The sequence below is a fragment of the Saimiri boliviensis genome, chromosome 8 (genome assembly GCF_048565385.1).
Source record: "Saimiri boliviensis isolate mSaiBol1 chromosome 8, mSaiBol1.pri, whole genome shotgun sequence".
Lineage (NCBI taxonomy): Eukaryota > Metazoa > Chordata > Mammalia > Primates > Cebidae > Saimiri > Saimiri boliviensis.
The window spans coordinates 73,155,439-73,224,730 of record NC_133456.1 but is presented as its reverse complement, the minus strand read 5'-3'; the positions used below and the strand labels follow the sequence as shown (position 1 = coordinate 73,224,730).

The 69,292-nt window shown below is 56.6% G+C and overlaps 1 protein-coding gene and 1 long non-coding RNA gene across 3 annotated transcripts; both read right to left on the bottom strand.

Moving 5' to 3' along the window:
* Window positions 1–17,493: 17,493 nt before the first annotated feature.
* LOC141585405 (uncharacterized) lies at window positions 17,494–22,042 on the bottom strand. The gene is made up of 3 exons (XR_012518851.1): window positions 21,792–22,042; window positions 21,403–21,596; window positions 17,494–21,218 (listed from the first exon to the last, which is right to left on the bottom strand). It is a non-coding gene; the product is annotated as an uncharacterized LOC141585405 (long non-coding RNA).
* A 5,002-nt stretch (window positions 22,043–27,044) lies between these two features.
* On the bottom strand, window positions 27,045–47,437 carry EPHB3 (EPH receptor B3). Of its 2 annotated transcripts, XM_074404641.1 has the most exons (17): window positions 46,943–47,437; window positions 38,081–38,145; window positions 36,379–37,051; window positions 33,414–33,569; window positions 32,260–32,610; window positions 31,970–32,094; window positions 31,621–31,780; window positions 31,433–31,541; window positions 30,979–31,031; window positions 29,828–29,950; window positions 29,494–29,741; window positions 28,830–29,045; window positions 28,569–28,718; window positions 28,285–28,478; window positions 28,042–28,197; window positions 27,834–27,936; window positions 27,045–27,659 (listed from the first exon to the last, which is right to left on the bottom strand). In XM_074404641.1, the coding sequence occupies exons 1-17, from the start codon at window positions 47,046–47,048 to the stop codon at window positions 27,489–27,491; spliced, it is 3,159 nt and encodes a 1,052-aa protein (XP_074260742.1). In that variant the 5' UTR covers window positions 47,049–47,437; the 3' UTR covers window positions 27,045–27,488. The 2 variants fall into 2 exon arrangements, with proteins under 2 accessions (XP_074260742.1, XP_039334658.1); XM_039478724.2 differs by lacking the exon at window positions 27,045–27,659 and having other exon boundaries at window positions 27,729–27,936.
* Window positions 47,438–69,292: the final 21,855 nt, after the last annotated feature.

Sequence of the window (69,292 nt, the reverse complement as noted above, 5' to 3'; positions counted from 1 at the left end):
GAACCTCACTTTTCTCATCTATAAATTTAGGGTACCACCTTCTAGTTCAAGGTGTTGTAAGCATTAGAGACAAAGAATTAAGTGTTCCTGGTCCACTCTTAATTAATGGTGGTTATCATTCTATTGGCTAAGGAAGGCTATGAAAAGCTACATGCCTGGTGGTTGGCAGTGTGGACTCTGAAGTCTCACGGCCTGGGTCTGAATCCCAGCTTGGCCACTTTCTAGCTCTGTGACCTTGGGAAAGCAACTTCAGCCTATGCCTCCGAGTCCTCATCTATGAAATGGGGTCATAATTACAGTTATCTCACAGAACTGTGAAAAGGACAACATCACTCAACACCTGGAAACCTGCAAAGCAGTGTCTAACACATTGAGCACTCAAAAGTATCAGCCATGTTATCATCAACAGGCTGCCGTGAATGTGGCTATAGGATGCAGGGTGGGCCGCCACTGCCCATCCCCCCTTTGCTAAGCTTAGTTCCGCATCCCATTCCCTCCCATCTGCCACCTCCTCAGAGTACTGACCTTCCTGTTTTCATTTAGCACCCAGGACCAGCCTCCCCCACTGTGGTGACCCTCATCTTCCCTGGCTCTTTCAGAAAGCTGAACCCATTCCTCTGCCCTCCCTGAAAACCGCCATCTTGGCTGGGTGCGGTGGCTCGCACCTATAATCCCAGCACTTTGGGAGGCCAAGGCGGGCGGATCACAAGGTCAAGAGATCAAGACCATCCTGGCCAACATGGTGAAACCCTGTCTCTACTAAAAATATAAAAATTAGCTGGGCATGGCAGCGGGCTTCTGTAGTCCCAGCTACTCAGAGGCTGAGTCAGGAGAATCGCTTGAACCCAGGAGGCAGAGATTGCAGTGAGCTGAGATCGCACCACTGCACTCCAACCTGGCAACAGAGGACAGAACAAGACTCGGTCTCAAAAAAAAAAAAAAAAAAAGGAAAACTGGCATCTTCTGTCCCATGCAGCCTGTTAGCTTGTCCCTGCAGCCCGTGTGTGGAAGGGGCATCACTCAGTATCTGGCTGCCTGCCATGAGACCATGGGTAACCAGCCTTACCCAGAGCTACTGGGGTCATGTGATCCTCCTGGAGCATAAGAATGTGCACAGAGAAAGGAATTCTGGTGCCTCCCTTATTTAGGAAGTAAGTTCTTCCTCAGAGCTGCCCTAAATCTCTGCTACTCAGTCTCAGTGATTTCTCAGCTAATGGATCTCTGGTAGAGCTGTAAAGACTCAGGGTAATACAAATGAAAACAAAAGTGGAAAACTCTTTTTCACTCAGTAGATTGCCCCCCACGAGAGAGAGAGAGAGAGAAAGAGAGAGAGAGAGAGGGAGAGAGAGAATACCCAGTGGCAAGGATGTGAGTGGATGGGCACACTCATAGTTTAATGGAGGCAGTATAAACTGAAACAGCATCTCTGGAGAGAAGTCTAGTACTATCTACAAGAGTTTAAAACAAGCATACCCTTGACCCATTGATGTCATTGTTAAGAATCTATCCTCTAAAGGACTCATTACAAAGATATTCTCGAAAGGACGTTCAGTGAGCATTACCTGTAATTGCAAGACTTTGCAGACAACGTAAATGCTCAGTGGTAGAGGAACAAATAAGAAATGGAAGCCAGGCGCAGATGGCTAGATGCGCCTGTAATCCCAGCACTTCGGGAGGCCGAGGCCAGCAGATCACCTGAGGTCCGGAATTTGAGACCAGCCTGACTAATGTGGAGAAACTCCGTCCCTACTTAAAAAAAAAAAAAAAAAAAAAAAAATTAGCCAGGCATGGTGGTGCATGCCTGTAATCCCAGCTACTCCCGAGACTGAGGCAGGAGAATCGCTTGAACCCAAGAGGCGGAGGTTTTGGTGAGCCGAGATCGCATCATGGCACTCCAGCCTGGGCAACAAGAGCGAAACTCTGTCTCAAAAAAAAAAAAAAAAAAAAAAAAAAGAGAGAGAGAGAGAAAAGAAAAAGAAAGAAGAAATATTATGAGAAAAATAGCATGTTGCAGAATAAATGACACGGTTTGATCTCATTTGGCGGGGGCACAGCCTGCCCTTTTCCCCTCTCCTCCCAGCTGGGTTGGAGGCCTCCGGCTAGGTTCAAGCTGGCTCAGGACTCAGTTAAAAAAGCCCAGCCCCTTCCAGCCAAAAGGGTTGGTGCTGCCAGGATGGCCACACCCATGAAGGGAAGGCATCTTCCAATGGACCACAATGGAAGCAGCCTCATTTGGGCAACAGACAGATCTGGGTTCAAACCATTCCTTCATCTCATTATCACCAGCTGAATGATCTTGGGCCAGGTTCTTTACTGCTCTGTGCCTCAGTTTCTCTGTCTGTAAAATGGAACTGACACAGACCACACTGGGTGGTGGGAACTCAAACTTACCATGAATCAATATCAATTGAGATGGACAATGAGTCAACCTCAGTAAACACTTTCCCTTTCCCATGCCCTCAGAGGTTTCTAGTACTTTGCTTTCAAATTCCTGTAACCCACCCTCAGTGGCAGCCCTGCTCAGCAGCCCTTTCTGTCCAACCTACCCTACTCCTGCTTCGGTTTCCATTGTGGATTCTTCCAGATCCACTCTTTTTTTTTTTGAGACAGAGTCTCTCTCTGTCGCCCAGCCTGGAGTGCAGCGGTGCGATCTCGGTTCAGTGCAACCTGCACCTCCCGGGTTCAAGCGATTCTCCTGCCTCAGCCTCCCAAGAAGCTGGCACTCCAGGCGAGCACTGCCATACCTGGCTAATTTTTGTATTTTTAGTAGGAATGGGGTTTCTCTGTGTTGGCCAGGCTGGTCTCGAACTCCTGACCTCAGGTGATCCGCCCACCTCCGCTTCCCAAAGTGCTATTACAGGCTATTACTGCGCCCAGCCCAGATGTGCTCTTCCTTCTTTTAGTCTGTGAAAAACACTGACGCCTCCTCCAGTTCTGAGCTGAGTTGAGTAAGGCCAACGGAGAGTGTTCCCTCCCTTCAAAATATCCTGGCGTTCCCCCTGCCTTCCTCCTCTTCCACCACTTCCTCCTCCCGCTTCCAGCCTGTCTCCTACTTCTTCCGACCTGCCCCTGCCTGGTTCCCACCCACTAGGCCATCTTCAGGACTTCATCAGTCATCTCCCTTTTCTCCCCTCCACCCCAACCCTATGATTAAGCTCAAGTCGGTCCCACTGTCGAGTCCCCAGTCCTCTCCAGCACTCCCCACCCATCTCCCATTTCTCTTCACAGCGGAGCACCCCCGGACGCTCCCTCCAACGATCCGAGGGCGCTGCTCGCCTCTCTCTGCTGCCCAGCCCGCCCCCAGGACTCCGTCCCGAGACCCGCACCTCCCGCAAGCCGGTCCGTTCGCTCTCTATCCGTCGAGAGCCACCTGAGTGAGGGCTGGCCTGCCTTCCGTTTTTGCTAACAGAGTGGCTGAGCTTGGGAAGAAACTTGATCCTTGTTCTCACTTTTTCAGAGGAGGAAACTGAAGCTCCTCAGCGAACCTAAGCAACTTCTCCAAGGCCACACAGCGGGTGAGCACGAGCCCAGGGCTTGACTTTTATCGTGGAATCTAGTGCTTCCGGAAGGTTCCCGCTCTCCGGAACTTCTTCCCTTCCACTCTACACTCTTTCTCCGCCAGCAGAAAAGCGCAGCCAGGTGCATATTAGCATAAAAACGTCCAGTCCCTAATTAGTAGCTATTTCCTCTTGGGTGGGTCAGAGCCCTCTGCCTGGGTCCCCGCCTGTAGCCCCAGCGCCCCCACCCTCTCCACCCTCGGGCCCGGGAGTCTCCGAGCACCTTCCCCGAGAGGGGGCGGGAGGACCGCCCCCCACCCCCTCAGCAGCTAGACCCGAGCCCACCCTCGCCCGGCCCAGCCGAGGACCCGGTCTCCGCTGCCCCCGCGCGTGCGGCGCGAGCTTCCCGATCGTGGGAGGCTTTGATTGACCTTGGCAAGGGACGGCAGCGTTCTCGAAGGCCTCGGCCCCTCGCGGTCGCCCCGGCGCAGGGGCTCCAGTTTCTTCCGCAGCCATCATCTCTGTGTCTCGCCCAGCCAGGGCTCGGGAAGGGGTGCTGGGAGCGGCCGGGTCCGACCCCCGGCAGCAGCGCTGGGCGGCGGGAGACGAGATCTGATGGCAATGTCCTCCTGCACACCAAGCCTCGGGGCTCTTCTTTCCGGGCCGGCGGCAAGCCCGGAGCACCGCGAGCCGGGGATGGGAGGCGACGCTGGGCAGGGGCGCAACAACAGCAGCGAGGCCTCCGCACCCTCCTCGGCTCCCCACGCCCCCCTTCCGCCTGCACCGAGGGTCTGGCCGGCTCGGAGTGGGAGGCTGGAGCCCACCTACCTCTGCCTCCCAGAAAGAGTGGCCGCTGTGTCCTCCGCGGCCCAGGCCCGCCTACCCAACCTTTCCGAGATGGGTGGCTTACCCAACCAAGCGACCCATCTCGCTTCTACTCCTTACCCGCTGGGAGAAACCCCCAAAATCCCAAAGCGCTAGAGGCGAGACCCTGGGCTCCCAGTCCGCTTTGTGGTCCTTGGACAGTTGCTTCCCCGTTTCCCTAAGTGGACCACTGGAAACAGGACCACTGGACCCTTTTCGTTTGGCTGTAGTGAGGATTCACGAAGCATCCGCGCAGTAAGTCCAGGGTCACACGCAGCACCAACCCAAAGTTTCAGGAGCTCTAGGACCCCCAAGCCCCTCAACTCATTGTTTGCAAATGTTGCCTTTGTTTGCGTTTTTCTACGAAAAGCCTTCACCCTTAGATAAGAGGGGTCAGCGATGGGTACGAGAGCTTCAAGTGAATTTGGAGGAGGTCGAATTTTGGAACACAGCTCTATCCTGGAAAAATCAGAGTCCGAGATTTTCTCCAGGAAAACAAAAAGCAACTGCCTTCATGAAAGACCACAGTGTTTCAATATTGTTTAATAACTATTATTATGCCCACTTTGTAGATGATGGAACTGAGGCTCAGCTGACTCCTGGAGGTGGCAGAACTGTTTCAACCGTGGCGTTAGTAGCTGAATCCGTCTCCCTGCATTCCGAACTCTGTGCTCTTTGCTGCTGGCTGCTGCCCTCCGACTTGACTATTCTGTGCTATTTATAGTTTCTGAGCTTATCACTTTTTTTTCTTAGTATTAGTGATTTTTTTTTTTTTTAAGGGACTCCAGCCTGTTTTGACTGCACTCAGGGCGGATAAAGAGGAAAGTGTTTGTCTGCGTTTGTGCGGGGTTTCTAAATACCATGGGGATGGGTGAAGTGGGGGCAAGGAGTCTCCAGGGAGGGTGAGATTCCGCCAGCTGGAGTGGAAAGGTGTCTAGGAGGGCCCCCGGGGATCCCCTCTGGCTCTAGTCATGGAGAGCCTGAAACACAGCCCTCCCACACTCCCACGTGCAGGATACGGAGTCAGCCCTCCTGTGCCCAGCCACAGGCCTGCCCAGCTCAGCGGGAAAGGATGCTTGGTCCGGAGGTGGCCGGCAATAGGTCTGCTCCCATGGGGGTGGGGGGTGGGGAATCTTCCTGGCAGCCAGGGGAGGACAGACAAGCATTCAGAGACAAAGGTGGGGAGGAAGCACTAGAATGAGAGGGAGAGACAGGAACACAGACAGGGAACAAGGGAGCTATTCAGACAGTCAGAAAGAGAGGGGAGGCCGCTAGAGAGAGAAAAGACAGAAAGAGGGGCGAGAAGAGAGGCAGGCAGGCAAGGGGATGGTGGGCAAGAGATGCAGGAGAGCTGTGGGGGAGAGAGGCGGGAGCGAGAAAGCTGAGCAGAAACGAGAGAAGAAACGGGAGAAAGGGGAGAGGAAGAGGTAAAACACAGGAGAGGAGAGAGGAGAAAGAATAGAAAAGGGAGGAAAGGGAGAGGAGAGAAGCCCCAGAGCTGGACGGCCGAGGCGCGCCAGGAGCTGGAGAGAGGGAGAGATGAGGGGCGACCGGGAGGGCCGCGGGGCCGTGGGTGGGACTGTGTGCTAAGCCTTTTCTTTCTCCTTTTTGGGGTGGGCGGCGGATCTCCGTCGAGATAACCCAGTCAAACCCCCTGCCCCCAGTCCCAGCGAGGGGCCGCAGCTGTATAAATACCGAGGGTGGGGGAGCCGGGCTGCTGCCCAGGGGTCAGCGACACCGGAGAAGGCTTTGCTGTCATTAGCTAATTGAGCCCCAGATGTTAAGAAAAGGTTACGTCCTCCTCCGGAGAGTTTTTCTTTTTAAACACTTTACACAGATTCCCCGACCAAAATGGCCGGGAGGGGCCCACTGCCCCCAGCCTCCCTTCCCGCCCCGCCCGCGGGTCCCAGCCCCCGGGCTCCCCAAAGCCGCCGGCCGCGGCTGCAGCCCGTGTAATCCAAGTGGCCTTCCCGGAGGCGCGGCCGCCAGGAGCGGCGGGGACCACCGGCGGCGGAGCCGGCCCCCAGCCCGGACCGCAGACTGGGAGGTCAGCCCGGAGGGAGGGCGTCGGGGAGTGGGGGACCCCGGGGAGCGGGGCTCTCAGGTTCTTAATCCCCCTGAAGGTTGCAGATCAAAGGCTCCTGTACCGGGCTGAGGCCGCGCGGGTGGGGCGGGGGCTGGCTCGGGCCGCAGTTTCCCCTTGCTCTGCGGGCTGGGGCTCCGGGGCCAAGGACCCCAGACCGCCAGCCCACGGGAGGTGGCTCCGGCTGCGGCGAGGACCGTGGGCCTCTCTGGCTCGGGTCCGCCTGCGGGCAGGTGGCCAAGGCGGCCCCACGGGCCTGCGTGGAACTTGCCCCGGCCCGGGGCAAGGGAAGGGTGTACGTGCCTGCCTCCCCCCACCCAGAACAGAACGCTGCAGTGCCAGACGCTTGACAGATATTCTTTCATTTAATCCTCACTGCGATCTAATGGGTTTTTAAAAATTTGTTATTATTATTAGCTCATAAACGAGGAAGCAGGTAGGTTAAAGCAGCTTTGCCCAAGGACACACACCGCTAGAAAGGCAGCACTAGAGTTCCCCGGGGCTCAAGGCCCCGCCCTTCCCACCTGGCTACCTCTGCAGCCCCTCCACTCTTCCCTCTTCTTTCCCACCCTCTTCCTCCCTCCCAGGCCCCTCCAGCCCCACAGGAGCGGAGCCACCCACCTGTGGCCCTGGCGAGTGGGGGGGGGGGGCGAGGGGGTGGGTAGGGGAGCAGCGCAGTGCCAAGGGCGCGGCCTGCGTGGCAACAGCTACAGGCTAAATGTGAGGGATGGGGCTGGCGAGCATGTGCCTGGGTTGAATCTCCGCTGAAAGAATGTCCTCCTCCCCAGAGGTGGGGCTCCCTGCTCAGAATAGAACGGAGCAAGTCAGAGCTGGAAGGGGCCTTCAAGACTGTGGGAGCCAACCCTGTTTTTGAGATGAAGCTGAGACCAGGAGAGGTGATGAGTCCTGCCCAAAGTCACACGGCCAGTTGATGAGAGCAGCAGTGAGAGGCCAGGGAATGAGCGCTCCCGGCACTGGGAGACTGCCTCACTGCAAGGTGGGCATCACCCTGTCGGTTCTGGAGATGAAGAAACCGAGGCCAGGAGAGGCTGAGTGGACCCAGGGTCTCCCAGCTAGAGCTGGTTTTCAACCCAGATCTTTGTAACTCCAAAGCAACTTCCCTTTCCACCACCTCAAGAACACTGAGCTAAGGAGTGGAGCTTGCTTGAGAGAGGGGCATGCGCGGAGCAGCTCGAGACAGGAGTGGAAGGGGATGCCAGCGGAGAACGTCCCGTCCTGCAACTGCAGTCAGCAGGCCGCTTCACAGCCTCCCTGACATAGCCAAATGCTGAGCTCCTTCAGGAATTCCCTCGAGAGGATCAGTGGGAGGGGAGAAGGGGCTGGCTGGTGGCTCTTCTGGGTTGCAGAAGTCTGGAGATGCGAGAGAGATGAGAGAGACGTACTCCGCAGGCTTCCTCTGATTCCTGACCTGCAGGAGGCCACAGTTTAGCTCCAGACAGGTGAAGAGGCCTCACAGCTTCCTTACAGCTTAGCTTCTTCATCCCAGAACCACACCTGGCTTCCCAGGGGCCACCGAGAATGCAGTGTCTCTGTCCTCTGTCCCTACTGGGTATGCCCTCCCAGCCCAGCTCCATCCACAGACTCTGGAAGCTTCATCCTCGTGCTTCTCCTGCTTCCCCGCCTTCTCCCGTAGTCCTGTCTACCTCTTCTCAGCTTCCTGCTGATACCATTTCACTCATTCGTCCATAAATGCGTTCCACAGAGTTTATCAGGGATCTGTGCTGTGTGTCAGCCGTGTGCGGTGCACTGGGCATACAGCCGAAAGCTGACTGTCCTTTTGGAGCTTGCAGCCTGGTGGAGGGCAGAATTAACCAAGAAAATATGTGTGTAAGTGAATAATAACAAACTGGTACTGGACACAGTGGCTCACACCTGTAATCCCAGCACTTTGGGAGGCCAAGGCGGAAAGATCACCTGAGGTCGGGAGTTTGAGACCAGCCTGGCCAACATGGAGAAACTCCGTCTCTACTAAAAATGCAGAATTAGCTGGGCGTGGTGGCGAATGCCTGTAATCCCAGCTACTCGGGAGGCCGAGGCAGGAGAATTGCTTGAACCCTGGAGGTGGAGGTTGTGATGAGCCAAGATTGTGTCACTGCACTCCAGCCTGGGCAACAAGAGTGAAACTCCATCCAAAAAAAACCTGGTAAGTACTGTGAAGGAAAGTACCTGGTGGCTTGAGAAGTTATATCAGTAAGGACACTGTGTGTATGGGATGATTATTGAGACTACAGAGGCTAAGCATTACTATTACTTTTTTTTTTTTTTTCGCTCTTGTTTCCCAGGCTGGAGTGCAATGGCCCGATCTCGGCTCACCGCAACCTCCGCCTCCTGGGTTCAGACAGTTCTCCTGCCTCAGCCGCCTGAGTAGCTGGGATTACAGGCACGCGCCACCATGCCCAGCTAATTTTTTGTATTTTTAGTAGAGACGGGGTTTCACCATGTTGACCAGGATGGTCTCGATCTCTCGACCTCGCGATCCACCCGCTTCGGCCTCCCAAAGTGCTGGGATTACAAGCTTGCGCCACTGCGCCCGGCCAGCATTACTATTACTAATAATTACCCAAACAGTGGGGCCAAGGCTCCCACGCGCAATTGTGCCCAAACACCGTTTGTGATTCCACGGTGGGTCTCCAGCCTTCCCCCAACTGCCCAGTCTGTCCTGCAGGGCCCAGCTGTTATGGGCGAAAGTGGGTGATCTCATGGTGGCCTCCATGCCAACAGTCCCCTCCAATAGCCAGGGCAGGGTTTGGGCTGGCCTGGTCCAGAAGTGATAAGGTGGCTGAGGTAGACGATCTTCACCCAGGTAGCAGAACAGGGCTCAAGCTTGTGACTAGGAGGACTAGGTGTGGGGCGGGGTGGGGTACAGCTGAAATGGGCGACGGTGTTGTATGCCCACCTCGTGCATGATTGGCATTGTCACTCAAGGAGAAATTACTCCCTGCTCTGCTTCCACCCAGCTCCTCCCATCCACCCTCACACGGACACACAGGCCTAAATACTGAGGTCTTGCCCAGTATGGTGAGCAGACCTTAGCGTGGACATCCGACAGGCTTGGGCTTAAGTCCCAATTCAGCCAGTTCCCAACCGTGTATCCCTGAGCCTCTCTGTTCCTCTGTGTTCTGTGAGATGACATTAGCCTGCCATCGCCATATGTGGCGTAAGCATTTGATGAATCCTGGGTGAAAAGCACCAAATACCTGGCCCATGGCTGGCCATTAATAAATGACAGCTGTCACTCTGATTATAGAACAGGATAATTCATATAGCATGGTAATAAAAGAAACCTCACTCGTGCCCTCTGGGCTCCCACCTGATTCCCCTGGCCTCTCTGGGAGGCCACTTCCACAGCTGACCTCCTGTGAGAGGGAGTTTTACAGATCTGTGAAAATTGTCTGGGCGGCCCCAGAACCCCTTGTGATAAAGGCAGGAGAGTCTGGGCGACCTCCGTGTGTGCTGCTGGGGGTGTGGACAGCGCTTCCTGATTTGGAACCCAGGGCTTTCTGAGCACAAGGCTGACATCCATCCCACCAGACTGAGTAGGGCCCGGTCCAACTCTGCAGTTTTCATAGGCTGGAGGGTTGGGCTAGAGAGGACTGGGCTAGCTGGGTCTTCTCAGCCAGCCAGGCAAAGTCACAGCCGCCACCACTGCTGCCAGCTGAGCCTCTGCAGGGCACAGAGCACACCTGGAACCCATTAGGCTCGGCCAGGAGCTTGTTACCTCTCAGCATAGAGTGAGTGCAGTTTGTTTTGACTGCTTTAAATTATGCAGATTTTAGGGCCTGAGAATTGGAAGGCCCCAGTGCTGTGATGGACAGACAGACCGACAGAGGGCCAAGGCAGCAGGAAGAGTCCAGCCTCGCTAGTTACTTGTCACCTTCTGCTTAGCTGACTCTGGGGTCATGATCACCACACACTCTTCATGGAGTGCGTGCTGTGCGCAAGATGCACGCTCATGGGCTTTTCCTTTTTTTTTTTTTTTTTTTTTTTTTTTTTTGAGTCAATGTTTCGCTCTGTTGCCCAGGCTGGAGTACAATGGCGCATCGGCTCACCGCAACCTCTGTCTCCTGGGTTCAAGCGATTCTCCTGCCTCAGCCTCCTGAGTAGCTGGGATTACAAGAATGCGTCACCACATCTGGCTAACTTTGTATTTTTAGTAGAGATGGAGTTTCTCCATGTTGGTCAGGCTGGTCTCAAACTCCCAACCTCAGGTGATCCGCCCACCTCGGCCTCCCAAAGTGCTGGGATTACAGGCATGAGCCACTGCGCCCGGCCTTCCCAGCAACCATGCAAGGCAGAAATTAGAGTCACTGACTTCCAGATGAGGAGGGGCAACGACTTGCCCAAAGTCATTTGGCCTGTAAGTGGCAGGTCCAGATTCCATACGAGACCTGCCTGATGCTGAGGCCAGTGGGGGTCTTTCCAGGAACCACCAAGGCGGTGTGGGGGAAAGAGCTCTGGGTCACTGTCAGGAACACAAGCCACACGGAGTTGCTGTGGCTCAGACCCTGACCCCAGCCCAGAGGACAGGAGTCTGTACATCTGTGCTGGGCTCCTTCCCAATCAAGTCGTCAGCGCCTGACCTCAGCCGCCCCAGGCAGTCGTGCCCCCCAGGTCAGGATCGGGTTGACCTTGGCAGGAGGGAGAGCCTGTGGGCCCTGGGCTGCTGCCAAGACCTCTTGAAATGAAAGAGAACCTTGTCCTGTCCCACACAGGGCTCATTCTCTGAGCACTCTCAAGCCAGCCCAGCCCAGCGGACCAAGGCTGATCCCCCTGAGCCAGCTATTCATAGACTCACGGAAGAGCATCCGTCGCCAGGGGCAGGGCCCTTAGAAGTCCCCAAGCCCAGCCCCCAAAGTTTATACTTGTGGAAACTGAGGCCCAAGGAGGGACTCCCTTACGCCACACGACGAGTTAATGGCAGCGCAGAGACTCAAACTCCATCCCTGGCTTCCTAGGCCTGAGCCTTTTCCCCAGGATCCCGGGCCTCACCCCAAACAGGCAGCCCTGCCCCACCCCCTCCCTCATGGTGGCATCCACAGCTGTGCTCCCTGACCCCCTCTTCACTCCCACAGAGGGACCAGCAATAAATGCTTGTAGTCTCCACTTTAAACTCTTCAGTCATCCAGCTACCCCACCAAGGGGGGGCTGCCTCGGAAGGTCACGAGTACCCCATCCCCGGGAGTGGCTAAGCAGAGTCTGGGTGCCATCTGTCATGGGGGTTGGAGAGGGGCTTTCTGCCCCTGGGAGAAGAGTGGAGATGCCGCTGTCAGATAAATGGTCTCTCTGGACCTTGCCAGCTGGCCTGACGGGGCTCCTCACAGCCCTGGGGCAATAGGTGAGACCCAGAGGCCCGAAGTGCCACCACCGCATAATGTACGGACTGCATCCTTGAGGGACTGCTATGCAGTGTGCGAGAGAAATTTGGAAAGGTTCTGTTTGAGAACCTGTGTGCTGCCGACTCTCCTGCGGGGGCTTCTCACGCCTCATAGTTCAAAGCCCACACCTTCAAACTATGGCAGTCTGGCCAGTACAAGAGCTGCCCAGCAAGGTCTTTGCTCTCAAAGGCCTCTGATTCCATTGTCTCTTGCATCCTGGCCATGGATCCTTGGGGCTGCGTCAGTGCGTGGAAATCCAGGAGGCAGACAAGATTCCCTGGGAAATGAGACCCTAGCTAGAGGTTTCAAGGGGGATAGACCAGCCCTGCCTAATTCTCCCCAGGCTGTGCCCCGGACTTGGTCCTGTGCACTGACTTTGTTCAAACTCAAGAGTAGGAACCTGGCTGGGCACAGCAGCTCAGGCCTGTAATCCCAGCACTTAGGGAGTCCAAGGCAGGTGGATCACCTGAGGTCAGGAGTTCAAATCCAGCCTGGTCAATATGGTAAAACCCCTCTCTACTGAAAATACAAAAATTAGCCAGGCGTGGTGGCAGGTGCCTGTAGTCTCAGCTACGAAGGAGGCTGAAGCAGGAGAACTGCTTGAACCTGGGAGGCAGAGGTTGCAGTGAGCTGAGATCGTGCCACTGCATCCAGCCTGGGCCACAGCTCGAGACTCCGTCTCCAAAAACAAAAGAGAAGAGACCTGGAGTGGCCCAGCTCCACGCCTCCTCACTCCCTAATCACCCACATACCACCCTAGGGATTTCCCATGAAGAAAGAGCCTGAGGCCTAGAGAAGAAAGTGAGCCTTCAGGGGGATGGGAGGGGCAGGAGAGATGGGGAAGCTCAGCGCAGGGGAGGGGTTGGTCAAAGTCACACAATGTAGTTGTGAGAAAACATTACTACCCAGGAAATGAACTGCTGCCCTTTCAGCATCCCCTCAGAGGAACAGAACACACCGCCAGAGTCAGCCCCTTCTGCTGGTTGAAATTTCTCAGTGTACTCGAATGGGGATCTGGCTGAAACCAGGTGCGGTCCTGGGCTTAGCAGGGACAGGAGGGGAGTACAAAGGGGTGCCAGGTGGTTTGGTCAACAACCACAGGAACCTGGGTGGGAAAGGAGTGAGGGGCAGGAATGGGACATCGGGAGGGGAGGCTAGAGGGTGAGGGCACAGGAAAGGGCCCTCGATGGCCCTTTGTGGGAGCAAGGCCAGCAGCTGGTGAGACGCGGGGGTTGGAACAGCAGCGGCAGCGAATGTTCAAATGCTAGTTGTCCGCAGCACTGTGCTGGCCGCATCCTTCTTCCATGGCACAGATCTTGGCCATGGGCAGCCAGAGCACATCCTGGGGCTCAGGTGTCCCCTGGAGCAGTGGCCAAGTGGGGAACACTTGGTGCAGGAAGACACCAGCCATGGCAGGAAGGATGAGTGGGCACAGGAGCAGCACCTGCAGACTCTCGGAAATACTGAGGGAGCGGCTTGCAAGGGTTTCCTCTTCCACTGGCTTGGGAGCTGCATCCGCTGAATTAGCATCGGGAAAGGACAGAAGGGATCTCTGGATGCTGCAAACATCCTAGAGGCAGACACAAAATAAACAATGGCCTTCCACTGAGCATCTGCACTTCCCTCGCTGGCATAGTAGCCCTGCCAGGGAGCCAATATTATGCCCATTTCACAGATGCTGAAACTGAGGATCTGAGAAGTTCTACAAGCTGCGCACGACCACAGTGACTAAATGGTGGAGCCTAGACGCTTCAGTGCTGTCCCACCAGCTCCAGAACAATATTCTTTCCTCTGCCAAGCATTGAGAGGGGCTGTGGTGTCCGTCAGAGGAGGCCAAAGTGAGATGGGACCTCCGTAAACATTCGCTTCCAGTCGGCGGGATGGAGATCCAGACTGGAGAGGTGAATTAACTTGTCTGAAGTCGCATGGTTCCCCAGGAGTTGAACCAGGCCTCCATCTATGGCAATAAAAGTGTTCTGAATTGTAGACAAGTGGGGCCCCCTTCCCCATCGATACGCGACAGCCTCAGAGGCTGGGCTCCCGTGGTTTTGGGGTTGTTTTCTCAGACGCCTTCCCTGCCACACACACACCTGTTGTTTTGGGGGACTGGAGGCAGAACCCTCTGGGCAGGACGCTGCCCCTCGGTTCAGCCTTTCCTCTCCTGAAGCCCATCCGATGGTCTGCACCCCTCCCCACACTGGCCCCCAAGGGACCCTGGGTCTCTGGTTTTTGTCAGGCCTGAGACGCTGGTGGGATTGATTTATGAGAGGAGCCCCTAGCCCCCCTCACCCCTAGCCCTTGGTCCTCCTCCCCCTTCTCCTCCTCTTCCTCTTCCCACTCCTCCTCCTCCGCCTGACTGCCTGCTCAGTTTTCCACAGAGTCAGGATTTCCCTGGGGCTGGGGGCTCCAAGCCAAGAACAACAGAAGACCGGTTCCCCCACCTCTCTGGCCCCTCCCACCCCCTCCGGCTCCCTCCCCCGCCCCAGCAGGCCCCCCCTCCGTCGAGAGGAGGGGTTGATAGTGGAGGTCCAAGGCCAGCCTGATCCTCACTCAAGGAAGGGCCAGAAGGGAGTCCCCTCCCAGCAGGCCAGGGCTGGCCCCCCTCCGTAGCCTGAGAAGCGCCCTTCTTTCCAGGCTCCCCTGGGAAGCCCACGCTGGGGTGTGGAGAATCCTGAGAGCTCGCTGAGGTGGGGCTGCTGAGAGCAGTGAACCAGACGGAGACCCCCGGTGGGGCAGGTCGGAGAAGATCCTGGGAATCCACATGGTGGGGAGCAGAGAGGATTCTGGAAGCCTCCATTGGGGCTGGGAGGGGGAAGGTAGAGGCCTCTGAGACCCCACACTGGGGGTGGGTGGGAAGTAAGTCCCCTCTGGAGACTCTGTGGGCACAGAGAAGAATGAGAAGGGGGCTCCCAACCAGTCTCTGGGTCCCTCTCCATGGGGTGGGACTGTAGTCAAAGGAAAGGCTATGGGGACAAAGGGTGAGACGCCTGTCATGGAAACAGGGGCAGAAGCCAGCACTGTGAGGGCAGTGTTTAAGGAACAGTATGCCAGACAGACCCCAGGACTCAGGTCGAGAGGGGGAAGGGTCGGGCAGGAAGGGGGAGGTCACGGCGTGTGTCTCATTTCTGCTTCTGTCTGGCCCTGAGGCTTGAACTTGGCCCTTCAGTCTAGAAGAGAAAGTGTGGGGGCTGAGTGGCCAAGGAACCCTGTTTCCTCCCTGAGAAAAGGCCCAGACACTCAGACCACTACAGGCAGGCAGACAGAGCTTCTCCCTGGAAAGCGCTCCGTGGGGCTCCGCCTGCCTGCAGCGGCCAGCTGGCCGGGAAGCTGGTCCTGGCCGAGGAGCCTACTGTCCTGCCCTGGCCACTCCCCTCTTAGTCAAGCCGTCCCCAGCTGCCTCTACCGCCCTCCCTCAGCGCAGACCTCCATCCATCTCAGCAGCGTGAACCTGGGTGACCCTCCAAGGCCGCCTTTCTCAGCAGCCCCTTTGATGGGTCTCTGAAGGCCTGGCCCCTGCAGTGAACCCCTCATGCCCACCCTCCCCAGTGCGTGATCCAGGCCTGTCCTCAGCTCTGACCAGGGAAGAGAGGGATTCCCCTGGCAACCCTGCAAGAGGCCCCCGACACCCGGCTAGTTAGGACAAGGAGTGAGAACCCATTTGTTAAGGCATACCCGGAAGCCTCAGAGATACACCCCTGCCTCCCCAGCCCCCAGCTCCGGGGCAGTTCATCCCTGGAGCTGCTGGCATGGGACTTAGAAGGGAAACAGAACAGTGAGAATGAATACTTGCTAAGCTGGGGAGCCACAGGGCCCCCTCTGCTCCAGAAAAGAATCAGGGCAGGGACAGGGCTGCGGCAGGGTCGAAGCTGGGCGCCAGCCCCGGAAGGTGTCAGTGATGGGCTCGACCCGTCACTCCAGGACAGGCCGGGGGTGGCTGGGCGCCTGGCAGCTCCCTCCTAGGTCACCCAGGCAGCCCACAGAGTGGCAGGAAGAACAGGGATCACTGCCCCCTTTTTCCCATCACAGCCCAAGCCACACATCAGAGTCTTGTCCAACCCTCCCCGGCTCAGCCAGGGCCCAGCCTCCTCCACTCCCAGTACTCCGGCCCCAGGCCAAATCTGGCCAATTTGTTCTGAGACAGGGCTCTGGTTTCATAGCCCCATTTGAATGATTTCCAACCAGAATTCCTGCCTCTTCCTTTGCAAAGCCCTGCCCTCCCCTCCCCCCAGCCCCCTTCTGCCTGAGCTACTGCCTCAGCCTAGGCTGGTGTGGAAGGAGAAGGGATGACCCCCACACACACAAACACACACTCACTTGAAATAACACCACTATCCTCCCACCCCTTTCTGGGCACTTCAGCTTCTGCGAAACTGACAGCCCCAGAAGAGAGGCCCCTGCCGGCTGGCCGCTGGTGCTGTCTGCCTTGGGCCTGAGAACGTGGAGCTCCAGCTCTGCTGCCCACCCCCCATTCTGGCACCTCAGTCACCCTCCTGTGCCAGGAGCAGTTATCTACAGCTGAGCCCAGCGTCCAGCCTCGACCACAGGAGAGTTTAGCTGCCACAGCAGAGCCGATCATCGTGCCACGAGCTGTCCCCACCTGCCCCTTCACATCCTCTATTCCTGCAGGAGCAGAAAAGGCTGTTTCACATCCCGTAGCAATGGTGTCAAGAAGATGGACACAGCCCCTGTGCACAGGCAGAGCTGTGTAAAAAATTCCAGGCAGCCCCCAGGGTGTGGTTCTATGCTTCCTGACAGTCCTTACCAATGGGCAGACCATGCAGCGCCCCCTTTCCCCCACCTCTTCCCAGAGCCCGGGTTCTGACCCACAATTAGAGCCCCATGGGGTAGGAGGTGTCTTCCTCCAGGCCCTTCGCCCAGAAGGTAGACAGAACACATTTTCTCCTTTTGTTTATGAAGGGGAATATGAGGCCCAGAGACCTTCAGCAAACTGTCTAAGGCCGCACATCAGGACCTGACCCACAGGCCCACGTGCCCGCCACTCTACACGGCAGGCTCTGGGCCGGCCCGGAGGGCTCTCCTCCTGGGCCTCCTCCCTGCTGGGGGGCTGCTGCGAAGCCATCTGCAAACCCCTCCCCTGGGAGCTGATCCTGGAGACCGGTCCAACAATCTGCTCTGCATTCAGGTGTGTCATTTCCTGAGCCCTCAGGTGGGGGCTGGGGCTAGGTATGGCCCTGCTGGCAGCGCTTCAGCATCTTCATTTTGCACAGAGAGCTGGGGTTCCTGGCACAGAGTTGCAGGCAGAGCCAGGAGTCCTGCCTCGGAGTCAAACAAACAGCGCCCCGGTCCTCGTGCCCGAGAGCCCCTCGCCAGCTCTTTCAGACCCCCGTGGGGTCCCTACCCTCATGGCCCTCTCTCTAAGGTGCCACTCTAGTCAGGAGTCAGACCCTCAGGGTCCTATCTGGGTTTTAACCCTTACCAGACGTGACTTCGGGTAAGTTACTTTCCTGAGCCTCGGTTTTCTTGTCTGCACAATGGAGGTGGCCGGGCATGGTGGCTCACGCCTGTAATCCCAGCCCTTTGGGAGGCCGATGGGGCTTGATCGCTTGAGCTCAGGAGTTCGAGACCAGCCTGGGCAACATGGTGAAACCCTGCCTCTACTAAAAATATCAAAAAAAAAAAAAAAAGGGGGAAAATGGAGTAATAAAGTCATCCTTACAGGATTGCTATGAGGATGAAATTACATAAAAAGCCAGGTGCAGTGGCTCACGCCTGTAATCCCAGCACTTTGGGAGGCCGAGGCAGGTGAATCATGAGGTCAAGAGATGGAGACCATCCTGGCCAACATGGTGAAAGCCTGTCTCTACTAAAAATACAACAATTATCTGGGTGTGGTGGTGTGCACCTGTAGTCCCAGCTCCTAGGGAGGCTGCGGCAGGAGAATCGCTTGAACCTGGGAGGTGGAGATTGCAGTGAGCTGAGATTTTGCCACTGCACTCCAGCCTGGCGACAGAGCAAGACTGTCTCAAAAAAAAAGAAAAAGAAATTACATAAAAAGTCCAGCACAGTCTTTCTCTACTATCCTATGTTCAAGGTCAGCACAGGCCAGTTTAGGAGGAGAAAATGCCTCCATCAGAGTCAAAAGTCCAGGTGTTGAATATCGCTGATAATCTGCAAGACCTAAGGCAAGCTTCCCAGCCTCTGTTCTTCCATCTGAAAACCTGTCAACGTGATGGAGAGAAAATGGAAGAAAAGAGGTGAAAGAAAGCAGCGGAAAGGACAAAGGTACGAATCCCAGGTCCTGGCTCGTTTTAATACACATGCTCCACAAGCGAGGCCCAGCTGTAGGAGAAGTCCTGTTCCTGGGGATGGGCTGGGGGAAGAGAGCTCTCCCCACTTCCTCCCAGGGCCATTCTGGGGTCTCCATGACTCATCCTCCACAACAAGCAGCTCTTTTTTTTTGTTTCATACAGAGCTGGGTGCCCTGTCTGCTGGCACCTGGCCCAGAAAGGGAGGGTCGGGTGGAGGGAGGGGCTCCAGTGCTAGCTCCTGCCCCCATCAGATGCTACTTCCTCCTGCTCTGGCCTTGGAAATCTCCAAGGACCTGAACCTGCAGGAGCCAGAAACAGGAGGGGGCTTCTCAAGGGGAACCCTAAGAGGCTCTGCTAATACCCAGAGGCCATGAGGACCCTAGACCGCGATGCCATCATCCCCCCACACCAAACGCACCCTTCTTCCTGAACAGACACAACGTGAGGCTTCCTTAGTTCATCTTCCCCCCACCAAAAGTGAAATCTACACATTTGATTACTTCTTGAAGGCAATTGTGCTTTCTTGGCATGATCTTGTTTCATTCTCTCAGTGACCATGCGAGGTGGATGTTGCTGGTTCATTTTACAAATAAGGAAAGTCAGAAAGGGTAAGTGAAATTGCCTGAGGTCATGCAGCTCCTGGGTAGGAGAACTGAATTGAAGATCGGCAGCTGGGCCTATCAGACTAAGAGTTGGGGATTGCCACCACTTAACCAGATGCCTTTGGAGGTAGGTCTGTCTTTTAACTCAGCAAGGCCTCATTGCTTCCTGCATGCCTGAATGCTACTTCCTAAAACCACTTTTCTACCTGGGAATAGATAATGGCTGTCCTGCCAGCCCCACAAAACACTCCTCCCTCCCCTGACACTTTCTATGATGCTATAAGTTTCCCATTCCAATCACAACCCTCCAAACTTGGGGCTGGGTCCTGGGGTTTCAGGATCAGGACTGTTAAAGAGATTATAACAGGGGACAGAAGGAGACGCCGTCCACACATCCATCCATCCATCCATCCATTTACTCATCCACTCATTCATCGAACCATTCATTCCTCTAGCCATCCTGCTAGCTAGTCATCCAGTTATCCATTCATTCATCTTTTCATCCGCACACCCATCGTCTACCCATTCATCCATCCTGCCATTCATTCATCTTTCCATCCACCCATTTATCTCCTCACCCATCCATTCATCCCTTCATCTAATTATCTGTCTTCTCACACTTGTGTATTGATTTATTTTTCATTTCTCCATCTATCCTTCTTTCTACTCATCCATTCTTCCATCTGTTCATGTATTTCTCTACCCATGCATCCATCTGTCCATCCATGCATTCTCTCATCCACACACCTGCTTGTCTGGTCTTTTATGTATCCTACCATTCATTGACACCCCCATCCATTCACATGTCTGTTTCTCTGTCCACTCACCTATCCATCATCCATCCAGCCAACTATTCATCATTCATACATAGTTTGTCTATCTACTCCTCTATCCATCGTTCCATTTATCTTCTGATCCACCCATCCCTTCACCCATCCGTTTACCTACTTGTCCATATGTACATCAACATATACATATTTCACTCATCCATCCATCCAAGTACTATATCCTCACGTCCACTCATTCATTCATCTATTAATTCATTTATGTCAAATGGAATAACCTAATAAGGTTCTTAACACAGCGCCTGACACAGCAAGCGTTCGGCAATGGTAATTGTAGTTGTTCTTATGCTAAGATTGCATTTGAGAAGCTGACGGTGTGGGAGTAGACAAACAGGAACACTTACAATTCGGTGTGGCAAGTGCTCTCAGAGAGGCGTGAATGGTGCCTGCAGGAGCAGCCAGGAGGCATTCCCTCATACCCACCTCAGCCTCTGCTCTTCCCTCCACAGCTCTCCCAGGCAATCCTTCCCACCATCCCTACTTCGTCCCGGGCTTCCATGCTGTGCCTAGTGACTCCAACTCAGATACTCAGTGGCTTACGGGGCGTCTCTCCTTGCAAGCCTCAACCGGAACTCCTTATTCTCCTTCACACATACCACTCCTTCTCCTGTATTTTCTGGATCCTCAAGTGGGGCCAAAGTATGCCCTGCTGCCAGTCCCCCAAATCACCCACACTCAGACATCTAATACCTCTCCCCTCCCACGCCCATCAGTCACCAAGCGTGCTGCTACTTACCTTTGCAAGATCATTCACACCTGTCACCTTGGCGGCACCTCCTCCTCACCCCATCTCCAACCAGGACCTTCTCACCCGTCACCTAGCCTGTGGCATCCTTCTCTGCCTTCCTGCCGCTCTCTCTACATCCTCCAGCCCCTCCCACACCTGCCTCCCCCAACTTCCCTAAACATTGTCCTCATGACGGCACTGTCCTCAAAATCCATGCGCGACACCTGGAATATGCTGACATCACCCTGTCACGTTTCTTTCTCCTCCACTGGACTGTGGGCTCCTTGAGGGAGCTCACTTATCTTCATTGCCTGGCAAAGAAGTCTCGGTGAGTGTTTGTTGAGAGGCTGCGTTATTTTAGTACATTGGAAGGTGAGAAACTGCTGAGAATGAAAGAAGGTGCAACTGGGGCTTGAGTAGTACAGAAAAGCCTGTGCCAGCTGCTGTGGGGGAACGTTCCTGGAAATCAGCAAAACAAGAAGAGAAGTATTCAGAGAGACGGTGCTGGGGATGTTTGGGAGTGGGAGTCATCCAGGTTGGGCTGGGAGAGAGGTGCATCTCAGGAGGTCCACAGGTGGGGAAAAGAAGGGGTTTGGGGACCAGGTTTTGAAACTAGGCAGAGAGGAGGAATGGGTGGGCACCTGCAATATCTGACTTGCAGTCTTGGAGGAGATGGCTCAGTGACGACCAGGCTCAAAGCGTAGCCCAACGTGCTGTGAGGAGGTCAGCTAGGAACGGAGGAGGTCACGGCAGGTGAGAGGTCAGCATCTGGGTAGGGAAGCCCAGAGGTTGGAGCCAAGAAGAATCTGGGTCAGCCAGGTCCCAAGTCTCAGAAGCCGAGTGTGGGCTGACTGGGCTCGGAAAGGCCGTGGGAGCTGAGGCTGGGAAGAAGGCGGTAACAGGGCGGAGAAGGGAAGAGCACCGTAGCAGAGAGGCTGGAAAGGAAGGGCAGGGGGCGTCTGGAGAACAACGCTTGGGAGAGGTGCTGGCGGGGCTGTGGCAAGGAGTGGCAGGGGGTGCGGGAGGCAGTGGTGTCTGGCCAAAGCCACTTCCAGTACCCCTCCCGTTCCTGTGGACACACCCTTTCTGGTCCCTTCAGGCAAGTGTCACCTTTCTTACCTGTCCCAAGTTCAGTGCCCCAGAAGGGAGAGGGGTTCAGGAGAGTTGACTCTTGCCTTCCTCCTTCTCTCTGCCAAGCCGGGACAAAGTAGGGAAGGAGGTCTCTTCAGCCCCCAGTAGTCAGGGTCAGGGCAGCCACCTCTGGGCTGATGTCACCGCAGGCCGCCAGCCAGATCCTGAGTCTGTTTTCATTCCTGCTTTATGAGATGGGGATAATGAATGAGAAAGAGAGGGGCAGGGAGGGGAGAGAGCCCCTTGCCCTCCTGCCCCACCCCCAAGCTAGAACCTGGACTGTGGTCCCAACAAGTGCCTTCAGTGCCTGGGTGCCCAGCTTCCCTCCTCCGCCTCCCCTCTCCTCTCTGAAAAAAAGAAATTGGAGGCGGCCTTACCACGTGTGCAACTGTGGGGCAGGAGGCACCAGTCGGAAGTGGCCAGGAAGGGCCTGAATGTGTCATTCAAGTGCAGCACTTCTGGGTTCCCTGGGGTCCCCTTCCGAGGTATCCTGATGAAGGGGGAAGACACAGAACTGGGGACAGGCTTCGTGGGATCTGGATTTTGTCTTTGCCAGGGACTGTCTCTGTGGTCTTCAGCAAGTCATTTAACTTCTCTGAGCCCTTCCTTAAAAACAGACATAGCATGCCCCACGTATTCAGAAACGCTTGCAGACGGATGCGCCTTGCAGCAAGGAAGAGGTAGAGCAGAGGGCTGAGGAAGTATAACATAGAGAGTGCCCAAGGAACCCAGTGGAACCGAGAACCGCTGGGGCCGGAAGCCCAAGACTGCCCCTCTGAGCTGTGAGAAGCAGGTGGCCCCCGGCTGGGGATGGCTTATGGAAAAGAAAAGGCTTGGGCAATATCATATGTTCATGACCCTGTTCCTTCCTCCTCCTCTGAGTTGGAATGAGAGCCCCTAGCCTGCCCTGCTCTCATGGGCCCCAGAGCCTTTGCATATACCACTCCCTTCTCTCTTCTTGCTAACTGCAGCACAGCTGCCAAGATTGAATTCAAGAATTAGGCCAGGCACAGTGGCTGATGCCTGTAATCCCAGCACTTTGGGAGGCCGAGACAGGCAGATCACTTGAGGTCAGGAGTTCGAGACCAGCCTGACCAACATGGAGAAACCCTGCCTCTACTAAAAATATAAAAATTAGCCGGGCGTGGTGGCGCATGCCTGCAATCCCAGCTACTCAGGAGGCTGAGGCAGGAGAATCGCTTGAATCCAGGAGGTTGCAGCGAGCCAAAAGTGCATCACTGTGCTCCAGCCTAGGCGACAGAGCTAGACTCCGTCTCAAAGAGAAAAAAAAAAAAAATCACCTTCTTGGACATCCCTTTTTGCCAGTATTCTCGCCTAGGTCCGTTCCTTGCAGCACGTGGAAGTGCTTACCCAGGTATAGCACTTACCCTGTGGCACTTAGCACACTGTATTAACTGGTTTCTGTATCAGGGACCCTCTTGGCTGTGCACAGCTCCAGGGGGTGGGGGCTGTCAGCTGGTGGATCTCCTTACACGGGACTGGTCTATAGAACGCCCGAGTGAAAGTATGTTGAATAAATGAATGGTCAGGGGAATGAATGAAGATAGGCTCAGGATCAGACACCAAAAGGTTAAAAGGACTTGGAGGGTAATGGGGGTCCCAACTCCCTCCGCTGGGCATCAAATCACTGGTTAGAGAGCCCCCAGGCCTGCCCAAGACTAGCTGAAGTCCCTAGAGCTGGGATTTAGTTCCACAACATTCAACTTGGCTTCTGTAACATTTACATCGACCTGTAATTAGAGACAATTATCTGCATGTATATTGGAATCACATCCCTGACCCCTACTAGACTTGAAGCTCTTTGAGGCATCGGTCTTCTCTGCTCTCGCTCGGCACAGTATCCCTAGTGCCTGGCACACATACTTGAAGAATGACTATTGCAGGGAAGAGGTTCCATCCCTGCAAGCAGGCCCAGAATCAGTGTGCAGAGAAAAAGGCAGAAGCCGTGAACCATGCTTGTCCTCTCAGCCATGTGTCGCATTCCCATGGCCTTCAAACCACCCAGCTCCAGCAGCCCTGGCCGAGGAACCGATCCAGGGCCCCTGGCTAGGCCTGCCCCAAAAGGCCTAGGAGCCCCGTGGGTGGGACCTGTTTCTCTGCCCCTTTAGCTTCCTTACCCTCTTCCCTCCAGAGAGACCTGAATGGAGTTGGTAGATTTCTCCAAGTGTCTGGGTTTATTCCATCCCTGCGATCTGCTAAGCACTGTTCAGCGTTTTCCTATCTGCTTCTATATTTTATTTAAACTTCATACAAATAAAAAATAGCTAACATTTTTGAGCACTTACTATAATCCTGGCACATACTTTACATGTATTAACAGATTTAACAAGCTCAGGATATAGAAATGATAACTATACCTTTTTTTTTTTTTTTTTTTTTTTTTGAGACGGAGTCTCACTTTGTTGCCCAGGCTGGCAGTGACGAGATCTTGACTCACTGCAACCACCGCCTCCCAGGCTCAAGGGATTCTCCTGCCTCAGCCTCCTGAGTAGCTGGGCCTACAGGTGCGTGCCACCACGCCGGGCTAATTTTTGTATTATTAGTAAAGACTGGGTTTCATCGTGTTAGCCAGGATGGTCTCTATCTTCTGACCTCGTGGTCCGCCCGTCTTGGCCTCCCAAAGTGCTGGGATTACAGGCATGAGCCACCGCGCCTGGCCGACATACCTTTTTATCACTGAGGGCATTGAGGCAGTGAGGTATGAAAAACAAGCGATCTGGGCTTTGAACCCCGTCTGCCTGTACCCTAAATAGGCAGCCCTTCCCATGGCACTACCCACATTTTCTGGGTTCCAATCCAGAGGCTGGCCACCCAGGCTTAGGTATAAGGGCTGCTGTCTAGGCGCCTCTCCCTAGGGCCACCTGGATGAGGGGATATGGTCAGGGGCTGAGCACAGACTGAAGCAGCTTAGCTTCCTAGCTGTTCCTACTCTCTGTGCTTAGGCACAGAGAGGGCAAGAAAGGGCTCCTTTGGGACCACAACTGCCCCCATGGGGCAAGTGAAATGAGGGAATGAAGGGGGAGCAGTCTCCTCCAAATCCTCAACAACCCCCACCCCCACCGGCTTCCTTGTAGCCCTAACTGGGAGGTCTAATTTTCTGCCCCCAGGAAGTGTCTAAGTAACCAGGCCTACTAAAATCTCATTCCCTCTCACTCCTTGTCGGTCCCCAGAAGAGCCAGACAGCTCCTGAGGTGCCCTCTCTCTTCCCTCTCTTCCTCTGCTTCAATCAGAGCCCACCCTCCTCACAAACCTGCTGGGGAGTCTGAGGACTCCTCCCAGCCCTTTCCAGGGAGACACAGGTTAGCGAGGTTCAGCGGTTTGGGCAGGAAGTGCGCCGGGGACGGGGGGCGCCTTCCAGGAGGGGGATGGCTTTTCTTACTTCCCCCTCCGCAGCCCTTCCCCTACCTGTTCTCAGTCAGGGAGGCTCTCAGGGCTTGTGGGCCTGGAAGGAGGGCCCGGGAGGGTCCAGTGAGTGAGGACGAATGAGCGTGAGTGAGGGAGGAAGGGCTATGGTGTGGTGTAGCGTGGGCCGGTGTAGTGTGGCCATCAGCTGTGTCCGCGGGCAGGTGGCAGGAGAGGGCGCGCATGCAGGCGAGGGTACCTGGATACAGGAGGAGCCAGGTCTGCGTGGTGGCTGCACCGGGAACAGTGAGAGAGTGCCTTACTCCCCCTGGACCTCTGGGCTCACGACGTCCCTCGAGATCCTCAGCCCGGGGCGCACAGTCCGAGAGTCCCCTTGATTGTCTGGCTCCCAGGGCCCCTCCCCACTTGGCGCTGAACGACCATGATCTTTCCCTCCCTGCGGACCCAGCAGAGGGCGATGTCACACCTCTGCGGGTGGATCCCCTACCCCCCACCCCTCACCTCCGCGCCCTCCACCCAGACTCCCTCTATAAAGCTCGGGGCAAGGGGACGGGATGGCGACCGAGGCTGGGCAGGAGTCAGCGGCCGCGGATCCCTCCCCATCCCCTGGCCTCGGGAGTAGGAAGTGGCCACTTGAGCCGCAGCTCGGCGCGCCCCCTCCGCGTTATTTGCGCCTGCAGCCGGGAACTGCGGAGCGGCGGTGCCGGAGGCCCCTCGGCACCGCGTCCCCTCCCCCGGCCGCCCGCCACACCTCGCCCGGTTGACAGCTCTGGCGCCTGGTCCAAGGGCCACCTCCTGCCCCCGCCCCCGCCCCCGTCCCCCCCCCCGCCAAGTCCCTCCCCGCCTACCCCAAGAGGAAGAGGCCTCTGCAGAGAGGCTGTGTCGGCTCCCGGCCCTCCCCTCCCCGCGCCCGCCCCGGGGGACGCCGAGAGCCGAGCCGTGCGTGCGGGGCGCCCCTCCCCGGGCCGGCTGCGGTGGCGTGGCTGGGCTCCGTGGGGCGAATACTAAGGAACCGGCGCCGCCGAGCAGCCCGCACGCGGGAGCGCGCGGGAGGAACCGGGGCGCCCTGGGGAGTCGCACCACCGCCCGCCGTGCCAGGGCCGTTCCCGGGCTCCTCCGACCGCCGCCGGGAGTGCGCCACGAAGCCGACCCCGCAGCCTCCGCGCGGCCTCCCCGGGCCTCCACCCCAGCGCCTGAAATCGCGGTCGCACGCGTCCAGGCCCGCACCCCTGCCGACCCCTCGGTGCGGCCCCTCGCTTAGATTTCCCCAAGGAAGCTCTGCGCTGCCTGGACGGGTCCAGGGAGAGGTGCGGCGCCTCGACAGGACAGCCTCTCATCCACATGGCGCGGTGTCTGTCCATGCCTCTGTGCCTGCCCAGGGACCCTCTACTTCAGGGTGTGCGGGTCTCTCGGAAAGCACAAAGGTTTGCTGGCCAAGGATCCCTCCCGGCCCTGGAAACACGCCTGCATTCCTCTCCTCCCCGGCCTGTTTCAGCGTCTGAGGGGCCTCCGGGCGCCCCCCACCACGCTTTCTCCTTTGACGTTTCCAGAAGCTGTTTTCCTAACCCTCTCCCCGGTTCTTGTTATTTATCCTCTGAACCTTTCAAGTGTGCAGGCAGTCTGAGGGTGGGAATCCCAGCCGCGGGCCTCACTTACTGGCTCAGCGACTTTGGGCAAGTTATTTAAACTCTCCTTTTCCTCTTTGTAAAAAGAAGATAAAAATACCTCCTTGCCTGGCTGGGTTTGTTGTGAGATTAAATAAGATCCATGTATAAATGGGGCATTTCGCCCAGCACCTGGGCAAGGGAAGCCTCCGTGAGGCGCAGCCTTACTTCGGGCCTCTGCCTCTCAACACCAGTAGCTTCTCCTTCCCTTTGTCCTTGGTCACATGACCCTGGGAACTGATCAACCCCCTCTACCCTTAGCTCCCTTAAAGACAATGGCTGGGAACCGACTCAGTAAAACACCGTCCAGCAAGAGCCTGCCCCGGTCCCAGGAAGGCCTCTGCCTTGGAAGGAAGAAGCTCCAGGGTAGTTTGTTCTCCGCTGTCACTGTCCCACTTCCAAGAAGTCTGTTAGATGCTTAAAGGAGTGAGGTCCAGGGACAAAGGGAAAGCTGAGCCTGGATGGGCCCAGATCTGGTTTCCCAATGCCTGCAGGGAATTGTGAGGGGTTGGCAGCCTGGGACTGTGAACCTGGAAGCAGGGAGTCATGCCTTGGGAGGAGAAATAAGAAGGGGCAGGAGAATTATCTTATTGCCTTTATTCTGCTGTCGGCCCAGCTGGACCCACTGCAGGGCACAGGGCCAAGCTTTTACACGCTCACCCATGCTCTCTGTGCAGGCCAGTGCGTGCACACACACACACACACACACACACGCACGTGCACACACACACGCACTCACACATCCCATCTCTGGCTTCGAGAGTCAGTCTCTGGGGGGCAAAGGGCAACTCCTTGGCCTGCCCCTGCCTGCCCTTTCATGACAGCACCAAGGGCAGGGGTGGGGCAGGGCCCTCGGCCCCCAGAACAAATCCCTGTGCAAACTGGAGGTGCCGGCTGGCTTCAGGTTGGGGATGTCACATTTCCCCATTCCTGGAGTCCCCTCCTCCAGTTCCTGAGGGAGGGACTGCTCTCCACCTACCTGGGGGGCCAGACCCCTGCCAGGGCTGGGCCCTGTGGAACCCCGGCTTACCCCCACCTGACCCTGCCAGGACTTCCAGCATTGAAGAACAGACAAGTGTGAGGTTGTGGGGATCTCCCGCTGGAGAGCAGGAAGGTCTGGCCCTGAGGGGCTTGGGGAGGGGTCATCACCCCCTCTCCTAATCCATCTTCAATATGAAGAGGTTTGGGGCACTCTTCCTGGGGAGGGAGCACAGGCCTGGAGAAGTCCCAGCTTGGGCCCTTCCCAGCCTTCCATCTTCTGGGCCACAGCCTAAGGCCAGGCATCCAAAAGTCCAAGAGTCCAAAAGTCCAGCCGGCTGCTCGGCATCCCTGCGTGGTCCTCGGGGTCCCCCGTGGGAGCCGGTGTCAGACCTGCACGGGCAGCGTCTGGTTCATCTGCAGCCGCATGTCCTGGATACTGCTCAGGATCTTCTTCTGGTGGCCGGCCAGGGTGACCCCGATGCGCAGCAGGTCTCTGCAGATGAAGCAAAAGCAAGATCAGTCCCTCTCCTCCTGCCCTCAACTGGGGGCCCAGCCCAGGGCCCCCTGCCCTGCCCCTCCGAATCTGAGGCATACTTACTCTGCGGTCATCTGAGCCACCAAGTCAAAGGACGCAAACCCTGCACTGACGAAGCTCTCCTTGTACCGCCCCATCTTGATGGCCTCCAGCCAATCACCAACTGTCGTGAAGGTGGTGTAATCTGGGACCGTGCGGTCCAGGAGGGGCTGTGACATGCTATGGGAAGAAGAGAACGTCCTGTTGAGTCTTGAGGGCAGGAGGTAGGGCTACTGGCTGGGTGGGAGCAGAGGCAGAGGTACTGACCCAGACTGAGCGTTGGCAATGACCTTGAGGCTGGCAGCATTGCGGATGAGCTTGTCCAAGGTATTGACGATCTGGGAGAATTTGGGCCTGAGGTTCCGGTCCCGCACCCAGCAGTCCAGCATGAGCTGGTGCAGTGCTGTGGGGCAGTCCATGGGCGGTGGCAGCCGATAGTCCTGCTCCACAGCATTGATGACCTGGGCCGAGGGCCGGGAAAGCCAGAGTGAGCCGCCACCATCCCCAGCCAGCACCCACCCACCCAACCACGGTCGCTTGGCCCCACTCACATCCTGGTTGCTCATGTCCCAGTAGGGTCGCTCTCCATAGCTCATGACCTCCCACATGACAATTCCGTAGCTCCAGACATCACTAGCAGAAGTGAACTTCCGATAGGCGATGGCCTCTGGGGCCGTCCAGCGGATGGGGATCTTTCCACCCTGGTGAGAGGGGCACAGGCCCTTCACCCTGTGACTCCGAGCTGCCCCCAAGGCCGGAGCCCCTGCCTGACAGGCCCCGTCCCCAGTCTCCCTCCCAGCGACTTCCTGTACCAGGGAGCTGGTGTAGGTGGGATCAGAGGGGTCATCCTCCAGGAAGCGGGAGAGGCCGAAGTCTGAGACTTTGCAGACCAGGTTGCTGTTGACAAGGATGTTGCGGGCAGCCAGGTCGCGGTGCACATAGTTCATCTCCGACAGGTATTTCATGCCAGCAGCAATGCCCCGCAACATGCCCACCAGCTGGATGACCGTGAACTGCCCATCGTTGAGCTGCAGGCAACAAGCAGGCTCAGGTGTGCCCACCGCCCCATCCTGGCCCATGGCCTACCCACCTGCCTCCCTCTCCAAGTACTTCGACTATGCAACCATGTCCAGAGTGCCCTGAGGGTAAGTGAGCTGCCCTACTGTGTGTCAAGTATCTCGTAGACAACGTCCCAATGAATCCCCATGAGAACCCACTAGCTCTTAGCACCTCCATTCTATAACCAGGCAGCTGGGACTCAGAGAGGTTAAGTCACTTGCCTGAGGTCACACAGGCAGTAAGGGACAGAGTCAAGATGTGAACTCCCATACTTCTGAAGTCCTGCTATTTCCCTGCACCTTGCCACATCAGTAAATGCCATGAACTTGAATAGGGGCTATCTGACTTGCGTGTGGTGGAGGGTTAGCCCAACCCAACTCTCTGGGGGAGGGAGAGGGCCTGGGCGCTGACTCTTACCCGGAGGAAGGAGTCCAGGGCACAGTTCTCCATGAACTCAGTGAGGATCATGACTGGCCGGCTTTTGGTGACCACGCCCTCAAGCCGGATTATATTGGGGTGATCAAACTGGCCCATGATGGAGGCCTCACTTAGGAAGTCCCGCCGCTGCCGCTCGGTGTAGCCCACCTTCAGTGTCTTGATGGCCACAAACACCTCCCGGCGACCAGGCTGTTTCAGTCGGCCCCGGCACACTTCCCCAAACTCCCCTGCAGGGCACAGGGCACGAGCTATGACCCGCCCGGTACTCAGCCCGCCCCAGTGTGTCACCTCCACTGTGCCCCAGGAGACTCACCAGCTCCAATCACCTCCTCAATCTTGACGCAGGATACATCGATCTCCTTGGCAAACTCCCGAACGGCCTCGTTAGGGTCCTCGTAGGTAAAAGGGTCGATATAAACCTTCATTCCAGGAGCAACTGGAGGGAGGAGAGGTGGGCATGACAAGGTAACGGATCTCCCCCCGAAGGGCGCAGCTCCAGCAGCCTCCCTGCTGAGCCCGGCCCCATATTCCACCACCCCCTCCCCCCACCCCCGCCCCCGTGTTGCTGCCCTAATCCTCCAGCCCCGGTGAGAAAGCCTGATCATAAAGGCTAGACACCTAGGATTCTACTGCTAGTTCTTCTCTCTCATCTCTCAGCACATCCAGACCTCTCTCAGATTCATCCCTCCCCTGGTTCTCACCGCCCTGACCTTGTCCAGGCCTTCAACACTCAGACTATTGCCATAGCCTCCCAGCTGGGCTCTCTGCCTCTGGACTTTTCCCACCGAGCTATCCTGCATTCCGCTGTCTTCCTAAAACAATCTGTTCATTGTGTTACTCCCCAGCTTGAGAGCCTTTCCAATTACCTATGGTGGAGTCAAGTCCAAACTCTTCTGCCTGCCTTTCACGACCCTCTGCGGGTACCCAGCCTGGCTTCTTAGCAGCTGTCAAACCAGTCTTCTGGCTGCCCCCACAGTTGGGCTCCCTCCCCACCCCGCCCACTACCTGCCAGAGGTTCCTCTGGCCAGGAATGCTCTTCCTCGCCTCCCAAAACCCTGCTCATCACGCCTGGCTCAGCTCCAGTCCACCTCCTCCAGGAAGCCTTCCTCTTCTCTAAACTCTCAGTGCCTTTTACAACAGGAGCACCCGGCTCAGTGCTTAATTGTTAGCTCTAATTGTTTCCTGTATGTATGCGCACTGTCTTTCCCATAGGACTAACTGCCTCTGAGGGAGGGGTCAGACCTCCGTCATCTCTGCGGCTAGCTGGCCAGAGTGAGTGGGGGCACAGGGTACCCGGAAAGAGACAGGGGTCAGGAAATGGCACTTGACTGGAAGCAAGGGGGGCATTCAGAGTTAATCTGTAAGGAATGAAGTCCCAGGCAGAGAGAAAGGTGTCTGTGAGCCCTGTGGGGCGCTGGGAGAGCTTAGGGAGGGCGTGGAGGGGCAGACGGGGGTCGAACTCACTGTACTGCTGCAGCTTCTCCGTGTACTCCGAGTCTGGGCCGTGCCGCTGCTTCCTGGAGGGGGCAGGGTGGAGGGCAGGCCTGAGACCAGCCCTATGGCTCCCTTGTTCAGGAGACCCTTGGGCTCACAGAAGGGGCAGAGGACACAGCGGACGGCCTGGGGCCAAGTGCTGCACTTGGTGGTCACAGCGGCCTCTGGCGCTCTGGGCAAGGGGCTCAGCAGACTCACTCCCTAGGAAACCTGCCCGGAGATTCAGGGGATGGGGTGTGGACAAAGGGCAGGGTGGGGACGCAGGCAAGGACGGGAGAGGGCTTCCCCAGCGACGGCTGGCCCCAGGAGGGCGAAGGCCCTGGGTCTGAGGGAGGTGGTAGCGGCTCATCGCTGTGGCATGAGGGGCTCCAGGGTGTCAAGGGCAGTTCTAGTGAGCCCAGAGAGCAACACGGCCTGGGAGTACCTGAGGCAGACGATGGCGATGACCACGACGGCCACCACGAAGACAAGGCCAGCTGTCGCGGAGCCCACGATGAGGGGAAGCTGCTCCTGGAGCTGCTGGGCCCCGGAGCCTGGAGACAGAGAAGGGGCTGCTGAGTGGAGGGACAGACTGTGCGGGCCATGATGGGGACAGGCGCGGGGGCTGCTAACCTCTCTCACTTGTGGTCTCAAACTCGGCGGGCCGGCTGTACTTTCCGTAGCCAGCGACCGTGCGGGCCCGGACCTGGACCACATAGCGGGCGTCGGGCCGCAGCCCGTCTAGCTGCACCGAGTTCATCTGGCTGGTCACTGTGGAGGCGATGCCCTCACTCTGCAATGCCAGGAGGCAGGGGGCATCCTCAGGTGGGTCCTGAGGCCAACCAGCCCCTGTTCACACCCAGGCCTGCCACATGCCCCCTCCGTACCCAAGGCCTTGCTCCCAAGAGCCCGACACCCTGTGGGGGTAATTTTCTCAGCCCAGCTCAGCCCAAGGCCTCCTCCTGCCCCTTGAGGTTCTGACCTTCTCAAAGTACTTCATCTCATAGTCCAGGATGACTCCGTTGGGCCGCTCCGGGGGCGCCCAGGACAGGGTCAGGCTGCTGCCTGAGCTGCTGTGCAGGCGTAGAGTGGGCACTTCGGACGGGGCTGGGAAGAGCAGGGGGCTCACCAGGGGCTCCCTGGACCCTGGCATCCTTCCCAAAGACCCGCTTCCCATGGGACCCCCAGTGGTCCCTTGGCAGACCCTGGGACACCTCAGTTCGATCCAGGGGAAAGTGAGCCAGGCCCTACCCTCCCGTGTCCCCTCCTCACCAGCCTGGTTGGTGGTGATATTCACAGCTGCATAGCGGGGCGGCAGAGGGCTCTTCCCTGAGACGCCGTTGACCGCCTGCACCTCAAAGGTGTAGCGCGTGTGGGCCAGCAGATGGCTGATGTGGACCCGGCGCTCCGTCAGGCCCAGCTGCCGAGGCACAAACTCCACGTTGTCATCACAGCGTGAGCAGGCTGAGGGCCCCCCAGCCCCAGAGCCTCCATGGCACTTCTTGCAGATGACATTGTACAGGAGGTCATCCCGGCCACCCAGGTCCCGGGGCTCACTCCACTCGAGGATCAGTGAGGTTTCGTTCACGTTGGAGATCATGCCTCGGGGTGGTGATGGCACGGCTGTGGGGGACATGGAGGAGAAGGTAATGAGCGAGGGGCTCTAGGACCACCCTTCTGCCCAGAGTTCCTGCACAGTCCAACCTGCCTTGCCTCTGCTTGATAAGCAGAATAACTTTCCTACATTTCTTCAGTAGGCAGACTCCTTCAAGATCCAACTTCTGATGTCACTTCCTCTTGGAAGCCTTCCTTGATTGATCCTCACCCTACACTCTGCATGTACATAAAATAATTCCTCGACAACCTTCTAGCCCAGCTCTTAGAACATTATGGTAATTATCTGTTTTTATACCTATTTTACCCAGCAGGTTTTGAGCTCCTTTAGAACAATGATTATCTTATTCACTCCATACTCTCGACACCGGCACAACATTGGCCTGGCACACCAAAGGCCAGGGCAGGGAGGAAGCGGGGCACAAGGCCAGGCTCAGGATGTGAGGCCCCCTCCATGGATAGAGCGGGGCTGGGGAGAAGCACTTCTGTGCAGAGGGAGGGGTGATGGGCTAGAGGGCCGCCAGCCGCCAAGCTTCTAGCCAGTTCCTCATGGTGGCCAGGAGCTAGGAGGTGCTTAGCAGGTGCTGGCGGAGGGGTGAGCTGGCTGACCTGGATTCTGGCTCAGCGGTGGTCACCTCCCAGCTGTGCCATCTTGAGCGCAACATCTAACTTCCCGAGCCTCAGCTGCTCCTCTGGAAAATGGGGCTATTCATAGTGACTGCCTAGGCTTCCCAGGAGGGCCCCCCAGAGGGAAGGCCAGCGGGGGGCGGGGGCGGGTGGGGGGGATGGGGGGAGGGCGCGCGTTCACTCACTGGTACAGGCACTGTCCGCGGAGTCTGAGTCTGCACGGTAGAAGTTATTGTGGCAGGTGCAGATGCTGGCGGCCGGCGAGGTGGTCCGGCTGTTGGGGGGGCAGGGGAGGCAGGGCCCCTCTCCCTGCTTTGCCTTGTAGCTCCCAGGGGGACATGCTGTGGGGAAGAAGAGGATGGATGGGGCTCACCTCCCTTCCCCCCAGCCTAGTCCCTAGCCCCCCCCCCCCAGACTAGACTGTGGGGCAAGGCTGCGATGGCCTCACTCCAGCTGCAGCTACAAAAGGCCCTGTTGCCCCATGGAAAGCCCACGTCAGCGGATTCCTCCCGCCCCTGCCCCCTCGCCCCAACCCGTTGGGGCCTCACGGACGAAGACGTCAGCCGTCACCTGGACGGCCTGGGCTTGTTGAGGCAGGGAAGACAGAGAAAGGGGGAGGAAGAGGCGGGGATGGGAAGAGACCACCTGTGGGGCCAGCAGCACCCATACCGGTCCCCTCTCCATAGGGATGCCCCGCCCCTCCGGGAGGCTCCAGGAAGACCATTCTGAGGACCCTGAAGGGCACCCTAGAACAGCCAGGAGGGGGGCCCTGACAGCGAAGCTCTCATCCCACCCACCAGAGCCGGTAGCAGCTCCTTTCTGCCCTTGGGCAGGGACGGGGGTGAGGGCGGGGGAGGAGGAGGAGAGAAAGAAAGCAGGCAGGAGGGCTGGGGTCGCCGGGAGTTCAGAGGCCTTGTGTCCACAAGGGGACTCCCCCAGAGCAAGCCCAGGGCCTGAGCACCCCTAATCCCCAGTGGCCCTCCTGCCATCTGCCCTTGATCCCCAGATGCAGGCTCTGTGGATCTAGGTGGCCTATCACGCATTCTTCACACTGGAGCATTTGCAAGTCAAAGGGGGCATTGGTAATAGCTGAGTTAGGAAAACAGGTATACACCAAGACCCTCAGATGGCCACCGCCTCTGCATATGACTGCCTCTGGCGGGGGCACCATGGGGAGAATGTCCAGTGCCGGGGCTTGCCCTTTTCTGGGGTTTCATCTCCCCTGACCAAGGTGATATTCCATCCTAGCTCTTTTGAGCCAGTGGGGGAGGGGGCAGAGGCCAGGCCAGCCTGGTTGCTATGGGAACCTGCATGCATTTCCTGCCAGGGACCTGCAGAGTGTTAGCCCCTCTTCAGGCTGTCAGGCTCATCACCCCACCCCCTTTCTCCACTTAGCAAGAGGAAATCTCAGGACAGGTTCCCATCGAGAAGTGGAGAGGGCCCGGAATGGCACCGTTCACCTTCCCATGAGAACACTGGGCATCACAGCCGGCCTCATGCTGCCAAGCCCTCACACCTAGGGTGCGGTAAGAGCCATCGCCTACCCCTCAGCGCTGCAGGCTGCGAGCCCCAGGGAAGAGAATCGGGCAGAGGGAGTGAAAGACAAGGCCCTCAGCACACCATCCTGCATGGCAAGGCACAGGAGGAGGCTTCCTGCCGGCTTCCACATTCCCAGCTACGAGGCCTGTGTTCAGAGCCTCTCCAAGACTCAGTTTCCTTATTGGCGAAACAGGGAGATGACAAGAATCTACCTCACGGGGAGTGCTGAGGCTCCGTGAGAGACCCCTAGGTAGACAGGTTTGACACCTGAGAAGCTTAGTACGGAAGTCTTAGCAAGCTATCAGAGGCAGGCAGATCACCTGAGGTCGGGAGTTCGAGACCAGTCTGACCTACGTGAAGAAACCCCTTCTCTACTAAAAATACAAAATTAGCCGGGTGTGGTGGCGCATGCCTGCAGTCCCAGCTACTATGAAGGCCGAGGTAGGAGAATCACTTGAACCTGGGAGGCGGAGGTTGCAGTGAGCCCAGATTGTGCCATTGCACTCCAGCCTGGGTAGCAGAGCAAAAGTCCATCTCAAATAATAATAATAATAATAATAATAATGATAATAATAATAATGGCAGAACACCCCAGCTCTCATGGATCCCAGGGCTCTGGAGACTCAAGGCCAACACTGAGCTGGTGGCCGTGCTCCCATGTGGCAGACACTGTTCTAACAGCGAGGCGCTGCTCACGTGAGCCTCACTACAGCCCTGTGAAGGAAGCTCATGATCGTCCTCACCTTGCACATGAGGAAACCGAGGTTCAAACAGTTAAGTAACCTGCCCAGGGCCGGGTGCGGTGGCTCACGCCTGTAATCCCAGCACTTTGGGAGGCCAAGGTGGGTGGACCACTTTAGATCAGGAGTTTGAGACAGCCTGACCAGCATGGTGAAACCCCGTCTCTACTAAAAATACAAAATTAGCCGGACGTGGTGGTGCATGCCTGTAATCCCAGCTACTCAGGAGGCTGAGGCAGGAGAATCACTTGACCCTGAGAAGTGGAGGTTGCGGTAAGCCGAGATCATGCCATTGCACTCCAGCCTGGGCAACAAGAGTGAAACTCCGTCTCAAAAAAAAAAGTAACTTGCCCAAGGTCACGTAAGTGTTAAGTGACAGGCAGGACTGGACTTCAGTACTGGGTCCTAACCACTGTGTGATTTATATGCTGCCTCCCAAGGGGCAGAGGAGAGCCCAGGTTTTGTAAAAGGCCATGCACAAGGTGCCCACAGCCCCCGTACCCTCAGCCCTGGGGCCGACCCACCACTTCCAGGGTGAAGCACAGACTCAAAGCAGGACTAAGCGGGCATCTCTGCCAGCCTCCTGGGCCTGACTGGCCCTCCAGTTGCCTGCTTGCTGAGGATTCTCCACGCCTCGCTTCCTCTGTCTTTCATTTCTGCTTTTCCTATCCCTGTGTCTCTCCGCATTTCCTCTCTCAGCTCCCTCTTTGCGCCCCCTTCTCTGCTTCTGATCCCCACTCTTCCCTTTCCTGCCTCCGCTGCAGAGCTGCTGCCAGAACTCCTGGTCAGAGAGCAAGCAGGGGCTGGGGCAGGTAGGTAGCCATGGCCCAGGCCCTCCCCACAACCCTTTCCCAGGCCGGTCCCCACTCACGGCGGCACTGGGACTCCTTGGCAGCTGGCTCATGGCCGGTGGCACAGGTGCAGGCACCCACGGGCACCATCCACTCCCCGTCGCCGTTGCAGTAGAGCTTGAGTGGCACCGACACCTCCACGGCGTTAGGGATGCAGGTGCCAGGAGCGATGACCAGCGAGGTGGGCTCCGCCCCAGTGAGGGTCTCGGGGAAGAGCGCGAAGCCTGCGGTGGTGGATGCACACTTCTTGTAGAAGGCGCGCACGGAGATGAGTGACATGCAGGCGCCCTGGTCTTGGAAGGCCAGGTAGAAGCCAGCCTTGGAAAGTGGCCCAAAGCTGCGCACCTTGGTGTTGACACGGCCGGCGTCGAGGCGCGAGAAGCTCTCATCAGGCGCGATGGTGTCCACTTTCACGTAGGGGTTCTCCATCCAGAAGGGGGAGGAGGCGGAGGCCACATCGCTGTCGGCCTCGTAGTAGAAGAGGTTGAAGGTCTCCTTGCAGGAGCCGGGGATGTTGGGGATGCTGTTGCAGTCGCGCACCGTGAACTTGAGCTCCACGTAGACCCGCTGCACGTCCCGCCGCCAGATGAACCCCGTGCGGAGCCAGTTGTTCTGGCTTGACTCGCGCACATTACACACCTGGTATGTGCGGATGGGATTCATGCCCTCGTCGTAGCCGCTCACCTCTTCCCACTGTGCAGGGACCAAAGAAAAAGACAGAGCGTGAAGCCGGCATGTGTCCAGTGCTTCCCCCATGCCCAGACTGCTCTAATTACTTCACAGGGATGCTTCTACGCTGTAGCGGCTGAGCATACAGCCTACATGGGTTCAAATTCCAGCTCTCTGCTTGCTGTGTGATTATGAGTAAGTCAGTTAATCGCCATGTGCCTCAGTTTCCCCATCTGTAACATGGGGAGAATAAAGCTGTGTAAGGAATAGACTTTAACTGAACAAAGCATTTAGGACAGGACTAGGAACATTAGCTATAATATATGTGATCTTTATGCCTCAGTTTCGTCACCTGTAAGATGGGGCCTAATGGAACTGAACGAGGCTGTGAGGAGTTAAATCAGGCTGATAAACGTGACGGGCTTGGAATAGCGCAAGCACTTCTTGGATACTGGCTGTCACTATTAGCGTCGCATTTAATCTTCACAACAACTCCACGAGGAGCCGCATCTGCTGTCCTGATGTTTCGAGATGGAGAAGCCAAGGCTCGCAGAGGGAGTTGTGCCCAAGGTCACAGTCAGGCCGGGTGACTGCAGGGCCTTTGGTGCCATCCTACTCCAGGGTTCTAGGGCTTAGAGCAGCCATGAAGGCCATCTAGGGAGGTTATTTCGAATATCTGAGAGACGTTCAGACTGCAGGAATGTAACAGTCAAGGAGTGGTGGTCCAGAGGGGTAAACGGCCTTGCCTAAGGTCACACAGCAGGTTAGAAATCTGGAACTAAGGTTTACAAGCCAATGCTCTCTCCAGGGACCCAGGGCGGAGGGAGATGGTGGGGAGGGACATGCAGAGGGCTGTCAGAAGGAGAGGGAGTGGGGCTGGGAGGCACAGGCAGGTGGAGGAGAGGAGTGAGAGGCAGAAACGCCCACAGAGAAGGACCACGACGTGCTTCAGAGCAAAGGAAGTGAGGGTGACGGGTGGAGGGGCAAGCAGGCAGGAAGCGTGGGGCAGCCTAATGGCCACCAACGCTCAGGAGAATGACAGGAAAGTCTCACCCCAGTTTCTGGATGAGATGTCCACGCCAACTCAGATGTCACCCATTTTGTGTCCATGAGGGTCTCTGGGGAGATAACGGAGGAAAAGGTCAGGGACTAATTTCAGGAGGAGGAGAAAGAAGAGATTGCACCTGGGCGCGGGAGCTCACACCTGGAATCCCAGCACTTTGGGAGGCTGAGGCAGGTGGATCACTTGAGGTCAGGAGTTCAAGACCAGCCTGACCAACATGTTGAAACCCCGTCTCTACTAAAAATACAAAATTTAGCCGGGTGTGGTGGCACACGCCTGTAATCCCATCTACTCAGGAGGCTGAGGCAGGAGAATCACTTGAACCCAGGAGGCGGAGGTTGCAGAGAGCCAAGATTGCACTACTGCACTCCAACTAGAGCAACTAGAGTGAAACTCCATCTAAAAAAAAAAAAAAAGAAAAAAGAAAAAAGATCACCGAGGAAAAGAATTCCCACCAGGCTCCACTCTGCACAAGTCCCCAAAGCCCCCCGTTTCCCCACTACCCAAGAGGAGACCCTGCGGCCATCCCAGAGATGTCACAGCCTCAAAGATGTCAGGTCGGGCAGCTAGGGGTGGGTGCCCTGACCCCAGGCCTGGGTTAATGAGGCGGGAACAGAGGCCGGTCCACACACCTACGGGCTCTGCTAATCTCCACACAAAGGGGCCGGCAGGGCCTTTATCCTGGAACAAAGGGCTGTGTGCTTCAGACCCTGGCCCTGGCCTCCCCCGACTCCATTCCCAACAAAGGCCCAGCCCCACACTCGGCCCAGGGGAAGGGGAGGGCAGTGACAGGCCAGAGCCAGCTCCCACCCAGCCACCTACAGGTGATGATGCGGCAGCGATGCATTGGGAGGGTTCAGAGGGAACCACCAAAGCCCCAAACCAGCTCCTAGTTCAATTCTTCCTGTAATCCTTGGAAGAAGGTACTGATGATGTGTCCCTTTTACAGAAGAGAACACCAATGCCCAGACAAAGAAAGTGGCTAGGACTTGGGGTGAGGTGACAAGGGTGGCTCAGATTCAGGTCTGACTCTATAATTAATTCCTTGCACTCTGACTGCAATATGCCCCTCTGAAAAGGAGGGATGAAAGAAAGCCTAGAAAACTGTCTATCAGTTAAGTCCCAGCAGAGCTGTTGCCTCCTCCAGGAAGGCTTCTGTGAACCTTCAAGTCAGGGTAAGATGCATCAGGGGCCAGGGGCTTTTTCAGAGTGCCTGTCCTGTGTTCTGAGCTGGTTTCTTGTCTGTTTCATCTCGCTTGGTCACAGGAGGGACCCATTTGTTTCTGACATACTTTGCTCCCTTAGATTCTGGGCTCTGGCTGGATGACACTACTCTCTAAAAGACAGTGTGACCCCCATATTAGACCTGGGGCAGGAAAGGAAGGAGAGAGGTTCCAACTCCTTCCCCGTGACCTGGAGGGCAGTAAGGCCACCATGTGTTCCCTCGGCTGTGAAGCTGGAATGGCGAATGGTTGCCCCAGGACCTCTGAAGCCCTCTAACATCAACAGCGGGGCAGCTGGCCATGCCCAGGTGGGGAAAGATCCAAACCCCACGGCCACCAGTGGTCCTCACTGGTTTCCTGGAGCCTAGGTCTGAGCCGAGGACGGCGGAGGACCCCGTGGGTGGACAAGGCAGCTGTGACCCCAGACCCCGGTGTCAGGCAAAGGGGCTGCAGGCAGCAGCCAATCACTGCAGGGCGGGAGGCTCCTCTGGCCGCAGCCCCTGGTCCCCTGAGGGCCCGGCTGCAGGGGGAGCGATCCCGGCCTCTGGCAGGCAGACAAGCAGGCAGGCAGACGGACAGACAGACGCAGACATTCGCCGGGGAGAAAGGCTGGCGGGGCAGGGACTCGGCCGGGCGGCGGTGGGCGGCCCCGAGCCGGAGGCCGTGCGGAGCCGGCTGGCTGGGATCAGACCGCGGGGACGGCCGGCGGGGGACTACAAAGACGGGGGACGGAGAGACGCGGAGGCCCGCGGCAGAGGCAGAGGGAGGTTGCCGGGCGGCCTCGTCCCCGGCCGGCGGCTGGAGGGTCCGTGCCGGCAGCGCGCCCAGCCCACGCAGCCAGTCCTCCCGCGGGTCCGCCCGCTGCTGCCCGCCACAGCAGGCCCGGGCTCCAGCCGCTGCCTCGCGCGGCCTCCCTCCTCCCTCTCCCTCACTTCCTTCTGCTCAGCCCGTGCCAAACCCATCTGGAACTGTTTAAACCCAAATATTCAGCCCCTCCCCCTCCAGCCAGATTCCTCCACAGTTTAAAACAAGCCCTGCGCTGGCTCCGGGAGGGGGGAGCCGAGGGAGCGGGCGAGCGAGGGAGGGGGCGGCGGGGCGGCGGCGGGAGGGGGGAGCGGAGGGAGGGGGCGGCAGGAGCGGGGGAGCGAGGGAGGCAGGGAGGCTCTTCATTTCTGTTTAATTTCTGGGGAGCGAGAGCGGGAGGGAGGGGCTCGGCCCTTGGCCATCGCTCAATCTCGGCACATTTTTCCCATTAATGAGGAGGGGACTTGGGTTTCGAGTCTTGTGTGCCTGAGGAAGGGCTCCGGTCACTCCGGCGGGGAGGGGGCCGCGCGCTCTCGGTTTCCCCGCTTCTCAAGGGGAGAGGAGGAGCCTGCTGCCTTCAGCCTGCGAGGGCACAGGGGACAGAGCAGAGCCCTCCTCGGCCCTGAGGTGCCCGGTCCCAGCCTCCAGCAGGAGGTGAGGGGGGCATGGGAGGGGGGTCACAGAACTCATCTGTCCGTGGCATTGGGAGGAAGAGGCCCAGCCCACCTTCTCTGTGCTGTGCGTGCGGCGTGTGCATGTGTGTGCACGTGTGTGTGCGCGAGCGCGCGCGCATACACCCGCTGGGACGGGGATTTGAGGGGCAGTGGGTAAAGACAAAAGAGGAACGAGTGAGCAAGCCCCCAACTCCCCACGTGCCTGCGGCCCCCCACCCCTGGCTGCCCCACCATGTGTCTGCAGGAGGCAGAAGAGAGAAGAGGCTGGCCCACCCCAGACGCTGGGCTGTCAGGCAGGAAACGACAACTGCCCCGCAAAGTCACCAGGGAGGTAGGCACCAGGCCCGGCGTCTTTCGGGGACTGGAGCTTTGATGCTTAGGAGGGAGGCAACACCTCTTTCAGGTTTCTGCAGGCCACGGAGAGTGGCCACGTGGCAGCAGCTGTGTGGCCCCCGCCCACGCACACACCCAGATGCAGGCGCAGCATCCAGTCCTGGGGGCTGGGCTCACTCCCCAACACTGGGCTAAAGAGCGACAAGTCAACACATATGGTGGACAAAAACACACAAAGCCACAGCCGCCCGCAAACGCACACCCAGCTTCACACAGGGCCACGGTCTGTCTTTCTCAGACACACGGATGCATATGGTACAAACAGATTAGTCTTCCTTAGACATTCATATACAGTGAATCTTTCTTACACGGAGATCTGGCTTGCCTTAGGCAGACCCACGCTTACAGCCTGCCTGTGTGCAGATTTCCTGAAACATATGCGCACACAGAGGGTGCGCACACAGAGGGCGCGCACACAGAGGGCACGCACTCCCAACCCTGCAGTGTGTTCTCCTTACACACCCAATTACACATGCTATCACCAGCTGCAAGTCACACAGGCTTCGGTGTAAAGTGCAAACACAGACACCAGTTTCCCTGTACAGACTTGGTGACATGCACTTACCCAGTCACACGAACTACAATCAGCCGCAGTCATAGATGCCCAATGACACTGGAACATGCCACAGCCCCTGCAAAGGAGCATCCCGACATGGCCTAAGTATAAATACCTAGATTTGTGTAGCACCTCAGAGGTTCAGCCTCCATGGGCCTGCAACACACACAACACACACACACACACACACACACACACACACACACACACACCTGCAAGCATGGTTCTTTTTATGGATGTCTTCCAGTGGGGTAGAGGGCAGTACCCCCATCCTGCCCCTAATTCTCTGGTGCCCCTTGCTCAGGCAGGGGAGCCACACGGGCCACTCTCAAATGGGAAGCAGAGGCGCTGGGACAGCCTTTGCCAGAGGTGCAGGGAAAGAGCCACAGCCCTGCTTCCTGCTGTCCTGGCTTGGGCGGGAGCTGTCAGTCAGGTCACGAGGCTGGGGTGGGGCAGGGGCATGGAGATGATTCTGGGTGTGGCTGGGTGCGGCCTCCCCAGGTATAGCCCCTGCCCAAATAACACGCCACTTCCCTGCCAACACAATGGCACCATCTCAAGGGCCCCTGAGCCCTCGGTAGAGGGTAGCTGCCTGAAGAGATCTGGCTTCAGAAGCTCTGGGCAAAGCTCTTCCACTTGCATGTCAAGGACCCTGAGCAGGACAGGAGGAGGGCATCATGGGCATCCTGGCCTGCAGGAGGGGCACCAGCTGAGAGCCTGCCACCTGCCCCAGTGAAGGTCCAGGCCTCATAGCACCCTGGGAGCAAGAGTGTCATTGAGACCCAGGAAACAGACAACAGAAAACAAAACACAAACAGAAAAAACAGGTAAAGACAGAAGCAGCCAGCCCTCAGCCCGAATTCCCGACTGGGGACTTAGAGGTGGAAGGAAAGGGAACGCACCAGGGTCCAGCGGGCAGAGTGTGCAGTGGGCAGGAGGGCAGGGGGCCAGGGTCTGCGCAAGGAGGAAAGTGCCATGGCACCCTTGTTGGACACCCTCCTCCTCTTTACGGTGTCCCTTCCTCAGCCACCAAGCTGAAGGATCTGGCTCCCCTCCCACGGGTCGGGATGTGTACACGTGTGTGCCAGCCTACACACACAGGGCAGTCAGTGTGGGGAGCAAGGGGTCTTGAGGGGAGCCTGCCACAGGCCTGGAGAAGATAATGTCATGGGGAGCGTGGCTCACCCAGGGCTGCCGCCTCCTTTCCTGCCACAGCCCCTTGGCCCCATGTCTGGGATGGAGGGGAGGGGAACATCTCAGAACAGAGAACACATTTTGTTTTGCATTCTTATCTTCAGTTCATGGGGGTTTATAATTAAATAAACCTGAGAGGGAGGAGAAGGGGGAAGAAACCCAGGACAGGGAGCCCGAACGCCTCAGCGATCATCCGCGCCCCCACCCCACTGGTGGCCATGCCAGGAGCCAGGACGGGTGGATAGCGAGCCCTTCCCTGAGCCCTTCCACATTTCCCCAGATGCTGGCCACGCCAGGTCTGGCCAGGAGGCTGGGGGCAGAAGGCAATAGGAACCCTGACACCAGGGCTGGCCGTTGGGCAGGGGGCCTTGCCCACCTCATCAGGTGCCCAGCTGTACCCACTCTCCCTCCACCCCTCACCCCCACCAGCTGCCCAATCCCGACAAACCAGTTTGACTCAGCACAACAGGCAGGGCTACAATTTTCAAACTATGCAGGCCTGGTGATTCAGCCTCTTCATGCTGTTTAATTAGTGGAGGGCCGTGTGGCAGAGGCCTTGCCCACGGCAGCTTCGGCTTCAGCTCAGAGCTCACACGGAGGCCGCGGCGGCGGCTCTGGGTAAAGACAGGGCAGTGCCGAGCAAACTGGTTCCTCCGAGTACCCCCGGCCTCGGCAGCCGCTCTGAAGACCAGCGCTGGGAGACAGGGAGGGTGCTTGGGGGCGCCACAGGCAACTTCAACAAGTGAGCAAGGCCCCCAAATCCCAGCCCGCTGTCCCCTCTCAGTTCCCACATTCTCAGGGGTCACTCCTGTGGAGGAGGTGGGCTCCACGCCGCCTTGTTCCCTCAGGGACAGGTTCTACAGCAGTGACAGCTCAGCTACCACGGCTTGGCTGGGGGGGGATATGCAGGGCCCCCCGCTCCTGCTATCTGGTAACCGTTTCTCTTTTCTCAAAAGGATCTCTTCCCAGCAGGGATCTCATCATCCTATCCCAGGTACCGGGGCGCTGGGGTTCAGACACCATTCCTCATCCCATTCCTAGTCTGCTTCCCACTGGACCCTACTCCCAGGCCTGCTGATGGCCCGCCCCCAGGGGAGAATAATCTTGGCTTTGGGGAACCGGGGAACGCTACTCAAAAGGCGAGTGGGTGACAAGATGGCCCGTTTCCCTGTGGCTGTGGGTAAAGCCCAGGGCAGTTTGCACAGGGGAAGGGGCAGTCGATCAGAGGGCAAGGGAGGGCATGTTTTCAACCATGAGGACAAGCTGGGACCCAGGCTCTGTCCACAGGGAAGACTGATGGCAGCCTTGGATGCAGAATCTCCGCAACCCCCAAGTGTGCAGGGAGGGAAGACGAACCAGGCGCTAGTGGGTACACGAGAGGCAGAGGCAGCACCACTGCTCAGGGACCCTGGGCCTAAGTAAATGTCATGCCCCAGGCACAGAGCGCCACCGGGCCAAGGGCAGACCAAATCCTGATGAGGCCAGATGGAAGGCTGGACCCCTGCCTGGCAAGCTGGAGGGGCTGAGATCCTCAGTGCTATGGATGCCACAAATCCCTGCCGGGTCACAGCCCAGGACCTGGAAGTCCACTCATCCACATGCCAAGCCCCAGAACAGGGGAGGGAGGGCAAGGACAGGCAGAAAAGAGCTGCCCACTGTGCCAGCTCTCCCCATTCCTTCCCTCCTCAGAGCTGCAGGGAGATGTAGGGGGAGATGGCCCACCCCCAGCCCCTGCACCCACCTTCCCTTTCATCTCTCCTCCCTCTAACCTCCCTCCCGCAGAAGGGCACACACTCTCAGAAGAGCACACACTCCTGAACGTCCCCTCAGAGCAGACCCTAGGGTAATAATAATAATAACAGCTAATCCTTGAATAACAATGCTTATGTGCTAAGCGCTTTGCACACATTAACAATTCAGTTCTCAGAACAACCCTGCCAGGCCGGTGCTGTTCCCATCCTGTCTCCCAGTGAGGGGGGACCAGAGGGTGGCAGGTGCGAGGTCTGCGCCGGAGTGGGCACCTTGCGTTTGTTCCCTCATTCTCCCACGAACAAACTGGAGGCCCGAGGCTCTGAGGGACTGCAAACGTGAAGGAATTGGTGAAACCATCCTGCTTCCCAGGGGCACCCCTGCTGGCCTGGCCTCCCAGCCGGGAAGCAGCCCTAGCTCCAACCTCACAGCAGAGGGGAGGTGGGCAGGTGGGGAACAAGGGGCTCTGCTGCCCCCTCTTCCTGGGGTGCCCAGCACCTCAGGACTCTGCCTCCTCCACAGCCCTCCACCTACTTGGTCTGGAGGCTTGGAAGCTTGGGCTCCCACCAGGACCTGCCTCAGAGGGTCCAGTGGGTGATGACGGTTAAAAGAGAGAGAGAGGAAGGGAAGGAGGGAGGGAGACGTGAGCCTCCCCAGGTAGCCCCTGGGCTGACCCAAACCACACCCCCACTCCACTCTGCACTGGCTCCCACCACACCCACAACAAGGGCCTTGCGGCTGGACATACACAGGTAACACACAGCCCCATCAATGCGTGAGTGTGTGTGTACCAATGTCGCCTCGCCTGGGCTACGACACAGAGGCCCAGACACAGACCTGGCAACTTGAACAGGCTCCCCGGCTCACACCCTCCAGGCAATCAACAACAAAGCCCCAGCCGGATTCTCACGCCCGCGATCCTATCACACACATGTGGGTGAGTGTGTGCGCGTGTGGGCGAGACCTCGGTGTGTTGGGCTGAATTTGCATGTGTCCACCCGTGGGACTGGACCTGTCGGCACAGTGGGCACGGAGATGAAGGGGTGGGGATCACAGGAAGTCTTGCCCCTGGAGACCACTAGAACACAGCAGAGGATGCCTCTCTCTCTCTCAACTGTGTTCTTTTTTCTTCCCAACCTTTAAGTTTACCGACTGTGAACAGAACAAGGCAAGTTCCCCCGAATTCCTGTTTTTATTCCTAAACTAAGAAAGTAACTAGATCTGTTAAAGATGCCCCCAATAAGTACTGCCTTTATTCCGATTGCCCTCGAATTTCTGTGGCGTTCCTCACTCCACTTTATGGAAGGTTTTGACCCCCTCTCATTGAATGACTCCGAAATTCTTGGAAACGGGGCGTGAGTGTGTGTGGGCCTCCCTATTGTTTGTGGGGCCTCTGTCCGCGGCAGGCTTGTGTCAAGTGGCCTGCGTGTGAGCTCTCCTGCCAGGGCCAACAACGCGGGCTGTTCATCCAAGTACAATCATTTGGAAGTTGGAGCTGCCCCCCACAGAACTCTTGGCAGGTTTCACAGAACCCATTGAGAAGCCGGGCCTTTTCCCACCGGCTACTGAGGAAGGTGCCCGGCTCTGGTGCTACCTGGGGCGAACCCCGCAACTTCAGGGGTTCAGTGGAGACTCGAGCACTCGGGCTGCCCTGCTAGAAGGCGAAGAGGGAGCCTCCGAAAAGGGTGCGGGGCGGCGCACACAGCACCTCGGGTGGTAGTTGGCGCCCGGTAAACCATAAACAATAACAGGTCCCCGCCTGTCCGCCCCCGCATTGGGCCCCTGACAAAGCGGGGTGCGCGCACTCACACTCTCACAGTTAACTCCAGCGGGCTCCTGATCAGCGTCCCCCGACCCGGGGAGTCCCGCTTCTCCCCCACCCGCCACAGCCCCGCGGCCCTCGCCTGCCCTGGGGGAGGGGGGTCGCCCACAAGTCCTCGACTTCAGGGGGTTGCCGGGGGGCCCCGCTTCTCTGCCATGAGTGTCGGGGACTCCCACGAAAGCTCACGGCAGGGCCGGGACGTTCGGGGACGCTCGTCCCGAGTCGAGCTCCCCGCGATCTCCCGGCCCGCGGGCAGCCTGCCTCCGAGCTCCCAGCGCCAGGTCCGAGGCGGCCTCCCCACCCCATCCCCGGGCCCCGGAGCGGGTGGCGGAGCCTCCTCCGACGTGCGGTCAGCCCGGGTCGGACCCGCGCAGCTGGCCCGCAGCCCCGCGACCCCGGGCACCTCGTTCCGGGGCGCGCCCCCCGACGCCGCTCACCTTCCAGCGCCCGGCAGCCGGCGGGCAGCAGCAGCGGCAGCAGCAGCAGCGGAGGGAGCAGCGGCAGGAGCCCCGGCGGCGGCGGCGGCGGGCGGGCTCTGGCCATGGCCGGGTGGCTCTGGGAACCGAGCCGGGCCGCGCCGGGCCGGGCCGGGCCGCGCCGGCGGGCTGCAGGCGCCCGAGAGAGGGTGCGCTCGGCGGGCTCCGGGAGATGCGGGCGAGGCGGGAGTGCAGTCCAGGCGGCGCGCCGAGCCCGGCGATCCGGGGATGCGGACAGGTCGGTCCCGCGGGAATCTGGACGGACCGGTCCAGGAGGATCCGGGGCGCCGGGCTCGGGCGGGACGGTGCAGGCGGTCGTGGTTCGGGGTGCACAGTAACCTGGCGGTCCGCCGCGGGTCCGACCGGGATCCGGGGCTTCCGGGGCGCGCGCCGTCCGGGGTCCGAGCCAGGATCTCGCTGCGCCGCTCGCGTACTCACTTCTGCCGTCCCCTGCGCTGGCGCGGCCGCTCTGGGCAAGAGGGGCGGGACGGCCTGCCTGCCCGTCAACGCATAAGCCCCGCCCCCGGAGGCTGCCCGCCCACTCACAGACCGCCAGGCCCGCTGGTTCGGCCTCGGCAGCACTCAGCTGGAGTTCAGTTGGCGGCGTCTCCGCCAGGCCCACCCTCGGGGGTCTCCGGGGCCCGGAGTCGGGCGGGGCTAAGGAAAAGATGAATTAGATTGGGCGGAGCGAAGCTGTCCATCAGAGGGAGAACTCCGCCCCCTGCCGCCCATTGGCGATTAGTAACCGAACCTGAGTCTTAGGAGGTGCCGACGAGCTAAGACGGAGCGGGGGCGCCCCCAAGTGGCCCGCGCCGGCCCTGCGACGCCCTCGCGCGGCCGCAGCTTTGCTCGACCTGGGGGGACGCCCACCGCGACGCGTCCCGTGACCTGGGCCTGCTGCGTTTCTTCATTCTTTCATTGGGCTGCGTGTTGAATCATTCATTCAGCAGATCTTTGTGAGCGCCCACAATGTGCCCGACTCCAGTCCCTGCGGGTGCTGCCGCAGCGGACGAGACAGAGGCTCGTGTGACCGGCTGAGCGGTGGAGGAAGGGGACGGAGTCATCGCTGCAGCGTGGAAGGAGTGCTGCGGCAGAGGAGGAAGAGTTCCCCGAGGGACGGCCCTGAGGAACGGCCATGCAAGCTGAAATAGGAAGGATGAGTGGGGAGGGAAGGACGTGCGCTGGGGGCGAGCCAGTGCTGTGTGTGTGTGAAGACCTGGGGCAGGAGAAACTGATTCACCGGAGGAATCCGAAAGCAGCTCCGAATAGCTTGAGTGTACGAGGGACTCCTGATAAGGCCTTCCTGAGAGCTGGGGTTTGAAGTCGGGGCATGACCTTGGCTGCTCTGGGGAGGACGCATGCACAGAGGCCGGGGTGGACGCAGGGAGCCCCGCGAGGGGGCTGTGCGGTGGGCGGGCAGGGGAAGATGCTGGTGGCTGTGAGGCTGGAGAGAAGCCGGCCGGTGTGAGGCGCGTGTGAAAGGTGGCGTTCACAGGGGACTAGGATTGGTTGGTGGAGAGACGTGGGAGGTGAGGGCCTCGAGGAGAACACTAGGTTTCTGGTTTGGGCAAATGGACCTCTGCTGCGGTCATTCCACAAACATTCACAAAGTGCAAGCCACACTCTGAAACAATAGCTGGAACTTATTGAGTTATTTTATACAGCAGCATGCTACAGACAACACTGACATCCAGAAAGGCTTAGTGACTTTCTCAAGTCACATCCCTAAAAAGGGACAGAGGTGGGATTTGAACCCGGCTTTATATCTTTTAAAAACATTTCATCAGAGACCTGCAGAGGACCTAGTGCTTGTTAAAAGCTCAGAATCCTAAGCCATTCTCTCCTACCTCAAATCTTGGGAGTCTGAACCTCTGGGGTTTGGGGCCCAGGAGTCTGCCCTTTCAACAAGCAGGTGGTTCTGGTGCACCTGTGTTCTGAGAATCACCACTGTCATGCAGCTCTCCCATCCTCACTGGGGAAAGCTCCCTCCATGGTCCCTCAGAGCCTTCCCCAGCTACCCTGATTTCTGCAGGCAGGGAGTGAGGAGTTCGATTCTGAACGGCCTCAGAAACAAGACAGGCACACTCGGTCCTCTGACCATGAAGTGCCAGCAAGTTCCATGAGAGTGAATGAGGTCATAAATCCAGTGCTCAAGGACATTCTCTGAAAGAGGTCAGTCCTGCTGATCAGAGACAGAGGCATGAGTGGGTACATGGGGCTGGGGTCCGAGATTGTCATGAGTCAGAGACCTGGCTTCCAACCCCATGCCACCTGCAGCATTTCTGCCTCCCAGATCTGTTCTCAAGCCCTGGGGGCTTTCAGAAACATCACTCAGGGCTCCAGACCACAGAAGGGCTCTTGGAGATCATCTTGTCCAACTCCCATTGCAGAGCTGAGAAGCCTAAGTCTCAGAGATGGGCCACCTTGCCCTGCAGTCCCCCATGCCCTGGAGTGCTGGCTGGGGTTGGGCATGGTGACATTTCGGCAGGTGGCCTGGCAGCAACACGTCCCAGCTAAAGCCCCGCTCGTTGTAAGGCGGATCTGTGAGGCCGCACTTCTGTTTGCTCAGCATCTGTGCCAGGCAGGGCCTCACCCTGGACAAACACAGCCAGCCAGGCGGCAGGCACCGAGCCCCTTTGTTCTTGGGTTTGATAGCAGAGGCAGCAGGGCCAGCAGGTAACAGAGGGCCTGTCCTCACCGGATGTTGGCACTGTGGTTCCCACGGGAATCCTTCCTGATCAAGAAGCCGCCAGGCTGGAGAGGACTGCGATTCTGGCTGTAACAGCCCAGTGGACGAAGGTGACTAGCTGGCAAAAGAGGGACTGGGGAGGGGGCAGTTGGAAGGATGAGGACTGGAAGCCAGGCAAGATAAGGCGAGCTGGGGTTCCTCATTTCTTTGGCGATAGGTGGGCAGGAGGTCCTACCCCTCCGGGCAGTCCCCAGGAGTCCAGGGAGCAGGCTCTGACCTTTGATTTTGGCATAAAAGGGAAACATCCAGACTGAGACTGAGGTGTCCGCTTCTGAGCCCATCATTCTGTGCCCACCTGAGTCTAGGAGGAAACTTGACGCAGAAGTAAGAGCCTGGGCTTTGGCATCAGAGAAACCCAAGCCCAAATTCTGGCTCGGCCACTTACCAGCTCTGGGATTTCTGCTAAGAAGCTGAACCCTTCTGAGTCTAAATCTCAGCATGAATGAAAGTGGAATGATAATCATGCCGTCCCTGCAGGGCAATTGTGATGCTCTGGCCAGGGAGCCAGGAGCACTGCAGGGGCCTGATAAACAGCCCTGTGATCATGAATACCCAGTGCTCATATCCACGCTGGGAACTCTGTCTGTTTGGGGATAACTAGAGGAACGTGTGTGAGTTGAATTGGTGCTCACCAATCTGGAGTTTCCAGGTTCTCTTTTTAAAAAGATGATAAACTATCTGCCCCTGGGTTCGTGGGTTCAGGATAGTAGCAAAAAAGACTTTGGGGCAGGAGGCGAGGAGGGGATTGGTTTGATAAGTGCTTTGGGGGTCTCTGTTGAGGATTAGGAGGGAGTTGATGGTGACATGGCCGGGGCTGTGGCACAGTGGACCCAGCAGTAGGGATGGCAAAGATGTCATTTGCTGGGAAGGGAGGGGAAAGACCTGGGGAGGGGCAGGTTTTGCTGTATGTGATTGTCCTGCTGGACTGGCTAATTTGGGGAGGCCTGTCAGACATCCAAACGGTGACACTGAGAGACAGCTGGCTTTCTCACTGCTCCCACCCGCTCCACCGGCACCTTGCTTGCTCTCTAAGCAGCCTTAACTCTGGTCTCTCTGTCTCTTGGAGAGTCTTTGCATTCGCTGTTCTCTCTGCCGGGATGCTCTTCCTCCAGCTCTTCACAAGGAGGCCTCCTTCTCAGTGACCAGGTCTCAGCCTAAACATTGACTCATGGCTGCCTGGATCGCCTCCCCTCTCTCCCGCACTGCCACCGCCTGCCCCATTGCACTATTTCATTTTCCTTACACTTCTTTTTTTTTTTTTTTTTTTTGAGACGGAGTTTCGCTCTTGTTACCCAGGCTGGAGTGCAATGGCGCGATCTCGGCTCACCGCAACCTCCGCCTCCTGGGTTCAGGCAATTCTCCTGTCTCAGCCTCCTGAGTAGCTGGGATTACAGGCACGTGCCACCATGCCCAGCTACTTTTTGTATTTTTAGTAGAGACGGGGTTTCACCATGTTGACCAGATGGTCTCGATCTTTTGACCTTGTGATCCACCCGCCTCAGCCTCCCAGAGTGCTGGGATTACAGGCTTGAGCCACCGCGCCCGGCCTTTTTTTTTTTTTTTTTTTTTTTTGGAGATGGAGTTTCACTCTGTCACCAGGCTGGAGTACCGTGGCGCGATCTTGGCTCACTACAACCTCCGCCTCCCGGGTTCAAGCAGTTCTCCTGCCTCAGCCTCCCAAGTAGCTGGGACTACAGGTACACACCACCATGCCCAGCTAATTATTGTATTTTTAGTAGGGACGGGGTTTCACCATATTGGCCAGAATGGTCTTGATCTCTTGATCTGGTGATCTGCCCTCCTCAGCTTCCCAAAGTGCTGGGATTACAGGTGTGAGCCACTGCGCCCAGCCTATTTTCCTTATACTTCTTAGCACCAGCTGGGATGATATCATTTCGTCATTTGCTCACATGTATATTGTCTCCCTTCTAAAATGGAAACTTCCTGAGGGCAGGAGTTGCTCTTATTTACTGCTGAATCTCCAGTATGAGGACCAGTGCCCTACATGAAGGAGGCTCTCCATAACAATTTAGTAAATAATTAGTCATTGCAGTAAATATGTGGTGGTCATGCTACCATTTCCTATTCCCAAGCATGTGGCAGACATTGCTAATAGATCAGGGACTCTCTCATCTACATGATGCTCCCGACAGCCCTTGCCCATCTATCAGAGTTGGGCATGAAGTTAAATGGACCTGCCATCCCTGTAGTAGAGAAAGCTTCCACGTTCGCTACCTGTATGACATTTCGTGAGTCTTTCAAAGCTCTTTGGTCCTTGATTTCCTCGTGTGATGACTCATAAGATGTAGGGGCAGACCTGCCACCCCCTTTATGCCTGAGCCCCCTGTCTAGAGCTGGGATGCCACTATGTGGACATGTCCCAGCCCCCAGACAGGGGCTCAGTGCCCATCTCTGAGTTACAACCACTCCAGGGCTTTCCTTTCCTGCTTCCCTGTTTTCTCACCAGCCCCAGAAGACAAGGCTAGAAGAGACCTTTGCTATCTGGTCCAAAAAACCCCTATTTTCAGATGAGGAAACTGAGCTCAGAAGAAAAGTCAATGGAGCCAGAAACTCAGCAAACACCGCTTGTCCACACCCAACGCTTCAGCAGCAGCCACCCCTGTCCCCCAGCTCTCAATACCTCCTCTGAGTAATGGGGAGACGGGGGCTGCAGCTCCTAATACCTGGGCACATTTCCAAACCCCAGGAGGTGAGCAGCCTGGCTTCCCTCCAGGCCGCAGGCAGCTGGCCGGAGAAGGATGCCCTGCGGATTCCTGGCCTTTTTTCCCACTTCCGAGCTGCCCATTCAAAGGAGGTGAGAAAGGAGCAGGCCTCTTCCTCCACAGTGGCTTTCGGAAATTGCCTCAGGGCTTTTGGGCCAGGGTGAGGCTCTTGGCTGTTCCAAAGCCAGTTACTGCCCTGTCGGCCGCCTCTCGCCTTCCTCTTCCGACCCAGCGTGTACCATCGCCTCTCCACTCCTGAAGCTCCTGTGCAGCCGGCGCCCTCTCTGACAGGCGCTCAGTCCTGGCTTCCCGGTAGGAAGGGTGGAGGAGGACGTGGATGAGTATTGACTACGCTTCTCTGTGATGTTAAGCGAAGGTGCTTTAAACATCTCCCAGAGAGGGAGCCGCGACAGTTGCCTTTGAGCCTGCCTGTGCGGCGCTCTTGTTTGCAAACTGTCTTTTCTTGTGGAGAAGCCGTGCTTCCTTTTCTAGGAGCTATTTGGGCAAACACTAACGTTTGCGGGAACACAGAGCCAGCTCCCTGCTCAGGAGGACGGGGAGGACCCAGGGGGATTCAAAGGCGCTGATTAAGGGCCAATATCCATAGACTTTGGGGAAAGTTGCAAAGTGGGAAAGACGCGCTCTTCTGTGTCTCATTAGGAAGGTGGGAAGATCAGGGACTAGGGGAAATTTTGGGGAAGACAGATGTTAACTTGATATCTAATATTTCAGCCCACGTATTGAATGGTTATCGTGTGTCAGGTGCAGGAATGCAACTGTGAACCTCTAGACAAGGCCCCTGTCCTCAGGGAGATCACAGTCACGGGGAGAAAGGTGAGTGTCACGCGTTCTCCGGACAGTCACAGGGTGTAGGGGGAACCAGGCGCAAACGGGCCACCCAACCCATTGTGCCAAATACGACTCTGGGAGAGGAGTCAGGGAGGGCTTCCTCTGGAGTAGACACTGCTCAGAGACCCGGCTGAGGCCTGGAGAATGGGAGGACTTGGCCAGGAGAGGATGGTGGAGAAGGCCGGGCGGCAGGGGGCTCAGCCCCAGACACACACCGAGTCACCTGGGGAGGTTTGTAGGAAGGAGGATGCCGGAGATACTGGTTCGCAGCAGGGCTGGGCACGGGTGCGTTTTCAAAGCTCCCAGGGTTGTGCTGAGGTTGGGGGACAGGGGAGGGGAAGTCCTAGGAACCACTGCATTGTAAGACACGTGCTGGAGACAGGGGCAGTCCCGGTGGGGTCAGCAGCGGCCACAGCATACAGGGCGTTGTTAGCTGTGTTAGGCGTTTCCAGTGCAGCCCGAGGGGGACGCCAACTCCTTGATGGGTTTTAAGGTTTCGCGCAGAGGCCTAAGTCAGTCACAATGCTTCAGAAAACAAAACCTTTCGGGAAAATCTCGGCTACCTCTTTCTTCTCCCTCCCTCTCCCACTGCTGATGCGGAAGGATCCCGAGAGAGAGGTTCACTCAGGGCCAGCAGGGTCAGTGGGAACTTCAGGGTCCACTGGCTCACCTCCTTGCCAAAGGAGGCCTCCTCGGGCCACCTCCTTTCCTCTCCGGAGCTAAGGCCTTGGCCAGGCCCTGCCCTGTGTCTCTGGGCAGCGTGGGTCCTTTGCACCTGTTGCTGGTGGGGAAGGGCCATCTGAACGCCAGGCTCCGCCTCCCCTTTTCTGCCCACTCTGCCCAGGTCCTAGGCCTGCCAGTTTCCCCCTGGGTTTCTGTTTCTTTTTTTGAGACAGAGTTTTGCTGTTGTCGCCCAGGCTGGATGCAGTGGCGTGAGCTGGGGTCACCGCAACCTCTGCATCCCAGGTTCAAGCAATTCTCCTGCCTTGGCCTCCCGAGTAGCTGGGACTACAGGCGCCTGCCACCACACCCAGCTGATTTTTATATTTTTAGCGAAGGTGGGGCTTCACTATGTTGGCCAGGCTGGTCTCGATCTCCGGACCTCAGGTGATCCCCAAAGTGCTGGGATTACAGGCATGAGCCACTGCGCCCGGCCACCCCCTGGGTTTCCTTCTTAGAACAGCCAGAAGTGGCTGGCACATGACCTGCCCCAGCACGTAGTACAAGCAAGGCAATTCCCTTACCTGGTTTCTGAAGCTCCCACTCCTGGGCCAGGCCTAACAGCCTTTTCCTTCCGAATGCCTTTGTTGGGCCTCTCTGGGTCCCTCCTGCTACACGCAGAATCCTCGCTGCACCTACTGCCACCGGATGGAAGAACAGCGCAGTGAAAGGAAGAAGGCCTCAGAGACCGACGTGGGGTGAATCCTTGACCCCAGTTCCCTCTGGCCCAAGGATTCCCAGTAGCTTTGTGAACTCCAGCACGTCACTCACTCTCTCATTCTCAGTTTCCTCATTGGTAAAACAATAGCACCAACCTCATGGGACAGCTGTGGAGAATGAGTGAGAGAAACGTGAAAGCCTGAATGGAGTACCTAGCACATAGTAGGTCTTCAGTCAGGGGTGGCACCATCCACTGTCATTCATTACTGTTCCGTATTATTCTTACCTGTGCTGGGTGCTCTGCCAATGGCAGGAATTCTTTGAGCTTGTGTCCCCTTCTGTAAAATAAGATGTGCCACCCAGCGTGTAGGGCTGACGTGAATACCTCCAGCATGCAGGCAGTTTCAGAGACTTTTTAGAGACACTTTATTAGATCTTGAGGCTACTCATGGGCCAAAAAAAATGCAATATCCAACAGACCTAGCAGATGTTCCAACCTGAGCTTAGCTTTTATTTCTATTTTTTGAGACCGAGTCTCACTCTGCCGCCCAGGCTGGGGTGTAGTGGCATGATCTCTACTCACTGCAACCTCTGCCTCCGGGTTCAAGCAATGCTACTGCCTTCGCCTCCCAAGCAGCTGGGATTACAGGCACCCACCACCACGCCCGGCTAATTGTTATACTTTTAATGGAGATGGGGTTTCACTGTGTTGGCCAGGCTGGTCTCGAACTCCTGACCTCAAGTGATCCACCTCATCGGCCTCCCGAAGTGCTGGGAGCCTCCGCGCCCGGCCCGACCTGTGCTTAGGCTGCAGAGGCCTCCACCACTGCCTGACTGGCTGATTGACGGAGGAGCCTCCCAAATGCATGGGGGAAGCCTGGGAACCCCTGTAGCAGGCCCATCCTGTGTCGCAGTTCAGTATGGTATCTGCATGGCCTAGGACCAGATCTTCCCTGACCTCAAGTGATTCCCCACCTCAAACGATCCCCCATCGTTTACAGATGCCCATAAACGATCATGACTGCACAGTCGAAGCTCTGAATTGCCCATTTCTTTCCTCCATTCACTGAGCAGGAGGGACAGGAAGGAAACGATCTATTCAATGGGATTTCGCCAGAGGACCTGGGAATGGTCAAACCTTGGCCTCTAGCGATCCCTCTTTCCATAAAGTTCTCACGGCTGTGAGGATAAAAGTAAATGAGAAACCAAACTGCCCCTTGGTTACAAGTTTGGGTGAGGTGACCGGGTAATTCCCTAAGGCAGGCTGCTTTTGGCACGGGGGGAGGGGGCATGTGCTTCAGCCTCACAGTCCAGATTGGGCCTTACCAAGGGCTGCTGGCCCAAATGAGGAGCCTGCCGAGTGCCCAGGCACTCTGTGGGAAGACAAGAGAGAGGAGATGCCAGCTTCCAAGAGAGCCCAGGCTGTCTTCCTGACCCACTGGGCCTGATGAAGGAAGCTGAAGAAGGACGACAGAAACGTGGCCAGTTTAACACGCGGAGGGCGATTCTGTCCCCATCTGCACCCAGGAAACTGACCCAGTCAGTCCGCATCCTGGAAAAGGTGGGGCACAGGAAGTGAGAAGGTGAGTTTCTCCACCTCCCGCAGGGAGACAGCTGTGAGCGTGGCAGGCACGCCCCCGTTTTCAGGGAGCTTAGGGTCCAGCAGGGCGGTTGTCACTGACAGGATCTGGTTATTGCAAGGTAAGAAGTAGAAGTCCTGGGCAGGAAAAGGGTGGGAGCCTATGAAAGCAAGCCCAGGAGGCCAGGCAAGGCTAGGGCGAGGAACTGCTGTGGACGCTAAAATGTTGAGAATGACCTACCCTGGCCTGGCGCGGTGGTTCACGCCTGTAATCCCAGCACTTTGGGAGGCTGAGGCAGGTGAATCGACTGAGGTCATGAGTTCAAGACCAGTCTGGCCAACATGGTGAAAGCCCGTCTCTACTAAAAATACAAAAATTAGCTGGGCATGGTGGCTGACGCCTGTTAATCCCAGCTACTCAGGAGGCTGAGGCAGGAGAATCACTTGAACCTGGGACGCAGAGGTTGCAGCAAGCTGAGACCATGCCACAGCACTCCAGCCTGGGCAACAAGAGCAAAACTCTGTCTCAAAATAAAAAAGAAAGAAAAAATGACTTACCCAGACAAGGCAAAGTGAAGGGAGTGGACAGGGAAGGAAGAGGCAGACAGAATCAGACTCATGCAAGGAAAGAATGCGATACTGATGCTTTCTCACCCGAGAAGCCCTCCCTGCCTCTGAATGCCACGATGCCCAGGCCCTGTCCTCAGCTTTGCCAGCCTCACACCATACCGTGCTGCTGGCGGGCACCAGCTACACCTCCGGCTCTTTCCCATGCCCCACGCCCCATGCACCCACTGCACACTGCGCATTTCCACTTCGGTGTCAAACCCAACATTTCCTAAATGAAACTCCTCTCCCCGCCACCCCCAGTGCCACCACTTCCTCCTCCTGGGTTTTGCACCCCAGTGAAGGACGGTTCCATCCACCCAGTGCCCAAACCAGAAGCCTGAGGCCCGTGCACACCCCTGTCTCCTCCCTTCACAGCCCTACGAGTTCTCAGTCATAACAGATTTCTTTTCACACTGTCTCCACGTCTATTCATTCACGTCCTCCTGTCATCCCAGCTACTGCCTTAGTACAGGTTAGTCCTTTCCTCTCCCGCCTGTTCGACTGCAGCGACCTTCTAACGGGCCCCCACACTCTTAACCACTATGTTACTCTGTTAAATTACGATTTGAGACCAAGTGAAGTATCCCCACCAGGTACCCATCCCTGGTTGGGTGGGGAGCAAACACAGTGATTAAGAATGTGGGTGCTGTGTCCGGGCGCGGTGGCTCACGCCTGTAATCCCAACACTTTGGGAGGCCGAGGTAGGCAGATCATGAGGTCAGGAGATCGAGACCAGCCTGGCCAACATGGTGAAACCCCATCTCTACTAAAATACAAAAAATTAGCCCGGCGTGATAGTGCACGCCTGTAGTCCCAGCTACTCTGGAGGCTGAGGCAGGAGAATTGCTTGAACCTGGGAGGTGGAGGTGGCAGTGAGCCGAGATCATGCCATTGCATTCCAGCCTGGGCAACAGAGTGAGACTCCATCTCAAAATAATGATGATAATAATAATAATAATGATGTGGGTGCTGCAGTCAAGCTGGTTGGGCCGAAGTCCTGTCCCTCACTGTCACTGTGATGCTGACAAGTCCTGCCCCTCCCTAAGCCTGTCTCCTCACCTGGAAAAGGGAGGCGGTGGGGCCTGAGGGCCGCAGGTTTTATCTGTCCACAGAGTTTCCCTCCTCGTCCTTCCTTTGAGTGAGCGGCCCCTCCTCCGCGCTGCACGGTGGGTGGTCAGTCACAGAACCTGATCCCCATCCCAGGGGCAGGAATTGGCCGTGTTAGTCCTGGGAACTGGACTTCTGGGGGCGGTTCCAGGACTGAAGGGAGCTGGCCTGGGTCAGCAGAGCAGCCTGTGTCCTGCCCCGTCTATCTCAGAGTGGCTGTTGGTCTTCTCCTGCAAGTCTCCCAGCTGTCCCGCGTCCTTCCAACACCTTCTCTCTCTGCCTCCCTTTCTCTCCGAAGGCTCTCCTCTTCTCTTTCCCTCCCTCCCTCTCTCTCTCTTTCTCTGCCTAATTAAGGGCCTGTTTCTGACTCTAAATGCTGAAATCTATAGGATAGCACTGTTGACAGGAGGCAGTGGGGCCGTTCATGGAGCCGGGTTCCAAGAATGTTAGCCACTGCTTCGAGGGCCACCACCCGGTCATCCCAGAGCCAGCCCAATGGGAGGGGGGCCTCCGGGGGGCTGCTTAGTGGACCACCGCCCCCAGCAGATGAGCCGGGGTTGGCCGCTGACTCCGGGTCCTGCAGGAGATCTGGCCTCTGGGGGTCCCCGGTGAGCGTCCATTTGCTGCTGCCTCATGCTCAGAGCCCGCAGATCAGCGGCCTGCAGTCCTTTCTGAGCTCTGGTCTTTGCAAACTGTCCAGCCCGAGCTCCTCAGCCTGCGGTCGGTGGAGCTTTCAGTCTCCCTCTCTTGGGAGCTCCCCAGGTCTGCAGGTCAGACTCTGTCTGCCTCGAGGTCCCTCAAGCTTCCGTGCTTTTCTCTTAGATGTCTGCTGTCTTTGTCTCTTCAGCGCCCGCTCAATCGCCCCACTTTGGGGAACTGCTGTACCCCGGCCCAATCACAGCATGCCAGTGGACCCTCTGGCCATCGCACCCTGCCCATGGCCACAGGGGTGATCAGGGGATGGGGGGAGACCCCGGAGCTGCCTTGATTTCCAGAGCTACAGGGTTGCCAGTGGGGATTGATCGGCCATCTCCCCAACCTGGAGAACATTCATCTACAGCAGCAGGGAAGAAAAGGAACAGCAGAATGCGGGGGGCGAGAAGCGACCAGACAGCATCATCTGAATGCCTCCGCCCAGTCTGCTCCTGGGGCCAGCCACCTCCCGGTGAAAGACTGCCTCAGTTCTGCATCTCACAAGCTTTTGCCCAGCTCCCGGTGCAGGACGGAGAACACGGAAGAGCCAGGCGGAGTCACTGTCCTTGGGGGAGCGATCGTGCTGTGACCGACATGTACGTGTGCACGTATGCAGATACACACAGGCACACACTCACCAGGGTAACGGGGGCACCAAAGCAAGAGTGTGCGAAGCTCATCTGGGCCGACATGTGGGGCGGGGCGGCTCCAAAGACTTCATGGAGTTGGCGGCCCCAGAGGAGTCTTCAAACCCCATTGGCAAGAGTGATTCCCAATGGGCCTGCCCTTCCAAGTAAGAGCCTCGGTTTCCAAAGCTGCTCAGCTGGAAATCCTTTGTGGACCTGGTGCTAAGAATAAGCCCTTGTCACATGAGCATGCTGCCGAGCTGAAGCCCTTCTCTTGGAGATGGCACTGTACTGGAAGGGAACCACCGACGCCCGGAGCTGTCACCCCCACAGACCTCCCATTGTGTCCCTCATTTCCTCCGGAAGTTTTGACGTTGGAAGGCCGCCCTGACCTACCCCTTCAGGTTGAACAAATGGCCCAATTATCTATGTAGGGTCCCAGATTAACTGGAACTGAATGGATGGGAATGGGGTGGGGGCTGTCTTGAAAAGAAAATGCCAGAGGGAGGCCAGCCACCCACAAGCTGTTAGCTGGAGCCATGGCCCACAAAGGGTCCCTTTGTTATTCCAGGAGGTGTTGTCACAGGAGCTTGGCGACGGCTCTCCAGGCACATCCAGGAACTGTTCTAGTGAGTGCTGGCAGGGAGCTCTGTCTGCTGTCCTGGAACAGATTCTAATCGTGAGGAGACTGGGAGGGGTAACACCGCCAACCTGCCCAGCACCACCTGCCCCAGAGCTGGCTGTCCCATGGGCAGTGACCGGGGAGCATGGCCAGCCCTCCACAGGGAAGGGGCCAGATCCTCTCAGGAAAGGGCTTCTGAGTTTCTGGCCAGCTTCTTCTCTGAAAGTTTCCAATGCTCCTACTTCCATCTTAAACAATCGTGGGACATAGCCGTGGTGGCTCACGCCTGTAATCCCAGCACTTTAGGGGGCCGAGGCAGGCGGATCACGGGGTCAAGAGATCAAGACCATCCTGGCCAACATGGCGAAACCCTGTCTCTACTAAAAATACAAAAATTAGCCAGGCATGGTGGCATGGGCCTGTAGTCCCAGCTACTCCGGAGGCTGAGGCAGGAGAATCGCTTGAACCCGGGTGGCAGAGGTTGCAGTGAGCTGAGATCGCACCACTGCACTCCAGCCTGGCGACTGAGCGATACTCCATCTCAATAATACTAATAATAATTATTATTATGCTGGGACAACTGGCCTGAATTGGGAGCACCCTGGGTAAATCTAGAAGTTTGGGCACCCTACTTATTCCCTCAAACAAAGGTCAAGACAAAAAGATGCTGCCTTGAATCAGATTGGCTGTGGAGACGGCCAAGGAGCCTTTCCAAAGGCCTCTTCTGCTTCACATCTTTCCCCCCCAGGTTTTGCAGCAGGCTGTTCTGAATCAGCTGTGGCACAGCTTGCCTCAGTGACCTCCATCCAGATTTTGCTGAGGATGTCATGGCCAAGACATGGTCCAGTGGTGGATCTCTGCACGACTCTTCTCCCAAAAGGTTGCTAGGCACAGTATAAAAAATGGAGGCTGTGGCCGGGTGCGGTGGCTCACGCTTGGAATCCCAGCACTTTGGGAGGCTGAGGCGGGAGGGCTCCTAAGGTCAGGAGTTTAAGACTAGCCTGGCCGACATGGTGAAACCCTGTCTCTACTAAAAAAAAAAAAAACAAAAAAAAAAAACAAAAATTAGCTGGGCATGGTGGTGGGCGCCTGTAATCCCAGCTACTCGGGAGGCTGAGGCAGGAGAATCTCTTGAACCTGGGAAACAGAGGTTACGGTGAGCTGAGACCATGCCACTGCACTCCAGTCTGGGTGACAGCGTGAGACTCCATTTAAAAAAAAACAAAAGGATATAAGCTTGTACGTGTAAAATGTGGCATTACCAAGTGTGGGTGAGGGCACAGTGCAACAGGAACTGACACACACTGGCATGAGGGTAACCCGCACAACAGATGGAAAAAGCGCGATACCCTCAGCCCAGTAACTCCACCCTAGGCATACGCCTTTGGGAAAGTCTCATGCACCAGCACAAAAACGGTTGTAGCAGCATTATCTATAACAGTAACACGTGGGAAGCAGCCTGAAACTTCATCAGTAGAACCATGGGCTTGGAAAAGCCGTGACAACACGCAAATTAGAGAAGGATGTATTCTCATGGATAAATGTCACAGACAGTCTTAAGAGACAAAAGGAAGACACAGAAGGAGGATTTCTTTCCTATGATGTCTCTGCAGGTCTCCCAAAAGCACGCAGTCGGATGCGATGTACTGAGTGTGGAATCTTGCGCGTATGGCAAAGGCCCATCGACGTGGATGAACATGATAACACAAATTCAGGATGGTGGTTGTGGGGGGCGGTGAAGAGGATCAGGAGGGAGTACAGACAGCCACACTGTCATCGTTTCTGTTCACTTGGTAGCTTCTGTGTGACACAGGTCCGCCTGCATTCTAGCTCCAGTCCAGTCCTTCCCTGCAGACGGCCTCAGACATACTACATAATCGTTTCCTCCTCTGTGATGGGGGTAATCACTCCCACTTCATAGGGTGGCTGTAAAAGTCCTTTCTCTCTCTCTCTCTCTTTTTTTGAAGGAGTCTCACCATTGCCCAGGCTGGAGTGTGTGCAGTGGCACCATCTCAGTTCACTGCAACCTCCGCCTCCCAGGTTCAAGCAATTCTCCTGCCTCAGCCTTCTGAGTAGCTTAGATTACAGGTGCCTGCTACCACACCTGGCTAATGTTTTTGTATTTTTAATAGAGACAGGGTTTCACTCTGTTGGCCAGGATGGTCTTGAACTCCTGACCTCAGGTGATCCACCTGCCTCAGCCTCCCAAAGTGCTGGGATTACAGGCGTGAGCCGCCGCGCCGGGGCTCTTTCATGTTTTATAAGGATTTGTTTTGCTCCCTGCGTAAAGGTGTGATCTTGGCTCCTTCTGCAATAAACCGTAACAGCAGGTGCTCCGCAAAGGAAGACGACCGAGTGGGTGCTGCAGCTGCGCTGGTGGCCTGGCGTGTTGGGGTGCAGCTATGCCTGGCATGATGTGGCCATTCGCAGACACCCTCAGCCCCGCCCTGCTGCTCTGTGGCCAGGTGCACTGCTCAGGCTATTTCTCCTCCTTTCCCTCTCTCTCCCTCCCTCCTTCCTGTCTTTTCTCCTGCTTGTTCACAGGACTACAGAGCACAGATGCCATGGCCACCAAGCCGTTAAGTGGCAAAACCGGGATTCGAATCCAGGTGTCTCAGAGATGAAGCACTTCCCAGCTAAGCCAGGGGCCCACGACCTTGGTCACCTCACAACTACCTGGGGATCTTTAAGAAACACCGAAACCTGGGCCTTGCCCTCACAACCTCTGGCCACGATGGCCACGTGGGTGTGAGTTTTCAGAGCTCCCTGGGTGACGGTGATGCCCAGCCAGGGCTGAGGCCTCTGAGTGCCTGCATGCTCTGCCGTTGCATTCCCTGTCATCCTTGTGGGCCTCCTGCTCTTCTGTGAACTTTTTTTTTTTTTTTTTGAGATGGTGTCGCCCAGGCTGGAGTGCAGTGGTGAGATCTCAGCTCATGGCAACCTCCACGTTCCAGGTTCAAGCAATTCTCCTGCCTCAGCCTCCTGAGTAGCTGGGCTCACAGGCACCTGCCATCATGCCCGGTTAATTTTTTGTATTTTTAGGAGAGATGGGGTTTCACTATGTTGGCCAGGCTGGTCTCAAACTCCTGACCTCGTGATCCGCCTGCCTCAGCCTCCCAAAGTGCTGGGATTACAGGTGTGAGGCTCTGCGCCCAGTCTCTGTGAACTTCTTGACAGCAGGGTTTACATTTTTCATCTTTATGTCCCCAACATGTCCCACAATCTCTGGCACACTTTTGGAAGCGTGCTTAGAACTCTGCAAGAGGGAAGAACCGAGACTGAGATGAGGAAGTTTCAGGGACACAGACAGACACGGCCTGCCCAATACCTGAAGTGTTGATGGAAAGGAATGTATTGAGCCTGTCACGTAGTGAGCTCCCCGTTGGAAGAAGTAATCAAGGAGAAGCAGCAGCTAATGCTTTTGAAGGGACTACTCCCTGTGTTCAGATTCTATTTGCTTCTCCCCACTATCCCTAAAGTGAGCATTTCCACCTCACAGTTCTTATTCCTAGAGGCACAGACTCTCCTGCAGGAAGGCCACAGGAAAATCGACTTCAGCCTCCAGCCAACCCCGAGTAGAAATCCTCTCAGCCGCAGCTCCATACTCTCTGTGGTGGGGACCTTATCCCACACCGCACAGTCAGCTTGGACAGCTCTGCTGATTAGAAAATCCCTCCTTCCTTGGGTCAAGGTTCTTGCTCTGCAGCTCCTATCACTTGGCCCTGGTTCCACCCTCCGGAGTGGCATCATTTTTTCATCTCACTCATAAGGTCGCACAGGCTGCAGAAAGGGGTTTGGATTTTGTTTCGTGTGAAATGGGGCCAAGTGAAGTATCGTTAAACCAGGGGGCGGATGTGGCAGCGTGATTTGATTTCTGATGTCAAAAGAACACTGGGCCGGGCGTGGTGGCTCACGCCTGTAATCCCAACACTGAGGGGAGGCCGAGGCAGATGGATCACCTGAGATCAGGTGTTCAAGACCAGCCTGGCCAACATGGTGAAATCCTGTCTCTACCAAAAACACAAAAATTAGCCTGGTGTGGTGGTGCACGCCTGTAATCCCAGCTACTTGGGAGGCTGAGGCAGGAGAATCACTTGAACCCAGGAGGTGGAGGTTGCAGTGAGCTGAGATTGTGCCACTGCACTCCAGTCTGGGCAACAGAGTGAGACTCGGTCTCAAAAAAAAGCCACTGTGGTACTGGAGTCTGGACTCCCGGGAGTCACAGGAGAACCCAGTAGATGGGATGGGAAACTGCTGGCGTCGTTCAAACAAGAAATGACGGTGGCTTGGGCAGTGGCGCTGGCAGTGAAGAGGGTCTGGGATGTGTTTTGGGTGAGAGCCAACAGACTTGCTGATGGATTGGATGTGTGTGTGCGAGTATTTGCCTAGTGTAAGACAAATTAACGAGAAATAGCTAAACTGAAAGTAATCGTATTCAGAGGATGGATAATTTATTCATATGACTGAGATTGCTTTTGTTTTGATTTCTATCTTCACGTTGTTTTTGCTTTTCTGGTTATTTTCTTTATTCTCCTTCCTGATTTGCTAGATTTATTGTCTTGTTGCTCATCTCTTCCCATATTTTCCCCCTCCCTGCCACTTTTTTTTGAGATGAAGTCTTGCTCTGTCGCCCAGGCTGGAGTGCAGTGGTGCGACCTCGGCTGACTGCAAACTCCACCTCCTGGATTCGAGCAGTTCTTCTGCCTCAGCCTCCCCAGTAGCTGGGACTACAGGTGCCCACCACCACGCCCAGCTAATTTTTTGTGTTTTAAGTAGAGGCGAGGTTTCACCATGTTGGCCAGAATCTTTTTCCCTTTTAAACAAATCGCTTATAACATATCTGACATACAAACATTCGCGTCTTCCTTCCTTTTCTACATGGAGAGTAAGGTTGTCTGTGGAGGCATTTCTGCCAGAAAAGAAGAAAAAGGGCAGGGAGGAGGGGGGGATATGATGATGATAACTCCTAAGGGGTCCCTGCCTGTGTTCAGATTCCACTGGCTTCTCCCCACCATCACTTAAGTGGGCATTTCCACCTCACAGCTCTTATTCCTAGAGGTACAGGAATAACTGCACCTCCAGACTCCCAGCATCAGCCTTCTCCCCAGCCTGACCCCAGCCTCACCTTCACACAGCCTCTGCTCTTACTGAGCCCCTCTCTTTGGGACGCGGAGGGGTGACCAGGGGTGAAGAAGGCCAGGCAGCTGGGTTCCCAGGGCTCACTCACCTGTCAGGAGGAGCAGAACCGCAAAGCTAGGGAAGTTCAGAGAAGATCCACCAGAGGGCGCTGCAGCCCTGCCCTGGAAAGAGCATCCGCCGCTGCTGTTCCCAATTAACAAAGGACTACCGTATTGACACCCGTGTAGCACCAAGCCCTGGGCGAGATGCTGAGATGCGAAGATCAGGCACAGGTGCTCCCACTGCTACGTCGGGGGAGGGCTCAGAGCCCGTGGAGAGCGGGAGGAGGTGGCACCCAGGCAGGGTGTGGCTTTTTCCTGCTTTTGGGGACTTTAATTATAGGACACACACATAATCCAACCACACAACGCACACACACACATGCACACACCACATGAGGCACATACACACATCCTGGGCACCTTCAACGGGCCAGCTGTGGGCAGACCCCGGGCCACAGAGGAGAACGTGGAGCAGAGCATCGGTGAGTTTACACCTTGAGAGAACAGGCCCCACAGCCCCAGACAATCCACACATCATTAGGGACGCTGTCAAAGAGCCCTATTAAAACACACACATGTGAGCCCCATGCTACCCCAGGGTTCTATGAGCTCACCCATACCCACTCGCACATCAGCACAGATTTGCTGCGCGCTGACCTGGGGTGGGGAATCGTTTGTCAGAGGGTCACAGGGGACGAGAAGGCTAGCCAGTGTTTACGCAGTGACGACTGGGCGCAGGCGCTGCGCTGGGGGCGAGGGGTGCTTTTTCCTTCTCTTAATGCTCACAGACCACTGTGCTGTGGGCTAAAATATTAACCGCATTTTACAGACGAGGACACGAAGGCTCAGAGAAGTGAAGTGGCTTGCCCGGGGCCGCAGAGCCGGTAGGTGGAGGAGCTGGGAGTCTAACTCTGCCCCGAAGAAACTCCCAGTCAGCTGGGGCAATGTGTGCAGAAAACGACCCTAACCGACACGAGCGCACCCAGCAAAAAGCAGCTTCATTTTCTGTCTTCCTCTCCTTTGCTTCTCTTTCTCCCTCTCTCTCCCTCCCTCCCTTCCTTTCTTTCTCTCTCCCTCTCTCCTTCCCTTTCCTTCTCTCCCCTCCCCTCCCCTTCCCTTCCCTTCTCCCCTTCTCTCTCCTCTCTCTCCGTCTCCCTCTCTCCTTCCAGGACTTAACATGCTCCATTTGCATTCACCTGAGAGCTTCACCTGGGAAGGAAGGGGCAGCCCCTGCCTAGGCTGCCCTGTCCTAAAGCCTCCAAGTAGCCTTGTGTCACCTACAGATGCAGCCCTGTCACCTGAAGCCTCTGGCCCAGCAGACATTATGGTGCTAAAAGATCAATGGTGGGAAGAGACGCCTATGGAGTGTGCGGCAGGCTCCAGTGGGAGACTCAACGGGACCTCCGAGGCTCTCCAGCAAGGTCGCACCATCTGCAGCAGAGAACGACATGCCAAGAAATAAGGTCAGGTAAGAAACTGCCGTGGGGCGCCAAGTGGCCACGCAGGCAGACTGCCCATCGTGAGCTGGGTGTCTTCAGTCCTGCCAGGCTGGCAGGCCAAGCAGGCTCGGCAGCAGCCTATGGAAGCTGGAGACCGGCCTTCAGGACTGAGGTGAGTGGACCAGAAGCCACAGGCAGCCCGCAGAACCCCACTCATGGGCTCGTGCCCATGGTTCTGTGCGCTCCTGCCCAACAAGCCAAAGCAGGGAGGAAAAGCGTGAGTTTGGGGTGCAGAGGGGCCGGCTCTGCATGTATGTGCAAACTGAAAAAGATGGCCGCCTCACTCAGGGGTGGCCTTAAAACAATTATTGGAAATTATTTTGGAATTTCCATTCATTTTGGAATTACTTTGGAATAATTTTCCAATAATTTTGGAAACGGTTTCTCCAAAATTATTGGAGAAAATCCTCCAATAAATAGGCGGAGTTTCAGATGGTGCGTCTAATCGTCCCCTTTGTGTGGAAAGAGAAGGGTCCCAGCCGGGCAAGGTGGCTCATGTCTGAAATCCCAGCACTTTGGGAGGATGAGGCGAGCGGATCATGAAGTCAGGAGTTCGAGACCAGCCTGGCCAACATGGTGAAACCCGTCTCTATTAAAAATAAAAAAATTAGCTGGGCATGGTGTCATGTGCCTGTAATCCCAGCTACTCGGGAGGCTGAGGCAGGAGAATCCTTTGAACTGGGACCTGGGAAGCAGAGGCTGATTGCACCACTGCACTCTAGCCTGGACTACAGAGCAAGACTGTGCCTCAAAAAAAAAAAAAAAAAAAAGAAAAGAAGAAAAGAAAAGAAAAAAGAAAAGAAAAGAAAGAAAAGAAAAGAAAAGAAAAAAGAGAAGGGTCCCAAAGAGAAAATATGTGACACTCATGGGCAGTGGCTGACGGCTTGCCTGGCTGGGACCTGAAGGAAAAAGACTGGGCGGTGAGGACATGTCTGGACATTTGGGAGTGGCCCAAGTGCGAAGGCCTTTGCAGCGCCTGTTAACAGCTGCCAGAGAGCATCCACTGTGGACAGTCCCTGAACAACCAAGCAGACAAAATGGCCTGATCAGCCTCCCTCAGCCCTCCTTTGTCACTGGACACCCCCGCCGGCATGCTGGGTACAGCAGGCACGGTGCAGAGACGGAGGCTGCTCAAGACCCAGCAACTTGATTCCCCCTCACCAAGCCCCGTCTAGTGCGTCTAGATACTTCCCTTAAATTCCAGCCTGCCCAGGTGCCAGTGAAACCTTAGTGCCTCGTAAGAGTCACCACCAGGGGGCGATAGTGGAACAGGTACCCCCTTTGGCAGCGACGACTCCCCTGCGGAGAAACTGCCTCGGAGGGAGGAGGGCACGTTTCTCTTTTCCTTGTTACAGAGCGTGGAGCCATGGAAACTTCAGGAACTGGGGAGAGGGGAAGAAGAACCCACTTCTACTCAGGATGAGCTGAGGGAAGAAGGCTCTTGGTACTTTCAAGAGTAGGTTAAAGAGTTTGACCAATGCTGAACTGAGGGGGTAGAGGAAAAGGTGATTTCTATTTTCTTTTTTGTTTAAAAACACATTATATTGTACTAGGGTTTTAAGGTTTTCTTTTTCTTTCTTTCTTTTTTTGAGATGGAGTTTTGCTCTTTTTGCCCAGGCTGGAGTTCAATGGGGCAATCTCGGCTCACTGCAACCTCCGCCTCCCAGGTTCAAGTGATTCTCCTGTCTCAGCCTCCCGAGTAGCTGGGATTACAGGTGTGTGCCACCACACCTGGCTAATTTTGTATTTTTAGTAGAGACGGGGTTTCACTATGTTGGCCAGGCTGGTCTCGAACTCCTGACCTCAGGTGATCCACTTGCCTCGGCCTCCCACAGTGCTGGGATTACAGGAGTGAGTCACCACACCCAGGCAGTGTTGTGCTCCTGGATAAGGGCTGGGCTCTGGGGAGGAGCTGCTCATTTAAATAGGTAGAACCCACTGCAAGCCGGACTCTCATGAGAGTTCAAGAAGGTTCCACAGGGTTGTGGCTTCAATGGCAGGGAAGGACTGAGGTAGACAGGGAAGGCGGGGCCTGGGAAGAGGCTCTGGGAGAACATGTGGGAAGAGGAGAGAAAGAAAAGGAAGGAGGAGGAATCCCGACGCTTGGTGGGAGGGCTTTGAAACAGAGAACAAGCAAGTGACAGAGAATGAAACTCTACAACGGACTTCCTGGGGGTCTCCTCTCGAAAGCTCATCAATCATCAGTCAATCAATCCATCAAATGTCCCTTCCAACCTCAGCTTTCGAGAAAAGCTAGGTTTTCACCATGCTTGTTACCTTTCTATATTATTCCTTTTTTTTTTTTTTTAAACCTGAGAAACTAATGATTATAGGATTGGGAAATATTTACCTGAGTGGAATCCCCACGCCATCTCCAACCTTGTCAAAGAATCTAAGATAGAAATGATGTTAATGGATTTCATTAACGACTTCATCAGAGTGTTTTCTGCTTTTAAAAGTCATATATCCTCATTTAACCTCCGTAAGCCCATTTCCTCCTTTGTACAATAGAGATATTAGCAATACGCACCCCCTAGATTGGCTGCCAGGATTCAATGAGAGGAAGGCTGTAAAGTGCTGAGCACGGGGTCTGATTTGCAGTTAATCACTCAGTAAATGTTAACTATGATTTGGAAACAGCCAAATCTCTTCTGAAGCCGAGGTGCAATTTGGCAGCTTGCAATTCTCCCTTTCT

Bases quoted from the DNA above. Each gene is read 5' to 3' on its own strand.
- EPHB3 (XM_074404641.1), bottom strand. From the start codon at position 47,048: ATGGCCAGAGCCCGCCCGCCGCCGCCGCCGCCGGGGCTCCTGCCGCTG. The intron at 28,479-28,568 runs GTGAGTGGGGCC...CCCTCGGCCCAG, and splicing joins GGGACATGAGCAACCAGGAT to GTCATCAATGCTGTGGAGCA. The intron at 27,937-28,041 runs GTAAGTATGCCT...CTTCATCTGCAG, and splicing joins GTGGCTCAGATGACCGCAGA to AGACCTGCTGCGCATCGGGG.